The 72,089-nt window shown below is 40.4% G+C and overlaps 3 protein-coding genes across 10 annotated transcripts in view; 1 reads left to right on the forward strand and 2 right to left on the reverse strand.

Annotated features, from left to right (window-relative positions):
* Positions 1–2,225: 2,225 nt before the first annotated feature.
* Positions 2,226–16,460, forward strand: LOC135090058 (DNA methyltransferase 1-associated protein 1-like). Of its 3 annotated transcripts, none has more exons than XM_063986316.1 (10): positions 2,226–2,243; positions 5,994–6,222; positions 6,563–6,729; positions 7,139–7,354; positions 8,433–8,540; positions 9,284–9,463; positions 10,222–10,372; positions 11,574–11,728; positions 15,710–15,820; positions 16,008–16,460. In XM_063986316.1, exons 2-10 carry the CDS (start codon positions 6,012–6,014, stop codon positions 16,068–16,070), a joined length of 1,362 nt encoding a protein of 453 aa, XP_063842386.1. In that variant the 5' UTR covers positions 2,226–2,243; positions 5,994–6,011; the 3' UTR covers positions 16,071–16,460. The 3 variants fall into 3 exon arrangements, with proteins under 3 accessions (XP_063842386.1, XP_063842384.1, XP_063842385.1); XM_063986314.1 differs by lacking the exon at positions 2,226–2,243 and adding an exon at positions 3,256–3,396; XM_063986315.1 differs by lacking the exon at positions 2,226–2,243 and adding an exon at positions 3,297–3,321.
* Positions 16,461–29,293: 12,833 nt separating this feature from the next.
* On the reverse strand, positions 29,294–49,206 carry LOC135090059 (m7GpppN-mRNA hydrolase-like). Its single transcript, XM_063986317.1, has 9 exons — positions 49,060–49,206; positions 37,854–37,929; positions 36,950–37,109; positions 35,670–35,801; positions 35,264–35,347; positions 34,666–34,928; positions 33,426–33,699; positions 29,904–30,030; positions 29,294–29,795 (listed from the first exon to the last, which is right to left on the reverse strand). Exons 2-9 carry the CDS (start codon positions 37,919–37,921, stop codon positions 29,569–29,571), a joined length of 1,335 nt encoding a protein of 444 aa, XP_063842387.1. The 5' UTR covers positions 37,922–37,929; positions 49,060–49,206; the 3' UTR covers positions 29,294–29,568.
* A 7,995-nt stretch (positions 49,207–57,201) lies between these two features.
* The window catches only part of LOC135090060 (uncharacterized), a 90,952-nt gene continuing 76,064 nt past the window's right edge, over positions 57,202–72,089 (reverse strand). For 3 of the 6 annotated variants that reach the window (XM_063986320.1, XM_063986321.1, XM_063986318.1), the window contains 4 exons: positions 71,214–71,387; positions 69,874–70,206; positions 69,325–69,388; positions 64,429–66,065 (listed from right to left, as the gene is read on the reverse strand). In XM_063986320.1, coding sequence (XP_063842390.1) covers positions 65,626–66,065; positions 69,325–69,388; positions 69,874–70,206; positions 71,214–71,387 — 1,011 coding nt within the window. In that variant the 3' untranslated portion in view covers positions 64,429–65,625. Of the gene's footprint in view, positions 61,328–64,428; positions 66,066–69,324; positions 69,389–69,873; positions 70,207–71,213; positions 71,388–72,089 lie in introns of those variants that run through there. The other 3 variants (XM_063986322.1, XM_063986319.1, XM_063986323.1) reach the window with 3 other exon arrangements.

Below are 72,089 nucleotides of genomic sequence, written 5' to 3' on the forward strand. Positions count from 1 at the left end.
TTATTATTATTATTATTATTAATGATAATAATAATAATAATAATAATAATAATAATGATAATATTATTATTATTATTATTTTTTTTTTTCATTTTTTTTATTTATTTATTTTTTTACTTATGAACACATTCTTATCATTCCTGTTCTTTTAAATGATCAAATCTCTCCTTAAATACTGATGGTGTGCCTCGATCATTTTACTGACTAGCTCACTGTGCCGTGGGATGAAAAAATGTTGAAAATCACTGAGATAGAAGGTTTACGAATCTTCCTGTTGAGGATAGATTAAAAAACTTTAGAAAGGCAGAAAATTAAAGTAATAGGACGGTAGTCTGAGGTAGTTTCTTTTTAGGAACAGGCTGAATGTAGGCAACCTTCTAGCAAGAAGGAAAGGTAAATGTTGATAGAGTTGAAAGAGTTTGACTAGGCAAGGCGCAAGCACGGAGGCACAGTTTCGGAGAACAATAGGAGTGACCCCATCAGGTCCACAAGCTTTCCAAGGGTTTAGGCCAGCGAGGGCATGGGAAACATCACTGCGAAAGATCTTAATGGGCAGCATGATGTAGTTAGAGGGTGGAGGAGAGGGAGGAACAATCCCTGAATCATCCAAGGTAGAGTTTTTAGCAAAGGTTTGAGCGAAGAGTTAAGCTTTAGAAATAGATGAGACGGCAGTGGTGCCATCAGGTTGAAATAAAGGAAGGAAAGATGAAGAAACAAAGTTATTGGAGATGTGTGTTAACACTTGATGTGTCATGTACTCTTCCGTGCCACCAGACACCACAACAAGATAACGCCCCTAAAGGCGCCGCCCACGGACCGGTACAGACTCAGCGCGATTCCCACCATGGTGCGAGCCATCAACCAGTAGTATTTCGCTTCTAGATTTGACTTAGCTTTAGGATTAATGTTAAGTATTTCCCCATCCCCCTCTGTTTATTATTATTATTATTATTATTATTATTATTATTATTATTATTATTATTATTGAATATAGACTTGCGCTGCGCATCAGCAAACACTTCATAGCAACTCATCTCATCAAATTGAAATTGGTAAGTAATGAGCCAACAGCGCTTACATGTATGAACATGCAAAATTGAAATTTCTTCTGTAATTTTGAGCTCTAAATTTTGTCTCAGGGAGTGCGAAGACGTCGCATTAGATTAGCTAAGAATTGGATTCTCTGCGAAATATTGCATAAAACAAAGCTTAATTCGTTTATCGCAAAGTTTTGAGTTATAGGTTGTTGTACTGAAGCGTTGTGCTGGCTGTGGTGTCTCCAGGTGTAATGCTACCTGTCATCAAATCAGCTTTTTTTTTATTTATTTATTTTGCCAATATTGTTTTAAACATATGTCATAGTACAACTCTCAAGCTTAAAAACGAGGACGCAAAGAGCTTCCTATGATCAATAGTAAGTTTGCTACGAGTGCGAGACGCGGGCAATATTCAGAAACGTGATATCATTGAGACCAGACACATTAGACACAAAATTAAATGTACCATCTACGGATACGTACAGCTCGTTGCCTAGCCTTTTTTTTTTTTAGCAAAATAAACGTTCAAAGAAAAAAAAAAAACTCAAAAGTTTTAAAAAGATAAATAGATGGGCTGAGTGTGCAGCGATCGACGCTCGTGCATGTAAGTACCCGTATGAAGGGGTTGTACTGGTCACATATAAGCACTCCCTGTGCCACAGCATCGCACATATTATATCGACTTGATATAAAAGCTCTCGTGGAAGTTAACAAGATCTTCAGGGGCGTTTTCATGATTCTTAGGAAAGCTTAACATAAAATTTGCACCATGAATATATATATATATATATATATATATATATATATATATATATATATATATATATATATATATATATATATATATATATATATATATATATATATATATATATATATATATATAGTAATACCCACGAGAATCTGGAAAAGAAAATCATATGTTCTCTTTCGAAAATAATTCTTATGGGAACGCAAATTCTCTCACAACACGCGTGCCTATCCTAGCTCTTTATTCCTTCTAATTGTGAAAAAAAAAAAAACATCCAAAAGAGTCCGAAAAATCATCTGTGACTTTTTAAAATAACCCTTATAAATTTACGAGAGAAGCAGCTAGAGCCTTTCAGAACACGCACGGGTCCTTGTGTTATTCTGTCCTTCGATCTCCTCTTCCTCCTCCTCTTAGTACAGTTATATCTTCCTGCCTTCAGTCCTGTTTAGCTCAAGGTGCAGTATGATAGTGTTGTCTTATACACAAACGTTCCCAGTGTTCGCAAGAGAGAGAGAGAGAGCGAGAGAGAGAGAGAGAGAGAGAGAGTAAGGTCGTTTACTTCCAAGTGAAAACTACCGGGTGGAGAACGGTTCACAAAGTTCACAAGTCTGGCAACATTCTCGCCAAGGTCACACCATCACACCACTACATAATCAAAATAGTGATTCATTATTTGTCAAGCTGCTGAGCGTTCTCTCTCTCTCTCTCTCTCTCTCTCTCTCTCTCTCTCTCTCTCTCTCTCTCTCTCTCTCTCTCTCTCTCTCTTCTACTCCTATTCTTCTTCTGTAAACTTCTGTTTTTGATCGTATGTATAGTCTGACGCCAGCCTTGTGCGCAATGAATTTATCAAACAACTCTCTCTCTCTCTCTCTCTCTCTCTCTCTCTCTCTCTCTCTCTCTCTCTCTCTCTCTCTCTCTCTCTCTCTCTCTGACCTCTATGAGAAGTGGCATTAAGTGGGCCTTTTTTCTATTAAAATTTTTGTTGCCCTTGGCTAATCTCTCTCTCTCTCTCTCTCTCTCTCTCTCTCTCTCTCTCTCTCTCTCTCTCTCTCTCTCTCTCTCAATTAAGCATTCCATATATTTTGTTTACTCATTAATTCATTAGTTATTATTATTATTATTATTATTATTATTATTATTATTATTATTATTATTATTATTATTATTATTATTATTATCATTATTATTATTATTATTATCATTATTATTATAGTAGTAGTAACAGTAGTAGTAGTAGTAGTAGTAGTAGTAGTAGTAGTAGTAGTAGTAGTAGTTGTTGTTGTTATTATTATTGTTGTTGTAACACCAGCAGTAATAGATCATTTGCTATAACACAGAACAGAAAAAAAGACAGCAAGGAAAAAATAATCAGCAAATAGAAAATGATAGTCTAAAAAGTTAAACAAAATGCATAAAAAAGACAACAATTAGTGAATAAATAAACAAATATATAAATGAACAAAATATAAATAAACAAAATAAATAGATAGGCCCGTATTCCTCAACTGGGTGATGTAAACAGAGGCTTAATGTGTAAGCGGTGGGCCTTTATTTAATGTTCAATATACCAGAAACTATAGGACTAAGCCTCGCCATTCACTAGCTACTGTGAGTATATTGTCTGAGGCTTGGTTTGGTTATAAAAGTTCGTTGAGGAAAATGATGTGAAACAATATATAATGAAATATATCGATGGGGGTGTAACAAGGGTGAACCATGCAAAGTCTTTGGGGTCAGTAATGAGGAAAGGACAAGAAATAATGAGTTCAATCTTATTAAAGTTGGATTTAACCCTTCTAATGCTATATATGTTTTTCCAATGATCAACTAATATTTTTCAACATTAAATTTTGTACTATAGTGTCTTTTGTAGTTTTGTAGTCTGGAAGAGACGAAATTAACTTTTTCTTTTTTCTTTATATTCGTGCAAGCAAATAGTTTTCTTCAGTCCTCTGAATGTTAACAAATAACCGTAGCAATGTAAGATTGAAAGAAAAAGAGAGATAGGAAGGAATTGGTTCTTAAATAGAGTTGTAGATGAAAGAATGGAATAGATTCAGTAAACAATTTGGCTTTTTCTTGTTAAGAAGTTCGCTCCCCATTCCCCCCTCCCAACACCGCCGTAATCCCTCAAACAAGCTTGGGGACCTGTGAGGAATCGGGGCTTTCGGGGGGATGAAAAATGAGTAAAATATGATCATTAAAAACTCTAAGGAAATTTACCTTAACATTTCGAAGTTCCCTAACCTATTCTAGCCCTAATCTTTCTCTAACCTATCGTAGACACCTCCCTCGCTAGGATGTTAACCTATTCTAGCCAGTGGGTCTGTGCCCCACTGGACCCCCCTTGCTAGGACATTAACCTAACCTAGCATAACCTAACCAAGCATAACCTAACCTAACCTAGCTTAACCTAACCAAATATAACCTAACTTAGAATAACTTAACTAACTTAACCTAACCTAGCATAACCTAATCTAACAAGGGAGCTCAAAAATTATACCGTTATGCCTTGCTGGTATGGTGTTGATATTCTCAGACTGATGGAGATGGGTACAGTTTAGCAGCTTTGTTGATAAAGACATGAAACCTCTTCTTCATGTCTCCATGCCGCATCTTGAACATAGCTGTCGCTAAATAACCCACATAGTGAGTTTTCCTTCTCCCAAAGACTGGCACTTTTCTCTTCACCTTCCTCCACTGGGTAGCCATATTAATAAATGACAGTGAGCCTCTATCAAGACGCCTGACGTGTCCCCAAAACAAATGAAAAGTAACTGAACCTACCATGGAAAGTTGTAATTGATGCCCACACAAATGGCCTCGTGAGAGGCAGTGCGTGATTGGAGTGATCTGGTGTATAGATACCATGAAATCCTAATATGAGGCCACTCACAAACTCCAGTTGTAAACAAGAGAAAATCATTTCAATGTTTACTCTTGACTGGTGCAGAGCTCGCTGGACTTAGAAAATATCAAATTTCTCCACACTCCCAAGTGTTATTACAGCCATACTAGACATTTGCCCCAAAAATCTTTTACGTTTACGGGAAGGTCACTGAACCCTTCTCCATGAAAGGTGAGTTTCATGTTTATATGTAACGCGGATGTGATATCCAGATTAACCACAATTTGTTAGTGCTAAGTCACTAGGGAGCTTTAAAAGAAGAATAGAAAAATTTATGGCTGTGCCTTGGTGTCTGGTCAGAGGGCAAGCACAGTGAATGTCCACTTGCAGAAATATTTGAGGGACTCCTTCATTTTCTTGATTAGTGACAATTCATAATATCTGAATTTATAGAGAAGATCTATTGGTTGTTAATCTGGATATCACATCCGTGTTTCATACAAGCATGAAACACATGCTATCTAGATGGTTTGGGGACCTTGCCGTAAACATAAAAAAAAATTGGGGGGCACGTGTCTAGTATGGCTGTAATAGCACTTGAGATTGTGGAGAAATTCAGTATTTTCTAAGTACAGCTAGCTCTGCACCAGTCAAAATTAAACAATGAAATAATTTTCTTTTGTTTATAACTGGGATTCGTGGGTAGTGGCATATTAGGATTTCATGGTAACTGTACAGCTGATCCCCTCAATCATGTGCTTCCACTTGTGAGGCCATTCCTAAAGCCATCAATTACGACTTTACACGGTAGGTTCAGTTACACTTTTCATTTGTTTTAGAGGCAGGCATAGAGTTTCAGGCATTCTGATAAAGAGGTGAAGCAATAAGTGCTAGTGTTCGGCAGGAAAAAAGTTCCTATGTGAGATATTTAGCAACAGCAATGATTAAGATGCAATATACAGGTGTAATGAAGAGGTTCCATGTGTTTATTAAGGAAGCCACCAAGCTTTATCCACCTCCATCACCCTGAGAATCTGTACCCACACTGGTAAGGCATAGCGGTCCCTCGTTAGATTAGTTTATGCTAGGTTAGGTTAACATCTTAGCAGGCTGCAACCCTCCTAGTTAGGTTAGGTTAGGGAAATTTGAATCAATAAGGTAAATTTCCGTAATTTTTTAGCATCCATCTTTCACTTATTTTTCTTCCCCTCCCCCTGCAAAACCCATGATTCTCCACAGGCCCCCAAGCTTGTTTGAAAGATTGGGGGAGGGAGGAATTGGGGGCAGATTTCTTATCAGGAAATACCTTAATGGTTAATGTTAGAAAAACTAAAGCATCTTGAGGCACTCTCTCCAGTGGAGGTTCTGGGACAAGATGGCCGACGTACGGGACATCTTGGAGCTGGAGAGGTCCCCCACTCCTGAGGTGAGCAAGGAGGTCATCCTGGGCTTGCGCAAGGATGCACCCAAAAGGAAAAAGGAGAAGGAGGTGATGCGGCGGCCAGAGGGGATGCACCGGGAGCTGTATGCGCTGCTGTACTCAGACTCCAACAAGGACCTGCCACCGCTGCTGCCCACTGACAGTGGTGAGTCTCTGCCACACACTGTGGCCTGTCTCGCTAGACTTCTGCATAGATGGAAATTGAAAACTGGTTCCTTTTGTAATTATTACCAGATGTTTCAGAAGAGCCTATCCAGTTCATCCAGTTATCCAGTTCATAGTAAAATTGTATTAGTGAATGACAATTTAAGAATAAATTATGTTCCTCAAAAATACTAATAAACAGTGAATTTGTTAATTGGCATCAAGAGTAATTTTTTATTTTTCATCATCTTGAGGTCATTTTTTTTTTAGAAATTTTACATTCATAGATCAAGGTTCCTAACAGCTTCCCTTATGTTGTGATGTTCCTGTGCCTCCTGCAGCTGGTCAGGGCTACAAGAGTGTGAAGGCCAAGCTGGGCATGAAGCGAGTGCGCCCGTGGAAGTGGATGCCATTCACCAACCCGGCTCGTAAGGATGGTGCAGTGTTCTACCACTGGCGCCGCACCTGTGATGAGGGCAAGGAGTACCCCTTTGCCATGTTCAACAAGGTGATGGGCAAGGGGTGGGAATGTTGCCATTCAAACTTTTCCACTGTATTAATTCTTGGAATTGCATTTCCTTGGAGTGTTCAGAAGTTTTGTTGTAACAGTTGTGTCTTCCTCCTACACTGCCCCATAAAAGAAGGCCCCAGGATAGGTAGCAAACTACTGAGCCACTAAATTAGCATGTGTCTGTGTGGTGTATGAAGAAAGGAAACATCCTCACAAAAGGATATTATTGTATAATTGGCATGTAGTTGTATGAGATAAGTCTAAGTCTTTAGTTTATAAATTTTCATAAAGATAGAAAAATAAAAATAATGATGAAAATGCAAACAGTCATGAATTTGCTATTGTAGAACACATTTAAAGTAAAACATGTGGATCATTCTTCATACTGTTTTGTTTTATTTTTCAGAAAGTTGAATTGCTCAGTTATTCAGATGCAGAATACAGCGAGCACCTGTTGTGCGAGGGCTGGACGAGGGCTGAGACAGACATCCTGTTTGAACTGTGCCACCGCTTTGACCTGCGCTGGCCCGTCATCCACGACCGCTGGCCACCTCACCTCACTGCACGCTCCATAGAGGACCTCAAGGAACGCTACTACAATGTTACCAACTGTCTCAAGAAGGTGTGACAGCTGCCTCCTGTGTCACACCCATGTCCACACAACAAAGCCATGTGTTGTGTGTGTGTGATGACATGGGGGTCACACACCAGGCTTCACATGGTATTGCTGCCACTGACTGATGCTCTGTCACTGGCTAGTCTACATTTATTTATGCAATAGGGCCACTGGCCAAGGGCAACAAAAATTTTGAGGAAAAAATAGGCCCACTTCAGTGCTAGTTCTCAAAAAGACTGCCAAATAAAAAAATCAAACAATGGAGAGTAAGTGCCATGAGAGAGTTCATGTCATAGAAAGGAGGAAATACAGAAGCAGGCAGGGAGTTTCAGAGTTTACCAGAGAAAGGGATGAATGATTGAGAATACTGGTTAATTCCTGCATTAGAGAGCTGGACACACTAAGGATGAGAAAGTAGAAAGTCTTGTTTTGAAATGTACAGCAAACTGGTGTATTTCTATCAAAACTGCTTAGTGCTCTGTCAATAGGTACCAGATTATGCAGATTATCTTGGTATCTTACAACTAAATGAGAGTTCTGTTAGGAATAAAATGAATATGCTTTACACTTAAAAACCATACACAAATACACAAGCAAGTCAGCAAGTGAGAACATTGGTCATTGGCAATTCCCCTGTGGCTGAATTGCTGTTGCAGGCTTAACCTTTCACCATGATCGGTAACAATTCATAGGACTAAAAGCAATGAATGAAATCTATATTTGCGTCTACAAGAAAGAAGCAAATGAAAAAGAACAGATTTTGTGGTTTCTGGCCAATATAGTATTTAGAGATGTCTGTAGAATAAGAAGAGATGTCCCAGAGTGGTCATTGATCAAAGAAAGATGTGCCAAATAGCAGTGTAGGAGTTACTAGTGATGTTGAATTGTGTGGCCAGCAGTGCTATGCCTAAGCTCCTGGGGTGTTGTGCGGAGGTCCATGAGACTGTTCCTTTCCACCAGGGGCTAATGGGTCTAGGAGTGTGCATGAGGTGTGTGAGTTTTTGGTGCTTTGTTTGGCCCAACCTGAGTGAGATTGCCAGCCTGATGTATAGATAGTGGAATAGTAATGTTTTAAACATTTCAGGTGAACAATCTGACAGGACCAGAAGGCAAGATTGTGAATTACGATGGTGACCACGAGCGGCGGCGCAAACAGCAGCTACTCAAACTGTGGGACAGAACACCCAAGCAGGTGACATATTGTGACATGATGCAGTGGTGGCCAGCAGTCTGCCAGTGCATCACACTCCTTGCCACTGTTTTCAGCATTCTCCCTCAGTTTTAGGTTCTCTGATCTAGTGACAGTCTTATTACAAACACTTAAAGCTGATAGATTCCAAGGAGATCAGAGGACTCAAGACTGTTACACCTAATCCAGTGGGAGTGAAAGAAGACTCAAGACTACAGCTTTTTGCCTTGGCCTCCTAAGAATAGGCCAAGTGCATACTTACTGGAATTTAGTGACCCATTTCTAATATTTTCAACTTGCTTGGACATCACCTCATTTATGGAAGAGATAAAACTCCCTTAAATCCTGTTTAAGAAAGTAAGGGAAATTGCAAAAAAACAGTCAACCTACATGTGGCAGCTTTAGTATAAACTATGTCCACCCATCATCTCCATCCATAATTTTATCCACTCTTCCTCTAAAGCTCCCTAGGGACAGCATCAACATCTACTTGAGAATCAATCTCTTCCTGTCTCTCTCTCTCTCTCTCTCTCTCTCTCTCTCTCTCTCTCTCTCTCTCTCTCTCTCTCTCTCTCTCTCTCTCTCTCTCTCTCTCTCTCTCTCTCTCTCTCTCTCTCTCTCTCTCTCTCTCTCTCTCTCTCTCTCTCTCCATCAAATTTCATCAGACATAAACATAACTTTTAGTACTTTTACAGATATGTTAGTGTGGTGCTGTCCTAAACACATCCCTTGCTTATGTGTCACAGATTGAAGAGGAGCAGCAGCTTATAAATGAGCTGCGCAAGATTGAGGCTCGCAAGAAGGAAAGGGAGAAGAAAACTCAAGACCTGCAGAAGCTGATCAGTGCTGACACCGACTCCCGCAAGATGACCAAGACCACCAAGAAGAAGATCCAGCAGACCAAGGTGGCCAAGCTGGACACGGCGGTGAGGAAACATCTTATGTTTTGTTATCAGTGCATGAAGGTCCAATGGAAAGGATGTATTTTATTATTATTATTATTATTATTATTATTATTATTATTATTATTATTATTATTATTATTATTATTATTACTATTATTATTGTTATTATTTTTATTATTATTATTATTATTATTATTATTATTATGATTTATTACTATTAAGATTATTATTGTTATTATTATTATTATTATTATTATTATTATTATTATTATTATTATTATTATTATTATTAAAGATCTATTTTTGAGGCTTCTTATCCACAAATTGAAGCTTCATTTCTATGTGCAGTTAGAAAACATTTTAATTTTTGTCCAGGTATCTTCATTTTTTTTTTCTTTTTATTTGAGGGTTTTTAAGGTAACATTTGCTTCATTTGCAAAAAAAAAAAAAAAAAAAATGATAATAATAATAATTACCCATAATGAGGCTCTTGAACCCAACCAATATTTTACTACTAGTTATATATATACTTTATATATATACTTCATTGTACAAGATTTTGTTGTGTTACTGTGTCAAATGGAATCTCATTGCTTGTATCTTTGGGATTTCCTTGTACTCTTAATTCATGGATCCATTATAATGTTTTACTTATTTTAAGTATAATTGTGTCTTACATTCTGCTTTTAATTTTGATAGGTTGCATTTGCCTTTGGACGAAATGAATTATTACCATTGTTATCATTTTACCTCATCAGACTGTACTTCTCTTCCCTCAGCCACCAAGTCTGGAAAGTTGCACAGGTATCAAGTTCCCAGACATCAAGTCATCAGGAGTCAGTCTCCGGTCGCAGCGTATGAAACTTCCAGCCAGTGTGGGACAGAAGAAGGTGAAGGCAATAGAACAGCTCCTCACTGAACTGAGTTTGGGTAAGTTTTGTAAGAACTTAATTAAATATGGGTCAGCTTCAGAAGTAAGAGGCAGGCTGGATAGGGTAGTGTGAAGTGAATGAGTGGCTCTCACTGTTTAGATCAGTATAGTTAAGAATGAGAGAGACAGCTTGAAGAATGTTAAGCTCCTGGGAAGGTTTATGGAGGCCCTGGGCAGAGTTGGAGGCTTCAGGGGTACCCCTGTGGTATGCAGTTTCCTCCCTTGGCAGGATGCTGTAAGGAAATGGCACTCTAGCACTGTTGCAGTGAACAGCTAGATGGCTAATCATTGCACTAGAAATAGTTGGCTCTTCCTTGACAAGACTTCATTGACCAGGATTACATTGTACATGTGCACTAAGGATGGTATTCACCTTCCAAAAGAGATATTAGGCTTTTTGCTGATACTCTTGAGCAAGTAAGAGGATAAAGAGGACAAAGATGTCTGATGTCTTTCTGGTGATGTGTCGCATGATATAAGTTGTGATGCTAGACACTTACTCATAATGTAATTGTAAAAGTGAAATATTTTGTAATGAGGGAAGTGTACAATGAGAGTGACAGTGACAATATATGTATCAGTTAAATCATTCCAGACAATGATGATTTTAAGGTACTGAAGCAGCATAAAGACGATCAGTAATTCAGTCTCTCTCTATCTCTCTAATGCAAGAGTTAACCAGTATTCTCAATCATTCATCCCTTTCTCTGGTAAACTCTGGAACTCCCTGCCTGCTTCTGTATTTCCACCTTCCTATGACTTGAATTCCTTCAAGAGGGAGATTTCAAGACACTTATCCACCAATTTTTGACCACTGCTTTGACCCTTTTATGGGACTGGCATCTCAGTGGGCATTTTTTTTATTAGGTTTTTGTTGCCCTTGGCCAGTATTCTTCCTACATAAAAAAAAAAAAAATCATGAGTCTGTTTTTAGATGGACACATCTTGATAAGGAAACTCAGATTAAAGCAGAATTACTGTATATTCTTTACTTTTTAGCATCATCTCTCTCTCTCAAAAAGGCTTTTAGTGGAGGAAACATAGTTTCATATAGATCCTGCCTGAGGCTGAGTTTTGCTACCTTCTCTCCACATAATTTTTGCCCAAGTTTTAGTTTCCTGTTTCAGCTCTTGACAACCCAGAAGAGACATCTTATTTTTCCAAGTCAAGACCTCAACTTTCTTGCCTTTGCCTTGACAGAAAACAGTCCCATGGCTGTGGAGGAAGTGTGCCAGTTGTTCAACGACCTGCGCTCAGACCTGGTGCTGATGTATGGCCTGCGGACCATCTTACTCAATTACGTGTTTGAGCTGCAGACTCTGAAGCACCAGTGTGAGAGTGTCATGCCAGATAAGGTGAGTCATTCAGTACCTCTGCACATACACACACACACTGCATAGTATAGTGGTCAGCATGCTCAGCTCACAACAGAGAAGGCCCGGGTTAAAGTCCCAGGTGTGGTGAGGCAAATAGCCAAGATTCTTAATATGTAGCCCCTGTTCACCTAACAGCAAGTAAGTACAGAATGTAACCTGAGGGGTTGTGACCTTGCTGGCCCAGTGTGTGATGTGTGAATGGTCTCAGTCTTAACTAAATAGGTAGTAGGTGGAAATAGGTAGGTATATACCTACTGAGTTTTCCACCATCTGGCTACGACTACAGAGTCACACTCAAACTAAATTTATCTGTGCTGTATACCTCTCACCTAACTCCTCTGACTATAACAAGACTTTCTTCTTTCTCTCACCCCTATTCTGTCCACCTCTCTAATGCAAGAGTTAACCAGTATTCTCAATCATTCATCCCTTTCTCTGGTAAACTCTGGAACTCCCTGCCTGCTTCTGTATTTCCACCTTCCTATGACTTGAATTCCTTCAAGAGGGAGGTTTCAAGACACTTATCCACCAATTTTTGACCACTGCCTTGACCCTTTTACGGGACTGGCATTTCAGTGGGCATTTTTTTTTATTGATTTTTGTTGCCCTTGGCCAGTGTCCTTCTTACATAAAAAAAAAAAAAAATAAGAAATTCTTTGACTACTTAACTTCCAAAGTGGAGCACATTCTGACTCTTCCCTTTTGCAGAGATCTCCATTCTTGGAGACTTCAATGTTCACCACCAGCTTTGGCTTTCCTCTCCCTTCACTGACCATCCTGGTGAACTAGCCTTCAATTTTGCTATCCTCCATGACCTAGAGCAATTGGTGCAACACCCTACTCTTATTCCTGACCGTCTTGGAGATACGCCCAGCAACCTTTTCCTGACCTCTAATTCTTCTGCTTATGCTGTCACCCTTTCTTTTCTGTTGGGCTCCTCTGATCATAATCTCATATCTGTATCTTGTCCTATCGCTCCAATCCCTCCTCAGGATCCCCCTAAGCGAAGGTTGCCTCTGGCATTTTGCCTCTGCTAGTTGGGGGGACCTGAGGAGGTATTTTGCTGATTTTCCTTGGAATGACTACTGCTTCCATGTCAGAGACCCGTCTTTGTGTGCTGAGTGCATAACAGAGATAGTGTCTGGCATGGAGGCGTACATTCCTCACTCTTTTTCTCGACCTAAACCTTCCAAACCTTGGTTTGACACAGCTTGTTCTCGTGCTATACATGATAGAGAGGTGGCCCACAAAAGGTACTTTAAGCCTTCCATCACCAGAATCTCATGCACTATATTTCTGCCCAGAACCATGCCAAGTCTATTCTCCAACTAGCCAAAGACTCCTTCATTAACAGAAAGTGTCAAAACTTTTCAAGATCTAACTCCCCTCATGACTTCTGGCATGTAGCCAAAAATATCTCCAATAACTTTGCTTCTTCATCTTTCCCTCCTTTATTTCAACCAGATGGCACCACTGCTATCACATCTATTTCTAAAGCTGAACTCTTCACTCAAACCTTTGCTAAAAACTCTACCTTGGATGATTTTGGGCTTGTTCCTCCCTCTGCTCCACCCTCTGATTACTTCATGCTACCTATTAAAATTCTTCACAATGATGTTTTCCATGCCCTAGCTGGCCTAAACCCTCGGAAGGCTTATGGACCTGATGGGGTCCCTCCTGTTGTTCTCCAAAACTGTGCCTCTGTGCTTGCACCTTGCCTAGTCAAACTCTTTCAGCTCTGTCTGTCAACATCTACCTTTCCTTTTTGCTGGAAGTTTGCCTACATTCAACCTGTTCGTAAAAAGGGTGACCTTTCTAATCCCTCAAACTACCGTCCTATTGCTTTAATTTCCTGCCTATCTAAAGTTTTTAAATCTATCCTCAACAGGAAGATTCTTAAACACCTATTACTTCATGACCTTCTATCTGATCGCCAGTATGGGTTCCGTCAAGGCCACTCTACTGGTGATCTGGCTTTCCTTACTGAGTCTTGGTCATCTCTTTTAGAGAATTTGGTGAAACTTTTGCTGTTGCCTTGGACATATCAAAAGCTTTTGATAGAGTCTGGCACAAAGCTTTGATTTCCAAACTACCCTCCTACGGCTTCTATCCTTCTCTCTGTAACTTCATCTTAAGTTTCCTTTCTGACCGTTCTATTGCTGCTGTGGTAGACGGTCACTGTTCTTCTCCTAAATCTATTAACAGTGGTGTTCCTCAGGGTTCTGTCCTGTCACTCACTCTCTTCTTATTATTAATTAATGATCTTCTAAACCAAACTTCTTGTCCTATCCACTCCTACGCTGATGATACCACCCTGCACTTTTCCACATCTTTTCATAGATGTCCAACCCTTCAGGAGGTAAACATTTCACGCAGGGAAGCCACAGAACGCTTGACTTCTGATCTCTCTAAAATTTCTGATTGGGGCAGAGCAAACTTGGTATTGTTCAATGCCTCAAAAACTTAATTCCTCCATCTATCAACTGGACACAACCTTGCAGACAACTATCCCCTCTTCTTCAGTGACACTCAACTGTCCCCCTCTTCTACATTGAACATCCTTGGTCTGTCCTTTACTTATAATCTGAACTAGAAACTTCACATCTCATCTCTAGCTAAAACAGCTTCTATGAAGTTAGGTGTTCTGAGATGTCTCCGCCAGTTTTTCTCACCCCCCCCAGCTGCTAGCTCTGTACAAGGGCATTATCCGTCCATGTATGGAGTATGCTTCACATGTCTGGGGGGTTCCACTCATACTGCTCTTCTAGACAGGGTGGAATCAAAAGCTTTTCATCTCATCAACTCCTCTCCTCTAACTGACTGTCTTCAGGCTCTCTCTCACTGCCACAATGTTGCATCTCTAGCTATCTTCTACCGCTATTTTCATGCTAACTGCTCTTCTGATCTTGCTACTGCATGCCTCCCCTCCTCCCACGGCCTCATTGCACAAGACTTTCTTCTTTCTCTTACCCCTATTCTGTCCACCTCTCTAATGCAAGAGTTAACCAGTATTCTCAATCATTCATCCCTTTCTCTGGTAAACTCTGGAACTCCCTGCTTGCTTCTGTATTTCCACCTTCCTATGACTTGAATTCCTTCAGGAGGGAGGTTTCAAGACACTTATCCATTGATTTTTGACTACTGCTTTGACCGTTTTATGGTGACTGGCATTTCAGTGGGCATTTTTTTTTATTGGATTTTTGTTGCCCTTGGCCAGTGTCCTTCCTACATTAAAAAAAAAAAGTAGGTACAGAATGTAACTTGAGGGGTTGTAACCTCGCTGGCCCAGTGTGTGATGTGTGAATGGTCTCAGTCTTAACCAGATTGGTAGCAGGTGGAAATAGGTAGGTATATTTCATACAGGGACTGCCACGTGTAGGCCTGATGGCTTCTTGCAGCTTCCCTTATTTTAAATATCAGTCAGTATGAGCTCTGAGCTTTCTGTAGGGGAACAGCTGGCTGGGTGACCAGCAGACGACTGTAAGTGAAGGGCATATTTTCCCCCACCCCCAAACTTATCTCTCATTTCTTCTTGTGCAGCTTTTCATTTGTCTGTTTTGGATCTCTGCTCCTCACTAATCTTCTCTGTAAGGCTGTATCTCTTACCTTTTCACCATTCACACCTCACAGTCTCAAGTTGTCTCTTACACAATCTTTTCACATCTGCTTCAGCCTGCCTCTTCTTCCTTCCACAGTTCAATCATTCATTCTTCTGTCTCAGTACTACTCACTCCACCTTTTAAAGTCCCCACACCATATCGTAAGATCTCTTCTGTATTTTGTTAGGTAACTTTGATTGTCCCTCTAAGTCAGAAGAGGTTGAAACCAGGAAGGTCTCATATGCATTGGCATAGTCTAGGTCAACTCCTCTTGTCATTAGGGTAAGCAATAACAAGGCTATGTTCTATTGAAGGGAATGTCATAGTGATCCCCTAAAATTTGTGCCTTCCTCTTCCCCAGGTGTTAGAAATTCCTGAGGCACTCACCATTAACACTGGGGAGGAGTCACCCAGCCGGCCCCGTGCCATATCTGAGATGATCGATGCCGTGGCCACACCTAACACCCCCAATGTGAGTACTCATTGTTAGGACAAATAAAACTCATTATAATTTGGACTCCAGATTTTTTTACAAAAGAAAAAAGAAAAAAAATATTGCACATGAAAAATTAATACAGATTTTCTAAAACATTGCTTGCTTCAATTTATTACAAAATATGACATTTAAATACACAAAAAAGTTGTTCCTTGGTTTACAGAGAAAGCGGAAAGCGGCATTAGAACAGAGCAACGTCCTAAAGAAGATCAAGGCACGCACTTAGGCCTCCGGCACCAGGTGAAGCTTTCATCACAACCACAGCAGCTGTCTGCACCCAGCACATGTTCACTGGATCCCCCCACAGTGCTGGCTTGCTGGGTGACAGACAGGAAGAGGCAATACACATTTTTGCTTATAAACAACTCTTGTGCAAAATGTCATATTTTGTTTCCTCATTGAGGAGAAAATTATTGTAATTTTTCATAAAGTCTGACTTTTAATGTTTTTATTTTATATAATTACAAGTTCCATGATCATTTTACCAGAGAGAAAAATAATTCAGCAACACAACTTTTGATGATTTTACTTGAGTTGAGAGAGAGAGAGAGAGAGAGAGAGAGAGAGAGAGAGAGAGAGAGAGAGAGAGAGAGAGAGAGAGAGAGAGAGAGAGAGAGAGAGAGAGAGAGAGAGAGAGAATTACACAAATCAAATAACATTTTCCAATTGCACATAGATTGCATAGAAAATCAGCCCATATACATACAAGAACAAATAAGAGAGAGAATTACACAGAAGAAACTTTTTTGTTCTAGACAAGTATACAAAAGGTGCTTGAAAAGTTGACAGCTGTCTTACATTGAGATACCTATCAAGAAATTGACAGATTAGAGAGACAATGCAGGAAGAAGGAAGGAAAGATTACTACTCAAAGTAAATTTGTGCTAAAATGCAGTTTGTGACCAAAAATAATTGAAAGAATATATGTGATATTGACACTGAAGCTTACCAAGGCAACAGGAAGAGTGGCATGTAATGTGAGTGTGGAAGATGCCCCAGCAAGTGAGGTCATGGAAAACACATGAGTTGCTTTGGCAATGTGGAGAGAAAATAATGTGAATAACTATGAAGTGTGTTCAACATTCAAAGTGTTAGGCAGTGCCATTTTCTAGATAAGAAAGGTGTGTGTGTGTGTGTGTGTGTGTGTGTGTGTGTGTGTGTGTGTGTGTGTGTGTGTGTGTGTGTGTGTGTGTGTGTGTGTGTGTGTGTGTGTGTGTGTGTGTGTGTGTGTGTACCCAATTGTGACATTCAGGAAAAGCTGTTTGTACTGTCCTGTCTCCTTATTTACTCGTGTGTGTGTGTGTGTGTGTGTGTGTGTGTGTGTGTGTGTGTGTGTGTGTGTGTGTGTGTGTGTGTGTGTGTGTGTGTGTGTGTGTGTGTGTGTGAAGGAAAGAAGAAAATAACTTGGACAGACAAGTTACACTTACTTGTACAGCTTAGCAAGCTGCATATGGGTAACAAAGATCGATTCACACAAAGAGTTTGCCTTTCAAAATAAAATGCATGCATGGTAAGAGAAGATATGTGCATGGAAGCCTGGCTGATACAAAACAAAGCGACAGTTTGCTATAGGAAAGAATAAAACTCTTCCCAAAAATTTTAAGATTTCAAATGTCCACAGACACACTGCTAGTGGAGACATGAATGGATATTACTCAATTTTCAACTGGATAAGTAAAAATGCTTACATTATCAGCTATAGAAACATTCTACAGGGCAAGTCACTCCATGGAGATTCCACAGACATAAGTCACAACACAAGTAGCTACACTCAGACACAGCTGACTACAGACACCTAGAGCACCTTGTGATGCTGTCCAGCATCCTCTCTAGTATTAATGCCTGACATCAACATCTCAGAACAACATTGCTCCAGGCAAGGTGAAGCAGCTACTTGTGGTGAATGCTGCAACCTGACTCAGCCTCAGAAAATTAGACTGATTTCTTGGGATATGACCAATACTGTAGTTAATGGGATCACAGGGTGTCAAAAGTCAAGAGACATCAGTCCTACTACTGTGACTCACAGAGCCACAATGAATACACTACCTGCCTGCAACACCAAGAGCCATGCAGTAAGCATAATATATGTTCTAATGGGATGAAGGCAATAGGAAAATATTAGCAGGATTCTTCTATTGCTCTCAGTCTTGTTTTTAAGTCATTACTTTTGTCAATCTGGCAAGCATTTTATGTGTGACTCAGTGTGGTTAATACTTTTCCTAAAATGTTTTTTTCACAATATGTGCAAAGAACATTGTCTGGGAGCTGGGAAGAACTACAACCTGGTTTACACATTAAATGATGACCCGACTGTCAAAACTGATTGTCAAAAGTGGGAGTGATGGCAGATGTGCCGCGAGTGGTGGGTGGTGATGTACTACTAATGTTGCCTTGGAAGGAATCAGATGCTGGATGGATGGCTACATTATTCCTTCATCAAAATAATAATAATAATCATATGCACAGATACAAGAGCAAAGTGGCAGTACAAACTCCTTGCACATCTTGTATTAGACCATTTTTTCACATGTCCTGCCAAATCCCTCATGGTGCCATCCATCCAATAATTTGTCACTGAAGCACTGCAGGGTAACACACTAAAAGATCTATCAGTAGACACACACCATTGTAAAACACAATCAGCCTGTGCCTGCACAGGCTGCACTTTAAATATTGATACCAAATGCTACACTGAGTCATTAATGAAAGATTAAAATTGTGTTCACAAAGATTTATAAATGTCAGTTTTGAAACAAAATTTAAACCTTAAATTAGTTTTTTGTACCAAGCTAAACGTGCTTACTGAAAACTAAATAAAAACCACAATCAAATGCCAAGCAGTGGTGGTGAAAGTGAACAAAGGCAAGTTATGATACACCACTGTCTCATTATGTGCAGCTTCAAAACACATGAATTTGAATACTCATGCATTTGTGTATGTGCAAATATCAAGCGTGACAATTCTCTACATGCAACAAAATTTACTCTCATGCAGTTAGTGCACCACACAGCACCACCTGCCACACCTATGCAGCCCACTGTCACATTGCCTTCAGCTTCAACCTCTGAGGCTTCCTTCAAAATGGGAACATAACACTGCTACATCTTCAGATGGACAACAAGCCTCTGAGTGAAGAACACATAATGTCTCTTTTTTTAAGCTGTTAACTGATTGTCATGACACATGTAAATTATCACTGCTGCATTATACCAACAGCAAAGAAACAGCTGTAATGGCACCCACCTCATTTCTGGCAGTGGTCTCTGGTACTACATCTTACACCAAGCAAGCACAACCAAAAGCTCTTCTTGGTCCATTAACTATGTATGTACCACTAAGGCCTCACAAATTAGGAGATGCTCTAAATTGCATATAATATCAATATTGCTCTTATTCATGCTTGTTGGGGAAAAGTGCCAAAATCTATTTGGGGAGATGAAAAGATGAAGCCACAGAATGTAATAATCTCCTATAAGTAAATAATATAAAGATGTATTCCAAAGATAACAATGTTCCTTGAAAGGATCTTTCAGGATGTGACCTTCGCAAATATTTTATGCTTGATTGATGCACCAGTAACTGTCTTGCAGCAAAGCTGATTGCTTCAACCAGTAATTTTCTAAAAACTATCCTTAGATGAGAATTAGAGACCATTTCCACATTTCCAGCACATCATGAGCAGCGAATAATGGCAACAATACTGAGGGTGAAGGGCTGGAATTCCTTCGTCATGGACTTTCATTCCACTGAACAAAAGCAGAAGGAATTTTCTCTGTACACCCCATACTCATCTTATACAGTCATACTCTTACGTTTCAAACATACTTATTCTTAAAATTCATTATGTGTGAAAACAACTCATCGATAATGGAACATGGCAAATCTTTTACATCTGTGATGGGAGCTGGTCTGTGTTTAACCGAGACCACTGTGAGTGTTTACATGCTTTCCTGGCTTGGTTTTCAAACATTTGCTATTTGTGAGCAGTTTTTACAAGTCATGGCCAGCTGACTTGAAAAAAAGGAAAACAAGGAGGGAAAGAGATCCATAGAAAGGGAGATAACTTCTTGGTCTCACTTGTAGGCAATAAGGAGAGACAAGGAAGGAATGTAACATGAGTCTCTTGTACTCACCACCTCAAAGCTATCTGTCACGGTTTTTTTTTTTTGTATGTAGGGACACTGGCCAAGGGCAACAAAAATCCAATAGAGAGAGAGAGAGAGAGAGAGAGAGAGAGAGAGAGAGAGAGAGAGAGAGAGAGAGAGAGAGAGAGAGAGAGAGAGAGAGAGAGAGAGAGAGAGAGAGAGAGAGAGAGAGAGAGAGAGAGAGATTAAAAAAAAAACACTGATATGCCAGTCCCATAAATGGGTCCAAAGCGGTAGCCAAAAATTGAAGGATAAGTGTCTTGAAACCTCTCTCTCTTGCAGGAATTCAAGTCATAGGAAGGTGGAAATACAGAAGCAGGCAGGGAGTTCCAGAGTTTATCAGAGAAAGGGATGAATGACTGAGAATAATGGTTAACTCTTACATTAGAGAGGTGGAGAGAAAAGGGTTGAGAGAAAGAAGAAAGTCTCGTGCAGCGAGGCCATGGGAGGAGGGGAGGCATGCAGTTAGCAAGATCAGAAGAGCAATTAGCATGAAAATAGCAGTAGAAGATAGCTGGAGATGCAACATTGTGGCAATGAGAGAGAAGCTGAAGACAGTTTTAGAGGAGAGGAATTGATGAGATGAAAAGCTTTTGATTCCACCCTGTCTAGAAGAGTGGTATGAGTGGAACTGCCCCCCCCCCCCAGGATATGTGAAGCATATTATTCCATACATGGACAGATAAGGCCCTTGTACAGAGTTAGCAGCTGGGGGACAGGGGTGGGGAGGAAACTGGCAGAGACGTCTCAGAACACCTAACTTCACAGAAGCTGTTTTAGCTAAAAGATAAGATGTGAAGCTTCAGGTTCAGATTATATGTAAAGGGCAGACCGAGGGTGTCCAGTGTAGAAGAGGGGGACAGTTGAGTGTCACTGAAGAAGAGAGGATAGTTATCTGGAAGGTTGTGTCAAGTTGATAGATGGAGGAATTGAGTTTTTGAGGCATTGAACAATACCAAGTTTGCTCTGTCCCAATGTGAAATTTTAGAAAGATCATAAGTCAGGTGTTCTGTGGCTTCCCTGCATGAAATGTTTACTTGCTGAGTTTGAAACACGTTGCTAACATCACTTGGCCTTGTGTCTCAAAATCCTCCTGTGGATGCTATCCAGCAGGCTGTAATGTTGGGTGTACACTGTAATTACATCATAACTACACAAAACTGACTCTGTACAAAGAGTAAACAAAGCAAGCCTAGATGTTCAGGGCAAACCTTGCATCCAAAATAGACGGCACATAGAACAACACATGGGCACAAGAGTCCTCTCACACCCTTCATTCACGCACATCTATTGCCAACACTAATAAACTGAGATAAAAAGACTGATGCAAAGATGATCAAGTTATAGCTATGGGGAGGCATTACATGGGTGTGGAATACAGCTCTATTCACCATGTGCAAATCCACACAATGTGAGGCTGCTTTAGAACAGATCCCTTGCATAAAACAAATATGGAGTGTAATTCATCTTTTTTTTTTTTATATCTTCCTTCAAAACTCTGCATGGGCAGGTGACGATTTACATCAGAAATCTAATCTGGCTGCCCACCACTGGGGATGGCTGATTACCTTCCCATGCTTCCCTCACACATGCATTGTAAGGCAGCTTCTATTACAATAATAATATTAAGATGCTACAAATATTAGTCCACAAACAATTTCCACACAGAAAAGTTTGACAGAAAGATCATAATAACACACACTGTTGTGATACCAATGCATGTACAGGAAGTTATAAATAATAAAGAATTACACAGCACAAGATAATGCAGTTGAGATAATGCAGTGCAAAGCAGAGGTGTGTGTACTGCCTGAATTGCTGGGTCAGGGATGTGCATCACTTCAGTTTGCAAACCACTCATGCTGGTAGAAATTTGTACAGAAACAGGTTTTTATAATGTGGTCACATTTTTCTTAAATGACATGACAGGATTCACAATTGCAAGAATTATCTCTACTGGATCCTGACATGATGGTTCAACTTGTAAGATCAAAACATAATTTCTTTAACAAAACATCCTCTCCTTGAGACCATACAGTGTCAGTGCATCCAACAGCTATTTTTGTAATGTGATTCATGTCCAGAGTATAATAAATCATAACATATAATACATCAATTGCAGCATCAGTTGGGAGGGCAAACACAACGTTCATCCAATTCAGCATCTGAAATTCCAGGAAGTACAGTTCATTGCTAAACAGGATGGGTCCACCACCATGAGGGTCTGGCAAGGACAAGTCAGAGGCAATCACAGTCAGTACTGATGAGGCAGCAAGTATCACCAGACCTGATGCCACAGATTCAGACACAGGTGAAGACACCACAAGTGACTGATGATTCCCTATGGGGGATGCCTTAGGACTCCAACACCACAACAGTCTGGAGGTGGGAGTTGCACTGGAATGCACTTGTGTTGTGCAAACTTGGAGCCACAAAGCTGACTGTAGGGAAACTAAACTGTGCTAAGTGGGAGTAACTGCACAGCTGACCAACAGAAATCAGGCATGTCTTGTCCTCTCTAATTAAGCTGAGGAGCAGACTTGAGTCAGATTGAGGACGTGTTAGCTTTTCAAATTGTTTTTTTGTACTTGTGAACCAAGTCACCCAAGCAAGTTTGACACAAAACAGCTTGTACTGAGAAAAATTAAGCTTAGATATGCTAATATTTCATTACTATTATTATTATATAGTGTTTTCTATTTTTTTATTTCATATTATTTTTTAGTTAACAAATGTTTTGTCATTTCTTGACTGTCTAAATTGGCATAATTCAGCCAAAATATTAAATTACTGCACTGATGTATCACCACTGCACATTTCTTTATGATTTTCATCAAATAATCTTTTACTTATAATATGGTAACGCTAAATTTCAAAATGGTAAGGTAGTGTCGATTCAACAACATATTGTTAAGTGCACACCAAAAGACAAACAATAAACCTTTCAATCATTATTCAGTGAGAAAATTTAGCATCTCCTTGAAACTTATAAGCATGCTTCATATCATACCAAATGATTTTGTCATAACAGTAAATTCCTCCTTTCACCAAATACTGCAGGAAATATTCACACATACTCGTATATTCTGGTTAAGATTTAAAGTGAAGTTTGCCATTATCAGTGTCTGCTGACAAGTTGACAATTTTGTGTCTCCTGTACTAAACCCTCTGAATAATCTGACATAAGAGCATAAGAACTTAAGGGAAGGTGCAACAAGGCGGCAGACTCAAGCCCAGTTCACACAAGCAATGTTTTTCCATTCTTTCTGGCAAATTCTGTTCTCTCAGCAACAAGTTCTGTTTCTATGCTATCATCAGAATGATGATCTTCCCTTGTGTTCCTGGTGGCCAGTTTGACTGGAGGAAAAGCTGCTTTCACAGTGTTTTCCTAATGTATATGATGAAAAGAGGCACGTAGGTAGCTGTGAAGCCAATTCTTTTTAATAATAAATCAGTCGTAGACATGGGTGCTGCCAGCCACCCTGGTGCAGGGGGTACCATGCAGGGTCAAGGGGTCCTCAGGAGCATGGGTTCAAATCCAGGCCACTGTCCAAGGTTAGGAGGGGCATTCACTTGGGATAACAGTTTTCCAATGCCACAATCAAAGTCCTTCATCTTAGTCCTAATAGACTTGGGAAAATGGATGTAAAAACAGAGAGAGAGAGAGAGAGAGAGAGAGAGAGAGAGAGAGAGAGAGAGAGAGAGAGAGAGAGAGAGAGAGAGAGAGAGAGAGAGAGAGAGAGAGAGAGAGAGAGAGAGAGAGAGAGCGAGAGAGAGAGAGAGAGAGAGAGAGAGAGAGAGAGAGAGAGAGAGAGAGAGAGAGAGAGAGAGAGAGAGAGAGAGAGAGAGAGTGAGAGAGAGAGTGAAAAAAAAGTAGACAGACACAGCCTTCTTGACAGCCAGCTCTTGCAGGGTTCTTCATCCCACTCCCTCATCCAGCACACAGTAAGCAAAGCGTGCATCCACACTTGGTTGCTAAGAGGTGTGTAGCTAGTACTGGCGGTGCCTGTAGACCCTGGTCAGCGCAAGACTCAGTGTTAGAACAAAGTCTGGGGGACTGTGTGAACATCTTCCCCTTGGTGGTGAAACAAGTTTCTGGGAACACAATATGCCAGAACAGAACACTGTTAGTGTGAACTGCACTCTACACATGGCAGTTCCTGTGTGAAACATACTTACCTCCATCCACCTATCATTCCTATCAATAAGTGTATCTAGTGTTCTTTTGAAGCTCCTAATGATTCAACCTTATCAATCTGATTACTTAGTCTATTCCAATTGTCTATCAATATTCTTAAATACAACTTCATCAAGCTTGAAACTGTTTCTTCTATTCCATCACAAAGTAATCACATGTTAGACTTCAACAAGACACATTCAAGTGACGGACCCATAAGAGTAAAGTGGCATCCTTGTTTTCTACGAGCATAATTAGTGTTCTAAAAGCTGAGGACAATTAATTAAATCAAACAGTTATAACACTGCTCTAGCTGTGGTAGTAATGTAATTTCTTTGCAGGTTTGGATGTATCATAAAATTAAAAAATATCAGCTTGCAATACACTTGCAAGACTTCCAATGTTCTGGTTGTGACACAAAGTTCAAAGACTCATTTTCTAGGTTGGGTTCATTGATCCCTAGTGCAGTCTGTCATACAAGTTATCTCTTAAACAAGTGGGCTGGCATATAGCATAAAAAAAAATAATAAAATAAATAAATAAAATAAATGAAAAAAAAAAAATATTCCAAATATTTGAAAATCATTAACAAACCTAAACAAAATATATTTATAAACCTAAGCTTTAACATATATGATTATAACAGAACTTAAAGCATACACAATTTGAAAAAAGTAAAATAAAATATTAATCTATCTATTTATACACCAGGCCAACAACCCCCAATGTGGAGGAGAGGGCAGTGCTGACACAAGACACCCACACTCCCACTTTAACAATCATACCCAGACATCCCCGAGAATAAATAAAAATGTCACATTTTAGCCTCTAGACTAAAATATTTTTGCATATACACTCTCCTTTGGCTCACATTCATCCTCTTGACACACTGTTATTTTCATATTTTTTATAGTAAAGTAATACTACAGGACACATGACAGACAGGTCTGGAGAGTGGCAGCATCCCATGAATGCAGTGCTGCAGCTGTCACTGAAAGTGTTCCCACATCAACTGTGTGCTTCAGTTCCCACCCACTGATGGTTGAAGTGAACATGGATGCACCTTTTATTGCCCTCTGCACTCCAGATGGCAGCACTGCACTTCTGAGCCACTGCCCAGCACCAGCTCAGCCTGTTATGTGTCCCATAAATACAAACACAAATCAGGCAGTTTCCTCAGCACCACACCAAAGAATCACCATATCCATCACCAGTGAAATGAAAAGACAGTGTTACATTATGTAAGCAAAAAAAGAGAGAAGAGAATGAGACGATTAGAGAATGCAAGGAGGGAATCCAAGGACAGCAATAAATAGCAAATAGCAACTTATGTCATGGTCATCCTCCCTGGGGAAGCTCTCAGGACCAGGCATCAGGTATAGATAGACAGATTAAGCCATCCATCATTGACTTCATCTAGACACTTTCATTACAATGCTGGAAACAAGAGTAAGCCTGACATGATATCAGAGTTATCAGAATGCTCACAGTCCTGGATGACCCTCAGTGTTCCAGTCTTAAAGGTAAGACAAACACATACACCATGACATCACATCAATATCTGGTCCAGTACTCATTTGTTCAGTGACATTCATCTCCTGTTTCCATTTCAAATACTGCATTTGAATTACTAAAAATATGCTTTCTCCTGCAGTATGCAATTATAGTACTCCAACATAATATACATCTGACCCAAAGAATTTCATAAAATAGTATAATACAAAACAATATCAATACACAACAGATATGTTAAAAATAGTCTCATAATTGCAACACAAAGATTGATCATGTTAGGTTGCCAGCCTCAGTGTAGCAGCTCACACTGCACTAGGCAACCTCTTCACCACACACCACCACACCTGAGACAGAATGCTAGTGCTAGGGGAGATAATTTCCTGACAAGAAAATTCACAGCCTCACCTGCCACTTCCAATAGGACACCATTCCAATCCCAAGATCCGTTATAAATAGTTTGTACAATAATGGGTCTCCTTCATGGAAAATACGTTGGATCTGCCTCACTTCTACTCCAGTGTAAAGGTGATAATCTCTAGAAAATTATGACAGTATTGAATCTGTATATATGTATTATATGCAAACCATGGTAATTTTGTGATCCTGCACATCTTTCACAGAAATGTGTTGGAAGCAATGCAATGCACACATCTTCCATCAGAGAGCTGCTGGAAGACAGACACAGGAGCCCACACCAGTGTTCACCGTGAGTGACTGTTGGTAAATAACACACACCTTCACAACTGCTCCAGCCAAATGATAACTTCTTTTGAACACAAACATCTCTTATTACAAGAGCCACTGGCAGCAAAAGATTCAAGGCTGGAAGCACCTGATCAGCAGTGTGTTGTCCCAGCATGAGGTGCTACAGCACACAGCTGCTGAAGGATCTTGTAACACACTAAGCAGGGAAGTGATACAGAGAGACATCAGCATGCCTAGGAATTCTTTGCCTTCAGCCTTCATTACTTCATTCATGTGCATTCCAGACCGAATTAATACTAACCTATAACTTACATCTAACAGAAATGGAGAGAGAGAGAGAGAGAGAGAGAAAAAAAAAAAAAAAAAAAAAAAAAAAAAAAACCTTCATCTCATTACTGTCTATTCTTAATAGGATTCGGGATTCTATGTTACATAACTTATCACTAAAACCATCACCCAGCAGCTCGTCATTAAAGCTTTGCAATGAGCCACACCTTGCATCACACCCTCCCAGTACAGCGTGACTCAACACACATACCACTATCCAGATTGACTGAATGAACTCATCATACAGTCACACAGGTTGGGAATCCTTCATTGGGAATCATAGCTTTGAGAAATATCTGAGTGCTGACAATGCACAACACAAATAGAAAAATTCATTGGGCTGTAGGATTGCACTTGGTATTTTCATTACCAAACATAATACATAATGTGGCTCAAATTATACACCTTGTGTAAGCTTTGTTGATCTCGCTCTTCCTACTGAATAATATAACATGGACATGACAGAGACACCTTCAATGTGAAGCAGAATGGGATTGAGTAGTGGAGGCATTGCTAAGGACACCCCACATGACAGAAATATTCATCTTCCTCTCTGTACTTTCTTCCTGTTCCCTCCCACTTTTACAAATTTATTACTTCATCCAGACATGCCAGGGCAGTGGCATGTCAGCCCCAGTTGGTAGTACAATAAAGGTCTCATCACCAACTCAGCCCCACTATGCCCTTACCCTCTCTGTATTACCACTATTCTCATCCTCCTTGTATCACCACTACTCTCACCCTCCTTGAATCACCATTCTGTCTGTTGGCTACATTAGCTGTAATACTGGCTGTGAAGTAGGACTGGAACAAATGTGCAAGTAAGAAATAACAAGAATTGCACGCTCTTCGTTCTCAGCCCCATCATGAGTAACACTGCTGGCAATACAAGGCAAGTCATGAGTGAGGATGGGATGTGCTTCCAGTGTTCTGCAGCCATGGCGGGGAGGAGCAGATAGAGAGGGAAACTCCTCTTCTTGTAAAGCTTTTGCCATGTCTATACAGGCTTTGCTAATCCTCACCGGTCTCCATAAGTCCCTGTCTTCTACCTTTTCTTTCATTCACACACTTCTCATTTTCATAGTCTCTTGTCTAGTCCTTCCACCTCTTCCTTAGCCTCTTACTTTTCCTTTTGTGTCCAAAATCAGATCAATCATTCTTTAACCCAAATGCATATTCATATTTTTTTCGTCTTTATACCAATCCATTCCTTTCTGTACCTCCATCTCTTTTAACTCTGTTCAATCCTCTTACTGTCACTCCTTTGTCTATCCATTCACATCACTTCCAGCATCTCCCTAATCTACTCATCCCCATAACATTTATCTTCTGTTTCTGTGCTGACTTCACCAGCCAGCCACACACCTGCACCATTCATCATTACTGGCTTCCTGATCCTTATTGCAAATCTTCAGCAATGCTTCCTTCCCCTCACCTTTCCCCATCCTGAAGATCATTGCAGCATGTCTATTTGATGTTCATGAATCTTTGGCTGTAAGTATTACATTTAAAGGCCACTAAGATCATTATTTGGTTCTTATTGATGTTTTTCTCCAGTGATGAAGAATCCTTGTCAAGCTATCCCTACAATGATTAAACACACTTGAAACTCGAGTAACTTCTGACTGACCCTGTTGAAAATAAGTGAGGTAAAGCATTGCAATGTTTAAGACACATCATTGAGTCAATGTTGTGATTATAGATTTTATAACATAGTTCATAACACCAGCCTCTTGCATCACATCTACCATCCTCTGAAATACTAAGGAGAGTGAATCATGCATCCACCATTACACCACAGCAGGAAGCACTATGTCAAAGGAAGGCCTAATACCTCACTGCACTGGAATTGTAATACCAGTGTGTTTTGAATTAAAAACTGCAGTGCACTTCTTGTCTCAGGCATTCCAAATAAGGGATTTCCAACTTGTAGTGACTTGTAGAAATAATTGGAAAAAGACATTCAAAAAGCAATCAATCAAAATGCCACTTACACATCAGAGGATGAGGGAATTCAGAGAGAGAGAGAGAGAGAGAGAGAGAGAGAGAGAGAGGAGAGAGAGAGAGAGAGAGAGGGAGAGAGAGAGAGAGAGAGAGAGAGAGAGAGAGAGAGAGAGAGAGAGAGAGAGAGAGAGAGAGAGAGAGAGAGAGAGAGAGAGAGAGAGAGAGGAGAGAGAGAGAGAGAGAGAGAGAAGAGAGAGAGAGAGAGAGAGAGAGAGAGAGAGAGAGAGAGAGAGAGAGAGAGAGACCCTTCCTCTCACAAGCCTCCACTTTTGTTTTCTCTCTACAGATTCAGAATTTTTGGATCTTCATTTTTGCAAGCAACACTACATTTATGAAAACTGGACTGAGGCTGCAGGGAACCCAAGGGCCATTTTTTGTGATGGCTTGACTGGTGTGAGTATTCACCAACACTTCAACCAAGAAACTATAACAATTATTTGTGCAGCAATGAAAGGTAATGTTTCGGGTCCTCATATTTCTATCCTCAGGGAAAAATTTTCCAAAATTTTGAAACATTTTGCAATAAACTTAATTATGAAAACAAAAAAAATAAATAAAAAAGTACCTAGTGAGTTTTCTTTTCCTCTTTTTTTCATTTTTTCAATGTTATGTCAAATTTCATTAATATTTCCTTACTGTACATTCTTTTCCTCACTGATATGTCTTGCCAATCTTTTGGAATTCAGAAATTAAGATGATAACAAACTGGTGGACTGATCAGACCTTCACTAAGTTTGTACAGTAAGTAGCCTCAGGTATGTAGGATAAATCTTTGGTTTCACCTTTGAAGTTACATCTTTCAGTAGTAAGTACGTAGGTTATACATACACTTGCACTCAAGACTATTTTACCAGCCGAGAGTGACACCACTCCAGACTCTGTCAATGGCATCCATCACTTCCTTCTTGTTGATGCGGAAGCTCTGCCATGAGTAGGAGCGGAAGCGAGGGTTTGAGGTGAAGGTTGGGGCTTGTGCGTCCACCACCTGGCTCTCTCTGTTACCTTTGTTGCCTCTTACCTTGCCTCGTTTACTGAATGTGAATTTCTGGTTCTCTTCCTGATGCTCTGCTGGAGCTGAAGAAAACAAAACTGCATTATTCATGAAACTTAAGATGTAAGCAACCAAAATGTAGAACACAAAACATGTACAATGAGAAAGAAACATCCCACAAGTCTCATTACCTGCAGGTATGGGCTTGTTGATGTTGTGCTGTGTCTTGCGTTGCTTCCCTTTGCTGGACGTGGCTTCCCTTCGCCGTGGCGACACATCAGAGTTTGACCGGAGTTTCATGACCCATGCTGCTTCCTCCTTCAATAAAACACAAACAAAATATTCCATAAGATTAAAAGTTCCATTTACATAAAGCACTGTTCAGGGGGTGCTGTGAACTTATCATTAAACCCAGCTGTGACCTCACTGAACGTTTCCCTTTGTGTCTCACAACACAAGGGGGTAGTCACAGCCTGCCCTCTAAAGACAACTCTCTTCCTCCACACAAAACTACAAGCATCTAATAACACACACACCCTTCACTCAAAAAATTTTAAAATCATGGCGACTCCTACACCAGCCTCGGAGTCCCCATCTGGGGAGGGGACCATAAATGTCCCCAGGTCGGACTGCCTTTCCGTCGACGACCGTAAGTGTCTTGACACCCCCCTCAACTTTTTCTTCATTAACTTCTGCAACATTCGCGGTCTAAGATCTAATTTTCAATCTGTAGAACACCACCTCTCCTCTTCTAAACCTCATCTTCTTTTCCTCACTGAAACTCAGGTGTCTGAGGCAACTGACAGTAGCCCCTTTTCTGTTCCCTCCTACTTTCTCTATCCTCATTTTCGATCCAAAGCTGGATGCTGCGTTTATGTGCGCAATGACTTAACCTGCTCTCGTGCCCACGCTCATGAATCTTCTGAGTTTTCCACCATCTGGCTTCGACTACAGAGTCATTCTCATACTAAATTTATCTGTGCTGTATACCTCTCTCCTAACTCCTCTGACTATAAGAAATTCTTTGACTACTTAACTTCCAAAGTGGAGCACATTCTGACCCTCTTCCCTTTTGCAGAGATCTCCATTCTTGGAGACTTCAATGTTCACCACCAGCTTTGGCTTTCCTCTCCCTTCACTGACCATCCTGGTGAACTAGCCTACAACTTTGCTATCCTCCATGACCTAGAGCAATTGGTGCAACACCCTACTCGTATTCTTGACCGTCTTGGAGATACGCCCAACATTCTTGACCTTTTCCTGACCTCTAATCCTTCTGCTTATGCTGTCACCCTTTCTTCTCCGTTGGGCTCCTCCGATCACAATCTCATATCTTTATCTTGTCCTATCACTCCAATCCCTCCTCAGGATCCCCCTAAGCGAAGGTGCCTCTGGCGTTTTGCCTCTGCTAGTTGGGGGGACCTGAGGCGGTATTTTGCTGATTTTCCTTGGAATGACTACTGCTTCCGTGTCAGAGACCCGTCTTTGTGTGCTGAGCGCATAACAGAGGTGATAGTGTCTGGAATGGAGGCGTACATTCCTCACTCTTTTTCTCGTCCTAAACCTTCTAAACCTTGGTTTAACACAGCTTGTTCTCGTGCTATACATGATAGAGAGGTGGCCCACAAAAGGTACTTAAGCCTTCCTTCACCAGAATCTCATGCACTTTATATTTCTGCCCGGAACCATGCCAAGTCTGTTCTCCAACTAGCCAAAAACTCCTTCATTAACAGAAAATGTCAAAACCTTTCAAGATCTAACTCCCCTCGTCATTTCTGGCATCTAGCCAAAAATATCTCCAATAACTTTGCTTCTTCTTCTTTCCCTCCTCTACTTCAACCAGATGGCACCACTGCTATCACATCTATTTCTAAAGCTGAACTCTTTGCTCAAACCTTTGCTAAAAACTCTACCTTGGACGATTCTGGGCTTGTTCCTCCCTCTCCTCCACCCTCTGACTACTTCATGCCTCGTATTAAAATTCTTCGTAATGATGTTTTCCATGCCCTCGCTGGCCTAAACCCTCAGAAGGCTTATGGACCTGATGGGGTCCCTCCTATTGTTCTCCGAAACTGTGCCTCCGTGCTTGCACCTTGCCTAGTCAAACTCTTTCAGCTCTGTCTGTCAACATCTACCTTTCCTTCTTGCTGGAAGTTTGCCTACATTCAACCTGTTCCTAAAAAGGGTGACCGCTCTAATCCCTCAAACTACCGTCCTATTGCTTTAATTTCCTGCTTATCTAAAGTTTTTGAATCTATCCTCAACAGGAAGATTCTTAAACATCTATCACTTCACAACCTTCTATCTGATCGCCAGTATGGGTTCCGTCAAGGACGCTCTACTGGTGATCTTCTGGCTTTCCTTACTGAGTCTTGGTCATCCTCTTTTAGAGACTTTGGTGAAACTTTTGCTGTTGCCTTGGACATATCAAAAGCCTTTGATAGAGTCTGGCACAAAGCTTTGATTTCCAAACTACCCTCCTACGGTTTCTATCCTTCTCTCTGTAACTTCATCTCAAGTTTCCTTTCTGACCGTTCTATTGCTGCTGTGGTAGACGGTCACTGTTCTTCTCCCAAATCTATTAACTGTGGTGTTCCTCAGGGTTCTGTCCTGTCACCCACTCTCTTCTTATTATTCATTAATGATCTTCTAAACCAAACTTCTTGTCCTATCCACTCCTATGCTGATGATACCACCCTGCACTTTTCCACGTCTTTTCATAGACGTCCAACCCTTCAGGAGGTAAACATATCACGCAGGGAAGCCACAGAACGCCTGACTTCTGATCTTTCTAAAATTTCTGATTGGGGCAGAGCAAACTTGGTATTGTTCAATGCCTCAAAAACTCAATTCCTCCATCTATCAACTCGACACAATCTTCCAGACAACTATCCCCTCTTCTTCAATGACACTCAACTGTCCCCCTCTTCTACACTGAACATCCTCGGTCTGTCCTTTACTTATAATCTGAACTGGAAACTTCACATCTCATCTCTAGCTAAAACGGCTTCTATGAAGTTAGGTGTTCTGAGACGTCTCCGCCAGTTTTTCTCACCCCCCCAGCTGCTAACTCTGTACAAGGGCCTTATCCGTCCATGTATGGAGTATGCTTCACATGTCTGGGGGGGTTCCACTCATACTGCTGTTCTAGACAGGGTGGAATCAAAAGCTTTTCGTCTCATCAACTCCTCTCCTCTAACTGACTGTCTTCAGCCTCTCTCTCACCGCCGCAATGTTGCATCTCTTGCTGTCTTCTACGCTATTTTCATGCTAACTGCTCTTCTGATCTTGCTAACTGCATGCCTCCCCTCCTTCCGCGGCCTCGCTGCACAAGACTTTCTTCTTTCTCTCACTCCTATTCTGTCCACCTCTCTAACGCAAGAGTTAACCAGTATTCTCAATCATTCATCCCTTTCTCTGGTAAACTCTGGAACTCCTTGCCTGCTTCTGTATTTCCACCTTCCTATGACTTGAATTCCTTCAAGAGGGAGGTTTCAAGACACTTATCCACCAATTTTTGACCACTGCTTTGACCCTTTTAGGGACTGGCATTTCAGTGGGCATTTTTTTTTATTAGATTTTTGTTGCCCTTGGCCAGTATCCTTCCTACATAAAAAAAAAAAAAAAAAAAAAAAAAAAAAAAAAAAAAAAGAAAAGTGGCCAAGTTTTGAGGAATGACTCACCTGGTGGCCAAGTTCTGAGAAATGACTCACCTGAACACAGGAAGCAAAGGCATCCCTCTGCTGCTTCCTGGCATCCCCTCCTTGCTGTGCCTTTTTGCTGCTGTCGGTGGAGGTGGCCGGCGAGTGGCTGTGTCTAGTGCCATTGTGGTTTTCAGCAGTGGCAGCAGTAGTGGTTGTGGTGGTGGTGGTAGTGACAGAGGTGCTGGTGCTGCGATGCCGGCGCCGGCCCTCTCTGCCACCAGTGCAGCCACCACCGCCACTGGCACCACTGCGATGCCTGGCAGCCACCCACTCCCTCAACGGCCTGCACATGGTGTGGCACGGCACATAGAGCATGAGTTAATAAAGTCTACAGCAGTCACCTTGAGGAAATGAATACAAAGAAGAGACCAGTGCTGAGATGTGGAGGAGGATATGAGTTTGTTAGGTGTGCATGAGATTAAGAATCTGTTAGATGGAGGAGGCAATGAATCTGTTAAGTGTGCAGGAGACTATGAATTTGTTAGGTGGAGGAGACTAAGAATTTGTTTGGTGTATGGGAGACTATGAATTTGCTTGGCATGCAAGAGAGTATGAATTTGTTTGGTGGAGGCCATAAATTTGTAAGGTGTGCAGGAGACTGAAAATGCAAGGCATGCAAGGCACATATGTGAAAAAAAATAAGAAGAAGACTTTGATAAAGCACAGGCTACATTCATGGACAGGTGGTGCAGATTTTATCAAGAGAATGAGACAAAGATATAGAGAAGGCTCAGTTTCTGTCAATGTGCAAGATCCTAATATGATGGGCATCTTAGTGAAGCATGATTGACAGTCACACACTCACTGCTGTCTCAACCTGTCAGCTTTCAAACTACAGAGGTATCTCACTAACACCAGTGTACATTGGCACTTTGTTAATTTACTATAAGCCAACCTATCCTAGTATCCTCACATTTCTTTAACTAATCCCTTAACCTCCTCTGGCTAAAGAGCTTCAATTACTGCCACCAATACCCAAATGCTGTATTTCCATTGTATGTCACTGTACTTACTTCCCTTACATTTCTTTAAGTAACCCGTTAATTTCCACTAACCACAGAACTTCTATTACTACTGTTTATCTATCTGCTTGTTTAACTGTTAATGTGTTTATGTATATAATGTATGAATAAATTTGTATGTTTATCTTTATACTCATCAACCTATTTATTCAATATCTACCTATCTCCTGACCCATCCCCAAAAAATGCATGGCAGATGATATCCAGAAGCAAAAATAAACACTCACTTGACAAAGGGCATCACCATGTAGAACATATTGGTGGACCCATTCACTTTGTTAAAGCTGCGATCATTTTTGTGGGAAGGCAGCTGGCCAATTGAGAACCACTTGAGCTGCTTGATCTCCCCCTTGGTGCGAGGAACAAAGTCAATGTTCGTGGGCACGCCTGGGATGATGTAGAGGCGCACGTACTGCTCCCCAATGGATGTCTCCAAGAACACGTTGGGATCAATCAGGGGTGAGATGTCATAGCCTGTCTCCTCCAGAACCTGTAAACAATACTTCACTGCACTATCTTGATATTTGGATGCCAATGGTTGAATCACTCAGACAAATTTTGATTTAATTTATGAATCTCAAAGATCATAAATAAAATTATTTTATTCTTTGCTGTAATTAATATTTCCAAAAAGTCTTGCATTTCCCATCAATCCCAAGTCTGGTCATCTACTGACAATCTCCCTTAAAAACATGATATGTGATCAATTTCCAGCAGATCAGGAGATTTAATATTGAGGAAATATGCTACACAAAGTGGAAGTGAGTGTGGCACATTACTTGACTGGTGACCCTGATGGTACAAGGACAGCTGTCAGTGACGTACCTCCCTAATGGCACACTTATGTGGTTCCTCATCTACATTGATCTTTCCTTTCGGGAAGCCCCATGAAGCTCGGTGCCAGAATCCCTGCAAGACAATGTATGCTGGATTAGGTCAAGCAAGCATTTCAATTGTGGTGATTGATGCTCATACAAAACTTACTGTGATAGAAAACAACTAAATGCATTTATGAAAAAAAAATATTATTCTTCCACACTTTTCTCCTACACATACCAGAAGTAATGACAGATTTCAAAACAATCAGTGTGATATGAACTGTGATTCAAATGAAAAGGGAAACATTGTAGTTTTGTGAATGAGCCATTGAGAACTAAAGCACAGTCCTTCTGAGGCCACCTTATATTATGGGACATTCTGTACTACCAATGTCCTCTCCTGTGTCCCTCACCTGCACCAGCAACACCTGAGTCAAGTCTTGGTTCAGCAGCAGCCCACCATACGTAGGAACACGATGCTTGAAGTCCCGGAAATCTTGAAGCATTTCTTCAATGGTTCCTGAATTGGGCTTGATCCTTACTCTCTGTCATGTAAAAAGTTATAGGCATTAAGAACATTTACATACTGTATGAAAAAGATTTATAAAGGTGGGATAACATTCAAAGATATATCAGAATACAACCAACCAAAGGGAAGATCCCAAGTGAATGATACAGAAAGAGAAAACCTAACATCTGCTTTACAAGTTCTACAAAGCAACAGCTACTATACACAGTACTTCTGCTGCACATACACCAGGCCTGTTCAAAAAGTATCCAACCATATTTTTTCTCACAAATCAGCTGCAGCCAAAAGCTGAGGGCAGTGCCAGGAGCAGCAGTTATCCTTACTGCACAGGTGGGATTTTTTTGCAGCTTTGCTGGTTGAGTCAGTCACAGCCAAGCAGCAGCTGGTGGCTGTGTAAAACATGCTAACTGCATTAGCATTTTATGCATGAAGACAAAATACACTAAGCATTGTCATTGTCAAATTTTGCTAAAAAGCTTGGTGATGCTCAAGCTGAAATAATTCATAAGATTTAGCAGGCTTTTGATAATAATGCTGTGAGAATTACACAAATGAAAAATGGCCTAGCCGGTTTAAGGATGGCAATGAAATCTGTGCCAAAGCTGCCTTCAAGTGAGCAACAACAACGCTGCCTTGACAATGTGCAGGACATGCTGGAGTGTGACAACGGTGATCCTGACTTACTGAAGACTGTGACCACTAGTGAAGAGTCTTGGGTATAAGGATACAACCCAGACACCAAGGCTCAGGTGTCGCACTGGAGACCTCCAGTGTCTCCAAGGCCAAAGAAAGCAAGACAGGATGATGCTGAAAGAATTTCAATTTGAGAGCTGAGAATACACCATGAGAAATGCAGTGGCACAGCTGGTAGTCATTGCAAAACAAGACTTCCAGAAAAGGTTTTCAGCAAGGGAAGGCTTGCTGGGATAAGTGTGTGGAGTCGTAAGGGACACACTTTGAAGGAACTCACAGCTGGAACTCAGAAGGTGAGCCGATTCTTTTCTGCAGCCTAAGGTCGGATACTTATGAACAGCAGGTTACACAAAACACATAAACGATAATGATGGAGTTTGCAAACACACACACACACACACACACACACACACACACACACACACACACACAAGGATCACTAGAGCAATGTGGTGTGCTGCACATCCTTACATTGAGCAGCTGCTGAGCAAATGGGTCAAACTTGATATTGTTGAGTGAGTCATCCTCTTCAGCATACTCATCCAGGTAGAACCAATAGGCCAGCTCAGTCAAGAAGCACAGTGATATGGGGTCCCCTAGCTCAGACTCCGGCGCATCCAGCAAGAAACGGCTGTTGCACACACACAACTTTGTCAGACAGGCCTTGCCTCTTCCATTCACTACATGTTGTAGTTATTCATCATCTTTAATGCTATCCTTAGTTATTATTTACTATACTATATATTATTCATTACAAGTAACACTACTTAAGACTTTTTATTATCAAAAACTATTATTAATCATATATAAAAATATATAATATTTTTTTCCAGTCTTCAAAGCTTTTATTCAAAATAAGTTAGTGTTTTTTAATCTTCAAAACTACTATTCATCAAATGTAACAGAAGAAAGTTTTAATTCTTATTCTCAGAATTGTCATTCACCATATGAAGCAAATATTAGGTTATTTCTTTTTCTAATCCTCACAGCCATTACTTAAAAGATGTAGTGTTGGTTTAGAGTTGAGTCAATCTATTGCACTCCCTTCCACAGTGTTTGTAGTTTTCCCTCAGTCTTGAATCCCCTGACCTACCAGGAGCTTGTCAGGCATCAGACAGCAGACTTCCAGCAGTTCTGAGGATTCAAGGCTGCTGGACAACACCAGACACAGAAGAAGCAAGTGCAGAGGGTTACTCATTTTCTGTTGTAACTGACAGAAGTTAGTTATTCTATGTAATGAAGAGCACAAGCATCCCACATGTCAGTGATAAGTAAAGTGAATCACATTGCTTATCACTGACTAGGTTCTCCTAAGTGAAGGTGATGACAAGATACATGTGATGCCAAACACCGAAGACAAACAATTGGGTAAGACCTTGCTATGTCATCCAGGAGGTCTGTAGGGATGACGAAAGTACTCTTTGTTGCTGAAGGGCGAGCCATCTGTCACTCTGCAAGAAACACACCTTGGGTAAACTCTGGAACTCTCTGCCTCAGTCTGCTTTTCCACTTCTCATCACTTGAACCTTTCCAACAGGATCAAGATACATTTGGAATTATAATGCTCTTAACAATTACAGCCTTCTATCCTTTTATCTATTTATTTGCGGCATGGCCCTTTCAGTCCTGGTTTTTTGTAGCTTCTGACCAGCCTCTTATTTATACAGGAGAGAGAGAGAGAGAGAGAGAGAGAGAGAGAGAGAGAGAGAGAGAGAGAGAGAGAGAGAGAGAGAGAGAGAGAGAGAGAGAGAGAGAGAGAGAGAGAGAGAGAGAGAGAGAGAGAGAGAGAGAGAGAGAGAGAGAGAGAGAGAGAGAGAGAGAGAGAGAGAGAGAGAGAGAGAGAGAGAGAGAGAGAGAGAGAGAGAGAGAGAGAGAGAAGGAAAAACAAAAAAAAAATGCAAAAAATAGCACGATACAATAGTCATTCAATTTTAACTTGAGCATTTGGGCATGGCTTGGGGATTATCCAGAAGACCACACTGTTGCCACATCACTCCATCACTCTTTTCAAAGAAGTAAGTGGTGTGACCTGCCGCCCCTGTCTGTGTTAAGGACACCTGCGGTCAAGGTTCCTTGGACAGTAATATCACATGAGCCATGCTGTCAAGTGAAATGGAAAATTTCCCTCAAATCCCAAGCCATTCATAACAACATGCAGTCGTATTATATATATATATATATATATATATATATATATATATATATATATATATATATATATATATATATATATATATATATTCCATAAATGGACAATGTACAGATTAACAGTAAGACAGATTGCCTTGCACATGTCATCGGTAGGTGTGTAAATGATGGGGGTTTCCCTAGGCCATGCCAAAGGCCGCAAGTTAGTGTCGATAGCCTATATTTTCTATGATTACTGCAACATTTGAATCAATAAGTTAGTAGTAGTAGTAGTGGAAGTAGTAGTAGTAGTAGTAGTAGTAGTAGTAGTAGTAGTAGTAGTAGTAGTAGTAGTAGTAGTAGTAGTAGTAGTAGTAGTAGCAGCAGCAGCAGCAGCAGCAGCAGCAGCAGCAGCAGCAGCAGCAGCAGCAGCAGCAGCAGCAGCAGCAGCAGCAGTAGTAGTAGTAGTAGTAGTAGTAGTAGTAGTAGTAGTAGTAGTAGTAGTAGTAGTAGTGGTGCCACAGTCATTAGCGAGAGCTGGGGCTAATGACCTCCAAGTAATGGAGCCCCTAATTGACACATCAATAAACATGGGGTGGAGGTATTATTAAATTAAGTTGTAGTAGTAGTAGTAGTAGTAGTAGTAGTAGTAGTAGTAGTAGTAGTAGTAGTAGTAGTAGTAGTAGTAGTAGTAGTAATAGTGGTAATAGTGTTAAGGTGTTAAAGTCCATGGAAGGGACAACACAAGGTGACCCAGTGGCCATGGCGATGTACGCCCTCGGACTTTCAGTGCTGCAACAAGTTATCTCATATGAGAAAACGAGTGTGAAGCAAGTGGCGTACGCGGATGACCTGTCAGGGGCCGGCAAAATAACAGACTTGAAAAAATGGTGGGGCTTAGTGAACGACAATGGTCCCATCATAGGGTACACACCCAATGCCGCTAAGTCCGTCCTTATTGTAAAGCCTGAACGCTATGACAGTGCAGTGGATAACTTCAGTGGCAGTGGAGTTATAATAACAAAGGATGGACAACGGCATCTGGGTGCTGTCATCGGAACAGAGGAGTTCAAGAAGGAGTACATAGGAGAAAAGGTGAAGGAGTGGATACATGAGGTGGAAGTCCTGTCTGACATGGCCAGGACTGAGCCTCATGCAGCCTACTCTGCCTACACCCACAGCTTGCAGCATCAATGGAGATTCGCCATGCGCACCATCCCAGGCATCAGCCCTCTCCTTGCACCACTGGAGGTCTCGATAAGGAACACCTTCCTCCCAGCGTTACTGAGATACCACACCATCGGAGATGGGGAAAGGGCGCTGCTCGAACCTCCACCAAGACTGGGCGGGATGGGAATCACCTCCCCTGAGAAGTTGGCGACTGTGGAGAACCTCAACTCCCTCAAGCTCACCAGGTCCCTCACAGAGAAGATCATTGCTCAGGACGCACATGGTGAAATAGCCCAAAGTGCAGTCACTGAGCAAGGACGAATTATATCTAGAGATAGGCAACAACATCAACGAAACTGTCTCGAAGACCTGATAAACATCCTGCCTGCAACCACAGTGAGAAAAATCCTCACTGCACAGGAAACGGGAGCCTCTAACTGGCTAACGTCACTGCCCATCAGAGCGAAGGGCTTCAGCCTCAACAAACAAGAATTTGTCGACGCCATTGCTCTGAGGTACGGCTGGCCGATGGAAGGACTCCCCAGTACTTGTGTGTGTGGCTCCCCCAATGACGTCAACCACACCATGACGTGCAAAAAGGGGGGATTCGTATGTATCAGGCACGATGAGGTGAGAGATCTGACCGCCAGCATGCTCTGGGAGGTGTGCCACGATGTCTCCACTGAACCGACCCTCCTGCCGCTAGACGGCGAGCACCTGCGCTACAGAACAGCCAACATCACCAACGAGGCTCGAGTCGACATCAGTGCACGAGGGTTCTGGACAAGGGGACAGAAAGCATTCATGGACATACGGATCTTTGACCCAATGGCCGCCTGTCACCACGAACTCTCCCTGGAGGCCGCCCACCGCAAGAATGAGCAGGAGAAGATCCGAGCGTATGGGGAGAGAATCCAACACGTTGACCAGGGCAGCTTCACACCTCTGGTCTTCACCACATCTGGCGGGATGGGCTCCAAGGCTCAGTGCTTCTACTCAAGACTAGCCGACCTAATGGCAGAAAAGAAGCACCAGCCAAGGAGCCATGTCGTCGCATGGATGAGGTGCCGTCTCTCATTCTCCCTCCTCAGATCCGCCCTCCTGTGCCTCAGGGGGACAAGGCATTCCACTCCCATACCTGCAGACTTATGAGGCCTCGACTGTGAGGCTACAGTGGTGGAGAGTGGCATAAGAGTAGATAGAGTAGAGGTAGAGTGAATTTATAGTTAACAACTAATGTTTATATTATAGAGTATTAGATATGGTTGGATGCCACAGTCATTAGCGAGAGCTGGGGCTAATGACCTCCAAGTAATGGAGCCCCTAATTGACACATCAATAAACATGGGGTGGAGGTATTTGTAGTAGGTAGTAGTAGTAGTAGTAGTAGTAGTAGTAGTAGTAGTAGTAGTAGTAGTAGTAGTAGTAGTAGTAGTAGTACTACTACTACTACTACTACTACTACTACTACTACTACTACTACTACTACTACTACTACTAATAATAATAATGATTTTGATGATGATGATGATGATGATGATGATGATGATGATGATGATGATGATGATGATCATCATCATCATCATCATCATCATCATCATCATCATCATCATCATCAAAATAATAATAATAATAATAATAATAATAACAATAATAATAATAATAATAATAATAATAATAATAATAATAATAATAATAATAATAATAATAGTAATAATGATGATGATTAAGATAAAAATAACATAAAAAAAAATTAATAATAATAACAATAATAATAATAATAATAATAATAATAATAATAATAATAATTATTATTATTATTATTGTTATTATTATTATTATAGGTTAATAGCAGTATTATTATTATTATTATTAGTAGTAGTAGTAGTAGTAGTAGTACTAGTAGTAGTAGTAGTAGTAGTAGTAGTAGTAGTAGTAGTAGTAGTAGTAGTAGTAGTAGTAGTAGTAGTAATAATAATAATAATAATAATAATAATAATAATAATAATAATAATAATAATAATAATAATAATAATAATAATGATTTTGATTTTGATGATGATGAGGATGATGTTGATGAAAATAATAATAATAATAATAATAATAATAATAATAATAATAATAATAATAATAATAATAATAATAATAATAAATAATGATAATAATAAAAGCAACAATTTCCTTTTCACTATTGTGCAAGATGTTATTTACTTGTATTTCTGTACATTTTCACTAAGGTCTGCTGAGCAGTGTGTGAGGCCACCTGTATTTAGTGTTGCTTGCAGTAAGTGCTTAGTGAGGTGCAGTGTGGTGTGTGCTCCTCACTGCTGCTCATTATCTTCTTGGTCTTACAATTTGTCAACATTTTGCCTTATTTACAGAGTTGTGCTATGCCTACAGTGGTCTACATATTTCAAGAGTTCATTTAGAACATTCAGACCTCAGCAGGTTCAAGCATCTGCCTACATGGGTGCTAATCATGTACAGAGCCACACATCAGTGCCATCATGACAGATGATTTACTTGTGGGAGTTTGGCTCTGCACCAACCAAACTCAAAACTTAACCCTCAGTTGCTCAATGGAGCTGTATCTCTATGAACCACACACATCTCTTTCTTATCTTTACATGTCTGTCACTGTCACTGATCCTATAGCACTCTCAAGTAGCAGGGGCAGGAAGTCAGGGGATGCTGGTTGGGTGCTGCATGAACTGCTTTAGGTCTGCAAAACTGAAAGTGTGTTCAACAGGTTGGTCAGAGAAAGAGGATGACATTCAACACTGGTGGTCAACATTGGTATTTCCAAGTATGAAGATTTCTAGCATACAGTGGTATCTCAGTATCCTTAATCCATTCCAAATCCTTGGACTTATACCAAACAAGACATATACCAAACAAAATTTTCACATAAGAAATAAAGGGAAAATGATTAATCCGTTCCCATGAAAAAAAAATCTTACTGTTACTGGCACATTATGCAGTATGCCGATGTGGTTGTATGAAATAATTTAAACACTGCTTAGTATTAGAATACATACCATATTTGATGGCATATAAGACACATGGGCATATAAGATGCATCCCCATTTCAGCAGGGCACATTCAGAAAAAAAAAAAAAAAGTTTTTTTAATGTATTTAAGCATGTAATGCTCAAAGCAAGTTAGTGGTACAGCTGAACAAAAAGCAAGCAATCACAACAGTAAAAATATCCTACATGACTGCAGTAGTAAAACATAGGTAGTGCCTAATCATGGAGGGGAGGTGAAGAACATAGCCCAGCTACCGAGATGTAAACAACACGCTTGAACTGGACTGAGTTTTCATTTTCATCATTTCCTTATATAATATTATGGCTGAAAAATATGATATAGCACCCTTATCTAAAATACAGTGGTGTAATCTTTGGGTGTATGGGTGCAGAAAATTTTAATATTAAATTTACAGGAGGCCTCACATTCACATATGAGATGCAGGGTTATTTTTTGAGCCATTTTTATGAAAAAAGGTGCATCTTATATGCCATCAAATACAGTAAATACAAAAGCAATTAGATAGAATAAATGAAAATTTAACCTCACTTTACCTTGCTGAGAAGAGCTGAGTGCCTACTAGGATGATGCTGAGAAGGGAGATGTTATTGTTTGAAAGGAGAGGCATTAATTTTCTTAGAATTAATGGTTAATGAATTTACAAAAAATTTACATGAAAAACACAAAATCATGTAAAAATTCAGTGTTATAGTGCAGGTTGTTTATTGAATGGTAGCAATGAGCATGGGCAGTCGTGACTTTGTCTCGAGAGAGGTAGACAAGGGTAGAGCATGGTGTCATAACTCATTTTCTCCCATACAAGTTCTATAATGCAAGTTGTGTTCCAAACAAGTCGTATACCAAGTAAATTTTTTCATGTCCAAACAGGTTGTATACCAAGTTAGACTTATTCCAAAGTGACATATACCAAGGTACCACGGTATGTTTTAGTGTACTGTTTTATCTTCACTGTTGAAAAACTGATTCCTACAGGTTTTTATGGTTGCTGGGAGACAGTTATTTCAATATGGATTTACAAATTAATTATTATCAGAATAATTCAAAATATATTAAAATTTGTAGAAAATATTTAATTTATGCTAAAGTAGTAAAATTTGCTTTTAATAAATAGTGTGATGGAAGGCAGATCCCTGTCCTAGACTCTATCCAGCATATGTTCAATTAACACACTTCTAATTACTGAAACATTTTTAGGGTGATATCAGGTATGGAAGCCCACCAGATGAGAGATGAAAATTAGTCAAGTTAACTTCAGCATGCCAAGTTCCATTTAGAAATACACCAGATTGTAAGACTTGGGAGGTGTTGTAATTACTTCAATGTACTGTATTGGATGAAACTGTAATAAAAATTGCTTTCAATTTTCAACAAGAGTTGGCACTGGTGTCCTGGCTACCTGTCAGGCTTGGTCTTCACCCTCCCAATGGGCCACACCCTAACAATAAAACTAAACTTAACCACACCTAAATAAACCTGACACTCAAAACCCTGTAGTCAGTGCCCCTTGGGCTGTTGCATTATGAGAGGGAGGGTGTGTGTCTTGCCCAGTGCATCCTCTGTGTAATGAAACTTACCCATACTTAAATTTCTATTGGTTTCCAAAAAATGAGAACTTAGTTATTATAGAGTATACTGGTCAAATAATCACAGCAAAAAAAGTTAAGTACAGTACCTGCAGATCCCTCCAACTCCAGTAAAAAAATTAGCTACTCAAGACTGGCCTGAAGATATCAAGGTTAAAGTACTGAGGCTAACTCTTTAAAACCTTGGCTCTACACCAAGACAAGATATTATTAGCTATTATTATTCAGGAACTATAAGGATAACCTTAGCCTACTAGTTTCCAGATATTGACTGTTTCTCTGCAAAATATTGCACTTTTCTCAAATCATGATCATCTACACAATAAAAGAATCACTAATGAAACTCGTGAACTTGAAGAATCTAAACCTAACCTTGCCTAACCTCCAAATGAAAATGCTAATGTTATTTCAATATTATCCTATCATTTAATTACTGCACCCTAACCTTGCCTAACCTCCAGATGAAAATGCTAATGTTATTTCAATATTATCCTATTATTTAATTACTGCACCCTAAGCAGGGCATCTAGAGGCTGCAGGCCCTGCCTGAGGTTACTAACAAAATGCTTCTTACAGGAGGAGACAGTAAACACCTGCCGAAATGATAATTACTCCCAGTGAGGTCTAAAGCACTGTTCAGGGGGTGCTGTGCACTTATCATTAAACCCAGCTGTGACCTCACTGAACGTTTCCCTTTGTGTCTCACAACTCAAGGGGGCAGTTACAGCCTGCCCTCTAAAGACAACTCTCTTCCTCCACACAAAACTACAAGCACCTAATAACACACACACCCTTCACTCAAAAATTTTAAAATCATCATGGCGACTCCTACACCAGCCTCGGAGTCCCCATCTGGGGAGGGGACCATAAATGTCCCCAGGTCAGACTGCCCTTCTGTCAATGACCCTAAGTGTCTTGACACACCCCTCAACTTCTTCTTCATTAACTTCTGCAACATTCGCAGTCTAAGATCTAATTTTCAATCTGTAGAACACCACCTCTCCTCTTCTAAACCTCATCTTCTTTTCCTCACTGAAACTCAGGTGTCTGAGGCAACTGACAGTAGCCCCTTTTCTGTTCCCTCCTACTTTCTCTATCCTCATTTTCAATCCAAAGCTGGATGCTGCGTTTATGTGCGCAATGACTTAACCTGCTCTCGTGCCCACGCTCTTGAATCTTCCAAGTTTCCACCATCTGGCTACGACTACAGAGTCACTCTCATACTAGATTTATCTGTGTTGTATACCTCTCACCTAACTCCTCTGACTATAAGAAATTCTTTGACTACTTAACTTCCAAAGTGGAGCACATTCTGACCCTCTTCCCTTTTGCAGAGATCTCCATTCTTGGAGACTTCAATGTTCACCAGCAGCTTTGGCTTTCCTCTCCCTTCACTGACCAACCTGGTGAACTAACCTATAACTTTGCTATCCTTCATGACCTAGAGCAATTGGTGCAACACCCTACTCATATTCCTGACCATCTTGGAGATACGCCCAACATTCTTGACCTTTTCCTGACCTCTAACCCTTCTGCTTATGCTGTCACCCTTTCTTCTCCATTGGGCTCCTCCGATCACAATCTCACATCTTTATCTTGTCCTATCGCTCCAATCCCTCCTCAGGATCCCCCTAAGCGAAGGTGCCTCTAGCATTTTGCCTCTGCTAGTTGGGGGGACCTGAGGAGATATTTTGCTGATTTTCCTTGGAATGACTACTGCTTGCGTGTCAGAGACCCGTCTTTGTGTGCTGAGCGCATAACAGAGGTGATAGTGTCAGGCATGGAGGCGTACATTCCTCACTCTTTTTCTCGTCCTAAACCTTCTAAACCTTGGTTTAACACAGCTTGTTCTTGTGCTATACATGATAGAAAGGTGGCCCACAAAAGGTACTTAAGCCTTCCATCACCAGAATCTCATGCACTTTATATTTCTGCCCAGAACCATGCCAAGTCTATTCTCCAACTAGCCAAAAACTCCTTCATTAACAGAAAATGTCAAAACCTTTCAAGATCTAACTCCCCTCATGACTTCTGGCATATAGCCAAAAATATCTCCAATAACTTTGCTTCTTCTTCTTTCCCTCCTCTATTTCAACCAGATGGCACCACTGCTATCACATCTATTTCTAAAGCTGAACTCTTCACTCAAACCTTTGCTAAAAACTCTACCTTGGACGATTCTGGGCTTGTTCCTTCCTCTATTCCACCCTCTGACTACTTCATGCCACGTATTAAAATTCTTCGCAATGATGTTTTCCATGCCCTCGCTGGCCTAAACCCTCGGAAGGCTTATGGACCTGATGGGGTCCCTCCTATTGTTCTCCAAAACTGTGCCTCTGCGCTTGCACCTTGCCTAGTCAAACTCACCTCTGTCTGTCAACATCTAACTTTCCTTCTTGCTGGAAGTTTGCCTACATTCAACCTGTTCCTAAAAAGGGTGACCGATCTAATCCCTCAAACTACCGTCCTATTGCTTTAATTTCCTACCTATCTAAAGTTTTTGAATCTATCCTCAACAGGAAGATTCTTAAACATCTATCACTTCACATCCTTCTATCTGATCGCCAGTATGGGTTCCGTCAAGGCCGCTCTACTGGTGATCTTCTGGCTTTCCTTATTGAGTCTTGGTCATCCTCTTTTAGAGATTTTGGTGAAACTTTTGCTGTTGCCTTGGACATATCAAAAGCTTTTGACAGAATCTGGCACAAAGCTTTGATTTCCAAACTACCCTCCTACGGTTTCTATCCTTCTCTCTGTAACTTCATCTCAAGTTTCCTTTCTGACTGTTCTATTGCTGCTGTGGTTGATAGTCACTGTTCTTCTCCTAAATCTATTAACAGGGTTCTGTTCTGTCACCCACTCTCTTCTTATTATTCATTAATGATCTTTTAAACCAAACTTCTTGTCCTATCCACTCCTACGCTGATGATACCACCCTGCACTTTTCCACGTCTTTTCATAGACGTCCAACCCTTCTGGAGGTAAACATATCACGCAGGGAAGCCACAGAATGCTTGACTTCTGATCTTTCTAAAATTCCTGATTGGGGCAGAGCAAACTTGGTATTGTTCAATGCCTCAAAAACTCAATTCCTCCATCTATCAACTCGACACAACCTTCCAGACAACTATCCCCTCTTCTTCAATGACACTCAACTGTCCCCCTCTTCTACACTGAACATCCTCGGTCTGTCCTTTACTTACAATCTGAACTGGAAACTTCACATCTCATCTCTAGCTAAAACAGCTTCTATGAAGTTAGGCATTCTGAGATGTCTCCACCAGTTTTTCTCACCCCCCCCCCAGCTGCTAACTCTGTACAAGGGCCTTATCTGTCCATGTATGGAGTATGCTTGACATGTCTGTGTGGGTTCCACTCATACTGCTCTTCTAGACAGGGTGGAATCAAAAGCTTTTCGTCTCATTATCTCCTCTCCTCTAACTGACTGTCTTCAGCCTCTCTCTCACCGCCGCAATGTTGCATCTCTAGCTGTCTTCTACCGCTATTTTCATGCTAACTGCTCTTCTGATCCTGCTAACTGCATGCCTCCCCTCCTCACGCGGTCTTGCTGCACAACTTTCTTCTTTCTCTCACCCCTATTCTGTCCACCTCTCTAATGCAAGAGTTAACCATTCATCCCATTCTCTGGTAAACTCTGGAACTCACTGCCTGCTTCTGTATTTCCACCTTCCTACGACTTGAATTCCTTCAAGAGGGAGGTTTCAAGACACTTATCCATCAATTTTTGACCACTGCTTTGACCCTTTTATGGGACTGACATTTCAGTGGGCATATTTTTTTTGTTGGATTTTTGTTGCCCTTGGCCAGTGTCCTTCCTACATAAAAAAAAAAAAAAAAAAAAATCCTGGAGATAATAACCCTGCACCCCACCGAAAGACAACTGACCTACCTTGCACAACAACCTCCTGCCCCTTAAGTGACCTACAGCACTCCTTGGGAATAAGCTAATGAACACACTCCCTCACACCACCCTGGCAATAAGAATGAATCTCACTGGAAGACAACTAATCATCTCGCACAACAGTCTGCCCCTCAATGCACTGCAACACTAATTACACAAATTATCCTGTAAACAACCCTGGATCCACCACAAGATTTTTTCCCTATGTAAGAGGAGTACTGACTAAGGGCACCAAAATGGAGAGAGAGAGAGAGAGAGAGAGAGAGAGAGAGAGAGAGAGAGAGAGAGAGAGAGAGAGAGAGAGAGAGAGAGAGAGAGAGAGAGAGAGACTCACTGACCAACTTACCCTTACAAAATTATCTCCTGCTTCTTTAAGTGACTTGTAATGCTCTTGGAGATACTAACTAGCATGATTCCCTACATCATCCTGGAGATAAGACCCCCAGATCCGACCAACAGACAAACTAACCTAACCTCACGCAATAGAAGCCCGCCCCTCACTGGCCTACCATGCTCCTTGGAAAATAAGCCCAAATAATTTAGCCTTTTATTTAATTTCAAACAGCAAAGGGGAAATGTTAGCTTGGGTCCCTGTTAGTTAAGTATTACCATATCGGGGAAAGATCTCTCCAACCGCCACTAGCTACGACACACACACACACACACACACACACACACAGGTACTTTCCACCACACCACCACTACCAGTACCCGGCTAAGTAACTCACAGTGTATAGGCGACGTGCAGCAGCAGGGGATCAGCATGAAGCAGCATACACACAGCAACTTCCTGACGCAGACGCTACCTTGCTCCCAAAACCTCCCTCGCAGGTAAACACAACACTGCGGCCAAGACTGTCTCACTCATTGGTCTCACTCCGGAGCTTGTCTCATAAAAGATAATAAATTGTCAATTGTATAAATAAATAAATGAACAAAACAAATAAAAAACAAAATTGAAAAAAAATTGCGTCCTTCCTGGTATGGAAATTAGCCTACTAATTTTGACAATTTCTGAGCAAAATACGCCTTTTGAAATTCAGGAATCAACTGTGAAATTAATGAATTAAATTAATCTAAGCCGACCAAACCTAACCCGACTTACCCTTTGGATGAAAGTGCTATAATATTATAAAAAAAAAAGAAAATATAATGAATAAAAAAAAAAAGTGTCCCATTTTATTCATTGGTCCTATTATTTTACTGCAATTTTATAGCTGCTCGTGCTCCCTTCAGTGGCGCAGTTCTGACTCATGCGGTGTCTCGTTCAGAAGTGATGGGCCTGCAATAAGGAAGGACGTACGTTTCTGGAAGCGGCGCTATCTCCAAGAATAAAGATTGCAGGATGCCATCACCTGCATATCAGTTTTCACTTTCACTGCAATACTGCTATCACTGAAGGCACTGTACAGAATCTTTACAAACACTAAGTTACAAGAAAAAATGAATAAATGAGTATAGATTTTCCATGTTCAGCCAGTGTAATGTCTAGAAATTGCTATATAACGAGGATATCTCAAAGTGATTTATGACTCAAGAGTGATGTATCGAATAGCAGTGTGTTGACAGGCCCTAGGATATGTTGAGGGTACGTTTCCAAGGGTGTTTCCATTAGCCTACTGGTTAACAATTTTGCAGCATGGAAAAACGTGAACCTAAGTAATCATCTCTGTGGCAAAACGATGAGATTACAGATTGTCTCAAAAATGCGGGCCGGTGCCTGGTCACGTCCCACTGCAATGTTATAAATGAACAAGTCACAATAGCAAGGTATACGGCGTACCCATCCAATAGCCAAAAGCAGAGAGAGAGAGAGAGAGAGAGAGAGAGACTTCCGTACACAGTGGACTGCTAAGTATTGGACCGTGGTTCTCTGCCATTTTCAGTAAGTTATCGCACCTGGTGGGCTTCCCAGACTTAAACCAACCAAAGCAACGTCCCACGCTCCACAGAAGCCACACATCATTTACGGAAAGGTCAAAAAGCAAAACTGTAGTACTGTACAATGTAGTGTAGTAAGGGGGCAGGAAAGTGCGTCATATGCAGCGTTGAAATACACAAATCTTAGGTACAGAAGAATACTGTTAGTGGTATTAATGTATTTAATGCGATTTTGAATTAGGTGTACAAATACCACGAATTCCAAGTGGACACACACACCTAACACTGAAAAACGTTTTGTGCTGTTCAACTTGGCATCGTACAGTACATAAACAATTAAAAACTGATGATCTCTTATTCCAGTATGAGGCGGTCGAAATAAATAAATAAATAAATAAATAAATAAATAAAATAAATACAAATAAGTATATAAATAATGAAAAATAATGATGATGATGATGATGATGATGATAATAATAATAATAATAATAATAATAATAATAATTTTATTATTATCTCTCTCTCTCTCTCTCTCTCTCTCTCTCTCTCTCTCTCTCTCTCTCTCTCTCTCTCTCTCTCTCTCTCTCTCTCTCGAGAGAGAGAGAGAGAGAGAGAGAGAGAGAGAGAGAGAGAGAGAGAGAAAGTATGAAAAATGTAGAAACAAGGAGGGAGTGGGGATGGGGAGGCAGACATGGGGTTGAGAAAGATGTGGCTTAATTGACACTTCACGACTTCTGGCCTCTGATATTTACCTATATGGTTTTAGCTAAAAATAAGGGTAGGAAGGCTGGTTTATCAAGCAGGAAGCCGTCTGTACACATACATAAAAAAATACAAAAGTAGTCAAGCCTGACCTGTTCATTTCCTGTACAGCACAAGTTAACACAGGCTTTGTCCAACTAGCTAAAACAGCTTCTATGAAGATAGGTGTTCTGAGACGTCTCCGCCAGTTTTTCTCACCCCCCCCCCAGCTGCTAACTCTGTACAAGGGCCTTATCCGTCCAAGTATGGAGTATGCTTCACATGTCTGGGGGGGTTCCACTTACACTGCTCTTCTAGACAGGGTGGAATCAAAAGCTTTTCGTCTCATCAACTCCTCTCCTCTAACTGACTATCTTCAGCCTCTCTCTCACCGCCGCAATGTTGCATCTCTAGCTGTCATCTTCCACTATTTTCATGCTAACTGCTCTTCTGATCTTGCTTCTGATCCCCTCCTCCCGCAGCCTCGCTGCACAAGACTTTCTTCTTTCTCTCACCCCTAATCTGTCCACCTCTCTAACGCAGTATTCTCAATCATTCATCCCTTTCTCTGGTAAACTCTGGAACTCCCTGCCTGCTTCTGTATTTCCACCTTCCTATGACTTGAATTTCTTCAAGAGGGAGATTTTTGACCACTGCTTTGACCCTTTTATGGGACTGGCATTTCAGTGTGCATTTTTTTTTTTTAATTGGATTTTTGTTGCCCTTGGCCAGTGTCCCTCCTACATAAAAAAAAAAAAAAAAAAAGACCAACCTGTATCAATATGACCTAAACAAGTGTCTGTCCTTCAGATAACACTTGAAACATTTTGTTCCACTCTATATTATTTTCTTAATTGCTTGTTTAAACTTATTTATATATAAATATGAGGGATAAACAAAAATAAATAAAATTCCAAAACCCAATAAAACCACAATCTCCAGGCCTCTCTCTCTCTCTCTCTCTCTCTCTCTCTCTCTCTCTCTCTCTCTCTCTCTCTCTCTCTCTCTCTCTCTCTCTCTCTTTTAACCCGGGTTTTTTACAATCCTGGATGTGAGGTGTCAACCAACACTACGTCAGTTGCAGGGTCTCTCGTAGCTCACAAGAATAGGGAAGCCATTTAAATAATACCTTTATGTGTGGTTGATAATGTCCCACGGCTTGTGACGCCAATAAGTAATGTCAAAATTACTTGATCTTCAGTAGAATGTCCCAACGTCCAATGGTTCCAAGTGCCACCGCACAGTGAACTGCAGGGATGACGTACTTGGTAGAATGGTAGTCGGTGGACAGTATGCATTCAAGCACAACATCATTACCAACACAAATATCGCATCCTTCCTCAGGAGGGCCTGCAAGCAGGAAAGTCTCCGCACACTTTGTGCATGTGCGAGTAGCCTCGGTTTGTGACTGGTGCGAGCAGTCTCGCCTCATGATTGATGCGAGAAGTCTCGCCTCGTGAATGGCCGCCACCTTCATCAGCTAACCTAACCTGACCATTTTGAATTGAGCGTTTGGGCGTTGTTATTTCCGGAAATTCCCCAGCCTGCGACTCTGCCACACCTACACCAAGACACACCTCATGTCAGGTGCTTCCTACCTCAAAATTAAATGGTGTTGTAGTATATATACATTGTGATGTTCTAAAAAGGCAAGTTAGTGTAATATATGTTTTTTTTTTTTTTTAATGATACTTGCTTTATTTTTTTAATTTTATTTATTTATTTATTTTATTTTTTTGCAAACACCACAATACTTGGCAACGTTTCCTCCAAGCGTTATCACTTTTCCATGGGTGACCGAGTGAGGTCACGCGGTCAGACTGATCGTGTTAATCCAAAAACTCACAGAAACTCATAGACGACTCCTGGAAGAGGCCCATCAAGCCTGTGACTCCAGCTCCGAATTGTACATTCTGGCTCTTATGGTCATGTGGTCGAGCCTGTTATCTAGGCTCCCTATTTTTGCAGTGTAATCAAATCTTTGTTCTTCATCTATCCATACTTCATCTAACTTTCTTTCAAACTCACGAATTGATTCAGCATTTATCACATTGTCTGGGAGGCTATTCCAATTATTCACCACTCTATTACAGAAGAAATACTTTCTGATGTCTAATCTTGCTCTTTGCATGAATATTTTCTTTCCATGTCCTCGAGTTTATGATTCTTCCTGCACCTTAAACAAACCTTCACATACATCTCTGTCGTAAACTCCACTGACAATTTTAAAGGTTTCCACCGTATCTCCTCTTGATCTCCTGTATGCCAACGTTGGTAGATCCAGTTTCTTCAACCTTTCTTCATAGGAGAGATCCTTCAGGCCTGGTACCAATTTTGTTGTCCTGCGCTGAACTCTTTCAACAGCCTCCACATCCTTCTTCTTGTAGGGACACCACACCTGATTAGCATATTCAAGGTGTGGTCGAATCATTGCTACATACAAAGATTTAAATATTTCCTCATCCATGGTAACGAATGTCCTTATTAAACCAACCATCATGTTTGCTTTACTTGTTTTCTCGGCAAAATGTTTATTGAAATTTAAATCCTGGTCGATCTTTAGTCCTAAATTTTTTTTTCTACTTTAATATGGTTCAGATCTTCATCCATAGCATTTTGAAATATATCTGTATTTGTTCTATCAATCCTCATCAAATTGCATTTCTTGGGATGGAACCTTAATAGCTATTTCTTTGACCATTCATTCATTCTATTGAGATCTTGTAATTTTCTGCATTCACTCTCATCCTTTATCATTCTCAACACTTTGGCATCATCTGCATACGAAAACATCTCACTATTCAGTATTATTTCTGGGAAGTCGTTATCAATCACTTCCATCCAGTCTGAACTTGTACCATTTACAATTACCCGTTGTTTTCTTCCTCTAAGAAAATCCGAAATCCACTCCAAGATATCACCTCCTACACTGAAGCTTTTTATTTCCTCCAGCAATCGTCTGTGAGGTACCGTATCAAACGCCTTCTTAAAATCACAACAAGCGACATCCACAACTCCTCCTTCATCTAATATACTTGTCCATTTTTCCATTACAGTTATCAGTTGAAGCACTGTTGAACGTCCACTCATAAAGCCATATTGTTTCTTTGTGATGAGCTCATTTTCCTTAAAATGATCAATAATTTTTCTTCTACTTATGGTCTCCATTAATTTACAAATTACACGTCAAACTATAATTATGGGTCCTTTCTATCCCTTTCTTGTGTATTGCCGTAATATTTGCAATCTTCCAATCCTTGGGCAATTTTCCCTGCTTCATCGATAAATCAAATATGATTTATAATGGACACGCTATTTCGTTCCTTGCCTCTTTGATTATCCTAGGGTGGAAACCTTCTGGACCTGGTGCCTTGTCTCTTTTTAAACTGTCAATGCCGAGTTTAACATCACAAGTAAACTGTATTTAGTCCATAGGTCGCTTACTCTCGCGCCGCCAGCTGTAGGATGTAAGCTACCTCTCTCGCTCGTTCTCGTCACCTCCACAGCCGAGAAAAGAGCTTATTTATTCAGTAAGTAAGTATGTTTGAAAGAAAAGGCTAATAGGGGGCCATTACTTGACCCTTCAAGAGCTGTTGCCGAACAGCGAAAGCCACCAACGTGAGCGAGGCAACAGTTAAAATAATTTGTTCATTTGCCAATGAAGTTACATGACAGAGGCCACCCGCACATCTGTGTTCTCCTCACCAACGAAGAACCGCCCTGCAACCATAACTAACGTTGATAACTTTGGCAAACGTATGGTGAGAAGGACAGTTTGGGGATTTTACGCAAGGAAGGAGATCCCAACACAACACAAAGTGAGGGAAGAATTAAAGGAAAATATTTCCTTCAAAGGATGCACTGAATCTCTACAGAAGTTTCTCAGACAAAAAAAAAGTCGTAACTAAAAAAATAAAAATATAACATTATAATTTAAGGAAAATATATAAAAAAGGAAACCTATCACATTTAAATGAAATTCACAATGGAGAGAGAGAGAGAGAGAGAGAGAGAGAGAGAGAGAGAGAGAGAGAGAGAGACCAGCTTGATTTTTTCTCAAATTCTAATGATTCATAGGCAAGTATAGATCACTGATAGAAATAAATTTGCATGAAATATAGATTGTATATGCAGAGAGAGAGAGAGAGAGAGAGAGAGAGAGAGAGAGAGAGAGAGAGAGAGAGAGAGAGAGAGAGGAAATTTTTTTTTTTTAATCATCCATCCATCCGTCTATCCACTCTTCATAAGCAAGTATATATCTCTGATGAAAATAAATTTGTATGAAATGTAGATTGTAAAAGCAGAGCAGAGAGAGAGAGAGGTGGTGTGTTGGGAGTGAGGTTGTCAGTGACACATAGGCCCAGTTCAAGGTTTGGCAGACCGCAGGTCAGGGTATCTCCGGAAGCAACGCCCAAACGCTCAATTCAAAATGGTCAGACCATAACTATCCTAACCTTATCTAACCTAACTAACCAAACCTGACTGACTGACCTAACCTTACCTTATATAGCCGATATAATGTGTTACAATATCCAGTAATTTGGTACAGGATAGTTAGGTTAGCTGATGAGGTGGCGGCGGCCAATCGCGTGGCGAGACTGCTCACACATGCGCAGAATGTGCGGGGACTTTCCTGCGTGTAGACCCTTCCCCTTCCTCTCCATGGCGCCTAAATCATGAACACTGGAAAATTTCTTCCCTTTGTCTTCACTTCAGGTCTGTCAAAATCAGGAAACGTTGTTTGGAAACAATGCAAACTGTTTCCGAATTGCTTCCAAACTGTTTCTAAATTGTTTACAAACTTTTTCCAAAGTGGTTCCAAGCTATTTGCAAACGCTTTCCAAATTATTTGCGAACTATTTCCAGTGTTTTCAAAGTGAAGACTGTTTCTTGTCCACACCTCAGCATTCGTCATAATGCCATCCATCCATCTATCCAGTCATCCATCCATTCTTTCATCCCTCCATCTACCCACCTCATCTATCCATCCATCTGTCCATTCATCTATCCATCTATCCACTCATCCATCCATCTATCCACTCTTATGAAAATTGTTTCAAATTGGTCCATTGCCCCAAGTTCTCCCATCTTGAAGGTCATACTGGGAATGAAGTGCCTGGAACTTCGTCTGCATTACCTCCAATCTCTCCTGCTGGATAATTTGACTTAATTCAGCATCACATTTTGGTTGTTATTGCCAGATGGCCTGCAAGTGACGCCCCTTGACTCTGACTAGCCTAAAGTCACACCTTGTCGCATTATAAGAATGGGAAATAAATGACAATGGCAGGGATATTTCAGTGTTTCTTGGAATGCTGAGGACAGAGAGGCAATACAGTGATAGAGGACGATGAGTGGTTGAGGTTAACACTGGAGGAGGAAGATTTTTGGTGGAGTTGAGGATCAAGGTCAAGAGGAGGGGATAATCTGAACTGCAGGGCAGATAGCTGCATCTGAGGACTTATGAAAAATAAACTTTGGCATTATAAATGTTTCAGGAACTCAGAACGAGGTCTTAGATGACTTAGAGAAGGGGAATGAGGAGGGGTGTGTGTGCTGATCGAGGAAACTGTTAAGGGGGATATGGGGGGGGAAGGATAAACCCCCAATTCATTAGCAACCCTGAGTGTTAACTAAGGGTTCAAACAGCTGTCTCTATCAACAGCTATAAATTTTCTCTCATGGCTGACTTCTAATCTATTTCTGTGCTTCAAAATGCAAGGCATCCCATATGGAATGATTCTAATTAATTTTAGGGACTGTGTGTATGCTTGCTTTGTTTTGTATGAATGTCTAGTTGCTACTGCATACAGAATGAAACAGACCTACAGACAAAACAAGACAAAGGCTGAGGTATTGAGGGACAAAAAACAAAGGAATAGCACAAATTGCAGTTTAGTTGCAGTGGCTTGGCAATCTGGCATCATGTGACAAAAGCTGACCCTCATGAACATCTGTCCTCTTAAAATGATGCACTGCTGTGGAGGACTTTCATGTGACAAACAGAAATCAATGAACAACATAACGACTTGCCATAAAAGTTATTCCTAGATGGTATGTATCTTAAACAAGACCAAGTTGGCTTATTTTTTCTGCAGACCTTACACCTGACAAAACAAACCAGATATTCAGGTAAGGCTCAAATGAGTCACCAAAAAAACAATTCAAGAAGGCATATAAAAATGCTTCCAGTCTACACCACTACCTTGTTAGTTCACCTCTTCCATAAAGACAAATAAAACAGCATGTCTCAGTAATGTATTTATGAATATAGCACAATAATAACACTTTTAATATATGGATGCTCTTACCTAAACCCAAAGGCTTTATTTACATGTATATGTACAGCTTTTGATCTGGCAAAATAGTGATTATTAAAATAGTCAATATTACATACATAAGCTGATGAATGTATGATGATTTAAACAGATGTGTAAATCATACAGCAAATGAAGTGTAGGATAAGTAAGTTGTGGTCTGGGCAGAGGTGCACGTGGCTTGTGGAGCGCAGCGCTGTGGGACAAACCATCACAGGATGCTTGGTGGCGCCATGCCTCCCACCAAACACTCAGCTCAACTCTCCACTTGTCTGGGTTCTCAGTGTTTCCATGATAATAATAGACAAATTTTTTAGCTTTTTTTTCTTTGAGGAAAGTGAGTGAAATGTCCACACATTAAAGTTCCCACAGATACTTCCACTGTTTCACTTAGAAGAAAATCCTACAAAATTAAGTTGGTTGCATAAGACTTCCTTGTTTGCTAATGTGCCAACTTTTCATCCAGTCATGCTTTCCTTTAGCTAATTCAATGTTCTCACTTTCAAGAATAATATGAAAAGAAGAAAAAATAACAATAGGGAGTCTTACTGAGCTCTTATCTACAATCCTCTGTGGTGTTAAAACAGCACTCAGAGTCCTGGTGTAGCAGTGTCACATTCCCATGAATCACCTTTCCCAAACAACAAGCTCTACGTTGCAAATTATATAAACAAGGATGTGATCAACACACCAAAATGGGACAAGGACTTGTAGCTTCCCGGCGCCCATGCCAATTCATGCCCCCTGCCTGTGTGAGGGTGTCAGGGTGTGAGGGTGATGCCTGCCACCCCTTGCCTCACCCTGTTTCCCTCACCTTCCCTCAGTGTGTGTGTGTGTGTGTGTGTGTGTGTGTGTGTGTGTGTGTGTGTGTGTGTGTGTGTGTGTGTGTGTGTGTGTGTGTGTGTGTGTGTGTGTGTGTGTGTGTGTGTGTGTGTGTGTGTGTGTGTGTGTGTGTGTGTTATGTGCTCTCAAGCCCTGCACTTGCACCACGTGACTGTCTCCAGAATTTCAGCTCATGTACCTGGAGCAAACTGATTACTGTGTGCAACAAAACACACTGAATTTAATAACATGGGTCAGACAGAACTAAAAGAGCCTCAATAAGGTGTGCTACCTGGATTTACTAAGGGGATCACAAGCAAGATGCACACAAATAATCTGTTGCTTGCTTATTCATCATGCCACTTGTAGTGCAACATTTCTGTAAATCATAAATGGAAACAGTTCTCATCTAATAATTGTATTGTCAAAGATTTGAGAAATATTTCCAATATAATTTTCAATCATGATTTACAGAAAGCAAGTGGCCTGAATAACCATTACAATAATCCATTACAGCAGGGGAATCAAAACTTGCTTTCCATGAAATGAGCACCAACACTTTGGTGCAAAATTTGCTTGTGTGAAAACCCACAATTTCTTCTGTCATGATGCTGTGGAATTTATTGATAATTATCAATAAAATAGTGACCCAGTTGACCCAGTAAGAGTCTGGAATAATAAATACTCAAATCTACAATAAGTGCACTATTCTGAATTTTGTGATTACCAAGTGAATTAAGACATTTAATTCATCTGGATCATTCATTGAGGGGAGGAAAGGTTACGTGGGACTGACTGAACATACTGATGGTCTCACTAAGCCATACAACACTGAGGTGATGAGAAGTGAGGGCCACAGGACAGAGGGTGAGTCAAGGGCTGGCACAGCATCACCCACCATGAGACTAGAGTGTACAGGCATCCACCGCGCTGCCATGGCTTGGCATGACAACCGGCAAAGGACAGGTTCATGTCAGCTAGTAATAAATACAGTAGTGTTCAGTCCTGCAGAGCAACACAGGCTTGGTGCAGGGACCAGGTTATAATATATATCTAAAATAGCTACAAAAAAATAGGTACTTTTATATCAAACAAAATTAGTAACTGTAAGTATAAAACAATGATTTGCATGAATATGATTCAAGACATAAATAATGGGCAAACAGAAGGAGCAGTGTGAGGTGTGAAGAGTGAGCACTCCCAAAGAGCTGGCATGAACTAGTGAAGAAGAGGGCGAGGCAGGAGAGTGTGACAGACGTCTGGGGACGTCCACCACGGCTCCCTCCTCTGTCTCAAGGCACTGGCTGCTCCCGGAACGTCTAATAAAGAGAGTCATGGACGGCCTGCACTACTCACGACCAGTCCACAGTCTTTGCCGGGATTCCAGACTTCCTCCCACCACAAAAGACCTTCCACCATTTCTGTGGCTGGTGGCAGCTTTGATATGTTACCCAAATCACAAAGCTTAGTCCACAAACGGCGGCTTTCACATCTACGAGACTTGGTGTGGAAATTAAGTGTAATCACAAAGACATGTTGAGCCAGTGAACTAAGAGCATAAGTGACTAATGTAACAAATAGAAAAGCTGGCACCTACAAGGAATGTATGTAAATCACTTCTCGAGACAAATTAACATTTTGTTAAAGGACTTGCCATCCAAGAGGACACCCTAATTAAGAATAAAAATGAAGGTTATTAAAGTTTAACATTCTCTTTTACAGTAAATCTTAACAACTTTTCATTCACTTTCTTATCCTGTTGTTTCATGATGGGACAACTGGAAAAAAAAAATCTGTTGACCTACAAATGAAGATCCTGTGTAAAGAGGCAACAAAATATATATTAAGTATGTTATAGTCTCCATCACAATACCATGGCACACACATTACTTCCTCAACAAAACATGACGTCACACTGGACAGCTGACTTTTCTGACCACAAACAAACATAACATGGCTCTATTTGCTCATGAAATGATACAAAAAATAGTCCAGGCTGATGCAGTGATGCATGAAACATAACACGAGTGCAACGACCAGAATGGTTTTCAATTAATCAATAAGTAACAAGGAACATTTCTAGGGTCTAAGTAACCGAAGGTCTCCTCCAACATCAGCAGAGTCAACATTAAAGAACTAAGAACTGTCTTGTACTCGGTCACCCTCGCCATTTTTTTTTTTTAAAGTTTTATTTAGATTTTGGCTTAACACCCCAATGGTTACAAAACGTGAGCAGATAATTGCATGAACATCAACAATATTTACACAAGAAAAACAGGAGTAACTTGGCACTCTTGGAAGTTTATTTTTGGAAGATGGTTCCCCCCATTGCCTGGTTCCCACCATCCACCGCTTCCACACAACCCAGGCAATCGGCGCGCTAGTAAATATTGCACACTCCACTTTCTGCCGTCCCTTCCGCCACCCTGACTCGGGTTATCACACGGGTAACAAGAGAGAGAGAAGTGTTAATGGGTCAGTACTTGGCCTCAACAAGGTTCATCAAGAGCAAAAGGTATGTGGTATGATACAAAAGGCACTTCTATGCAGTTCTACTTTTGCACTTTCACACAGTGCCAGTGCAAAATTCACTTCTCCCATGGGTGTAGTGGAAATGCTACAGGCATCTTCCCCAGCGGGAGAGACTGGCCCAGGCTGGTTACTGGAGCACACACAGACAAGGCTTCTTCCCTCCTGCTGATACCATCATCACTCTCACCATAATCATTATTATCATGAACCACAGCCAAATGAAGAAACAATTACTTCTATCTGTTCTTCATCTAAATCTCTCTCTCTCTCTCTTTCTCTCTGTGTCTCTACCTTACAAATGTACTGGTGTTAATTGTGTCTCTTGGATATCACTTACTGAAGCCTCAATCACTTGTGCACAATGGGTAATTTCTATCTTTTTATTTTGCATAGGCAAGCAGACACACACTAGAGCTGACCATATGTATACTCAGCCCAGCACGGGGAGGACAAGGGACACACACGGCCGGCCTGTCTCACCCATCACCTCACCGCCCTTAGCAGTGGGAGGACGCTTCTGTGCCATACATTTTGGCACCCACTTGTAGGTGGAGAGGAGCATGGGGTGGAGGGGGAGGAGGGGAGGTGTGGGTGTGGGTGGGGAAGTGGAGGGAGGACTGGGAGGAGGCAGAGGACATGGAGGCAGTGGAGGGGTTGGGGCCAGGAGGAGGAGGTGGGGCTCTGCGCTGACCCATTGGCTTGACTGAAAGAAAAGACCAAAACAATTCTAACAAAGGACTCCTCAGTAGTCATGGAGTAAACACACACCAACATAGACACCAAAGCACACTGATTGATGACTCACTGGTCATGATCAAGGTAAAGTCTTTATAGTAATCATTTATTGTCTACCATGAAAAGCTACCACAGACGGTGAAAGTAATCGTGGAGCATAAAATTGTAATGAAGCACAATAAACATTAAAGTTGAGGAGTAATAATACCAATGGAAGTTTAATTCTTAATCAGGCAATACATAAATGTCAAATGACTCCCTTTATGCAGAATCAAGTGGCAAAATAAAAAAATATGCTTATAAAAATTAAATCTCATTATGAAGTAAATTTAACAAGAAGGCTGATCTAAGAAATAGAACATGAAATTAAAAGTAAAAATAAGGAGAAAAGGAAATCAGGAAAGATGATAAGAACCAGTACAGAAAAGAAATCATTACTAAAAAGATCTGACTAGGATTTAAAAAATAAACTGAAAAGCAAAAATACTGACTACTCAAAAGTGTTTTACACTGAAGAAAGGAGAGTTTATATAAGTGATCAGGAAGACTCAGTGAAACTCCACACAAGACTCACAAAGTTATATGGGAGAAAAAATTAAATGTTACAAATGAGTCACACACAAGTGGAGTATTTCCATCATGTGTTCTGGACTAACAAAATGGTCATCAACTTTCTTCTCTTTCTCAATCAAGAATTAAATTTAGTTAATATATAAACCTCAAGGAATAAAGAATGGAAATTTACAAGCTTCCATTACACTTACATTCTTTGCCACACAATGTAAAGGCATGCAAAATTATCAGTAATTCTTCATGCCCTTCTACACACACATGTTTAGAAGTGATAAAATAAACAAATAGCAATTAAACTGTATCTGTGAGGTTTTCTTGCTATTTGGTTATCAATTACACTCAGACAGTCCCATAGCCAGGGCACCACATCACTCCACAAGATGACCCTCCCAGCCATGCACTCACACCATCACACTGCAAGCACCTCCAGCAGTGTTAACTGTTAATAAAATACCAGCATGCACAGACAGACAGGACAGACAGAGACAAGAAATGAATCTCCAGTATACAGCAGTGTCATCTCTGTTCACAACTATCAGTATGCATACAAAGAAAAGCTGACAGATGAAGACAGACAGACACATACAAAACTAATTGCCAGGTCAATGTTGTGCCCATCAATATAACATCTGTAATGTAACATAAGACTGTAAGCAGATTGATGCATGAAGCCAACATGGCAAATGGATGTGGCAGATGAAACCACTTCCTAAGACCAAGACAAGTACTGCACGATCTGAGACTGCACTGAAGCAATTGTGTAATGTCAGGAGCTGCATTTTAAGTTGCTCTTTTGACACAAACTGACTGCAGCTAGACATCCACGCTTTGCCATTGCATGGGTCTTCATGTGGCCAATGATCTCTTCAAGTACATTAGTGAACTTTGATTTACAAAGATTTAATTTACAAATTTTTGAAACTATGAAAACAATAATTTTGTCCTTTATCTTGATTTACAGATGTACAACTGTCAGCTTTAAAATACTGAAAAACAGCTAAAGTGGAAAACTTGGAAGTTTATATTTGATCTCCACTTGCATACATTTAAATTGTGACAAAAATTTAACATATTTAATTTGCACACTGATTAGCCTGTACACATTTCATTCCCTCAATCTTGAATTGCTCATTATTCTTAAGGACAAGACTATGCCTTCCCACAACTTGTTAAAATGCTGCCTCTCTTCTCCTTGCTTGGAGGCAAGACCTGTTACTTGTAATTCACAATCCTGCATGAAGCACTGAAAGACGAACTCTAGGATTCCTGGACACTGCAGGGCACACTAATGCAATTCTCCAGACCACTCAGGAAAGCTGCTGCAGTGCAAAGCAAATTAAAATTGATATCCTTCACTCTGACCAGAGAGGAACACTGGAGCAGGAGCTCCAGTAACTTAAGGAACCTTTCATAAATATATTACATTGAAAGCTAAAACAAACCATTGCATTGATTCCTAGACATCTGGTGCATAAAGATCAATGGTGCAGATGAGCACCTTTCTTTGTAACAACACAGAGAATTACATGAGGGTACTTCAAGTACACTCCTCACAATGTCATCCAAATAAATGCTAACTTTACCACAAGTAAATACTGATGATAATTCTTTTCTATTGAGAATAATGAAATCATTTATATAATTCACCACTACAACAAAATCTCCAATTTTTTTCTGCTGAGAATAATGAAGTTGTTTATATAATTCCTCACTGCAACAAACCATCGTGTTCTTTTCCATCAAGAATCATCAAGTAATTTATGCAATTCATCAGACAATAAACTCTCCAATTCTTTTCCATCAAGAATTACCAAGTCATTTATGTAATTCCTCACTTCAACAAATTCTCAAAAATTGAGATATTGCACAATTTTTTTAGTACAAGCTCCTTCCAAATAATGCCTTGCAATATTTTGTAATTTCTCATAATGGCATGCTCCTTTAAGACACTGTTCTCAAAATATATATTTACTTCTTCCCTACATCAGATTCCTTTTCAAACATTGTCTCAAGGTATATCATGTCACTTCTCACTCTGATACACTCATTTCATATACTGCCTTGATATGTTTTGTAGTTTTCACTACAATAAATTCCTTTTAAGTACTGCTTTGTGTTACTTTTGTTCCAACCCTGCATGTAAACACAGCAATATTTTGGGTTAGTAACTCTAACAAAACCATAAATAGGTGGGAAAAAAAAAATGTTGTATTATTGGATGACAAGACACTCCAAACCACACACACACACACACACACACACATACACACATATACACACTTGCCTTCAGATGAATTTTATGTAGCTATAAAAAGGAACTATGGAGAAAAAATGGAATATCTGAAAAGAAGAACCAAAGAATTCATCCCTGCAGGAAAACTAAGAGTACGTGACTTTTGTACAAAGCATGAAGGTTACAACTCAGGATATACATATTCATGCAGTAAGATGAGCGACAAGAAATCATGCATGCAAGATGGACAGTAAATCTAAAAGTAAAACAGTCATTTATTTGTGTTGCATTGCCCAGACCTCAGACAAGACTGAAAAGCAACTGGAACAGGTTATAGAAGGAATCTTTATACAGAAGGTGGCAGCGGCAGCACATGACAAGTGACAAGTGGAATAATTCAAATAATTTTTCTGTACATCTGTTAATGAGCATCTGGCTTGTTGTGACAAAAGTTTCCTTTTATTCTCTTCTACACTTTTTTTTCTCAGTGATAAACTCTGATAAGCTATTCTTTTACCTGTTTTGGAGCTTTTAACCTGATTCCATAATGGATAATGGAAACTCGGTTTCTTCCTTCCTTGAAATCAAGAACAGATTTGTTAACTATCTGTCATCTTGCTGCTAACCATCCCTAAGCTTTCACTGCTGTAAGGGTGAGGCAAACAGTAACCACTGTTATGGTAGGGAAGGCCTTCTTATCCTGTGTTCACTTCACACCTAATCATGTGGTCTAAGTGTATGCTCACTGTATCAACTGTAGTGTCTACAACTACTGATATCTACATTTTTGTAACAATATAGGTTATAAAGAGCCATTAAATCTCTAGTAGATTCCACTGTGTGGCAGGCAATCTATCCTACTCAACTCCCATGAACACCTGTCTTCATTTTGACATGAGTATAAAGAGAAGACAACTTTCAAAACCCTATCATATGAGAATTATTTACAAAGATCCATACACAATATAATAATGATATTAATCATCTTAAAACATTAAAGTACTTGATTTTTATAAATTCAGCAGTTCACACCCAAATATTTCCTACATAATCCTAACTTCTTTTTTAAACACTTTCACTTTTCCTACAAATGTAGTGGCAACTAAAATTTATGGCACCATTGACAAAATAATTACATTATCAACAAATAAACAATTTTTTTTTAGTTCTAACATTTCAAAAAGCTTCTGAGCAAAGATATTTCAGAATTCTTGCATTTATCACTAAATAATCTTCAATTTACCAGCAGACACAGCCAGACATTTCCCCACGCTGGTGCCTCAGGAACCTTTGGACTCAGGCTGCATCAACATTACTCAGTAAGAATGGGAGGAAAAGCACAGGAAAAAGATTTAGGATACAAAATCTACAGAAGAGAGCAGTGTTACTACAGCCAAGTCTCACTATGTAGTCTTTTCTTCCCTTGAGACCACCACCACCACCACCACAACTTCAGCCCCTCACACATCGGATGCATGGCGGGTGGCATTTTGAACTGCAAACTTCTGTCCCGGTTGAAAGCCTCTCCTGAGATTGTAATTGGCAGCAAAACTAGGAGGCTGTGAGGAGTTTACAGGAGGAGGAGGTGGAGGAGGAGAGGCAGAGGAGGGAAATGGAAGAAGAGGAGGAGGAGGGATTGAGGTGCACGGTGGTGGTGTGGGTGCAGGTATGGTGCCAAAGGTGTTGGCAGGTGCAGGGTGTGGTGGTGCAGGAAGTGGGCATGCAGGAGGTACAGGTCTGGTGTGGGATGAGGGGGGAGGAGGCGGAGGTGCAATCATCCCCGGCCGCCTGGTGCTCTTACCGTTCTTGCTGGGGTAGGTCTTGAGGCAGTTGGAGAAGGTGATGGGCAAGGGGAACTCATGGAGGGTGTGGAAATAGAACTTGCTCTCAAATTCACTACCTGAAAGTGTATCAGTTTGCATTAGTAGCCACCAAGGCAGGGAAAATGTACATGTATCTGATTTTATTCTTTAAATAATAATGCAGAAAAGAATGAAAAAGCAAATTGACATACTCTCAACAATGGTTAGAAGATTAAATTAGTTATATTATCAGTGACCTATGTCAATCATTGCAAAAAGCAGAAAATAATCAGGTGTTATTTCTTATATGCCTTAAAAAGTACAAATCATTTATCAAAATAATATTTTTTATGTGCCTTAAAAGTATAAGTTATTTTATCAATCAGCCTTTACCTAAACTACTTTACAAATATACTACAGATCTCACATTTCCTAAAGCACAACAATAAAGTACAGTGGTGGTCACAAGTCAAGCAGCTTCCTGCACTCCCACTGTGCTTGGTATTTTCTCTGTCTTCAGTCTTCTGATCTCCTGACAAACCTGACAACTGACAGACTCACAGGAAACCAGAACTCAACATTGAGCCACAACACTTAGAACAGTGGAGGTAAGTACAGTAAATTACTCAACATCTGACCATGACTATACACTGCCTCAAGTAAAGGAACTTTGTGTCTATGGACTGAGGGATAAAATATTCATAACCTTCTCAGATACACAACACACTACTACAGTAAACTTTACCACCATGTACTGAGTTTAAAGAGCAGATACACAACACACTACTACAGTAAACTTTACCACCATGTACTGAGTTTAAAGAGCAATCTTCAACTCTGTACACTGTGTGCTTCTCCTACCCAAGCCATACACTGCCTGCCTACAGGAACACATAATAATCAGTGTCATAGACTCTGGCCCAGTAATTCTGCCATCTGAGGACACATGAACATGGCATTTACCAAGCTGTGTTTACCTAGTTCAAGTTTTCAAGGCTCAAGCTACACTATTGTGGTTCCTAAGAAACATTTATACTTTTCTAGTCTTTCTTTCAGTTGGTGTGCTTACTTTACTAAGTCTGTTCTCATTTAGCTTATTTTGGACTTTAACATTCAATGGGGAAAAAACTTTATTATTGTTATCTGGGAATTTCTTTTATTTTTTTCTTGGATGTCCTCTTATGTATCCAGAATTTTTCCTTCCTTAGACAAGAGTCTCTCATTATCTGCTTCTTTCATCTTATTTAACGATCTGAACATTTTAACTTTTGTTTTCACTTCCTTGCCAACACTAGTGCAATATTCTCACCATTCTCATCTTTTTTCCTTAAAAAAAAATATGGTACGCTGATTTTGTATTCCTACCAAAGCTGTTATTTATTTGCAAGGTACCAGACTGTTTGTATCTGTATAATCTTATGCATAAGTAAAGATCTTGATAGCAATACAAAGTCAGTTTCCTCCATTTCCAAATAAAAAAGGAATACATGAGCTAATCAGTGAGAATCACAATGCTTGGGTGTCCTCAGGTGGAAAAAAACTGCAACCGAGTCCAGCAAGTAGCAAAGGCAGCAAACTAGGCCAAGTCAAACACAACACTGGTGCGCACTACAGATGTGCTGCAAAGCTACCTCTACTTGAAGAAACACAGCACCACCACTCACGATAATAAACCAAATTGCAATACGCCCGATACAGATCACAATATATGATATAGGCCTCGTAAGCTGGGCCCACAGATGGTGGAGATGGCATAAGGGTAAACAAAATGTGAATAGTATGTATTAATCATAGAAAAAGAACACTAACAGCCTATATGAATTCAACAGTTACTGTAAATATGAGCATATCTTTCTTCTTTTCATAATTGTGATTCAAGTGTTATATGAGTATGTAGACTGACAGATAGACAGACAGCATGTATAATATACAGAATGTTATTGCATGCACTTACTACAGCACTCATGTTAAGAGGAAAGTCCCATCCAGACAGTGTCATCTAATAAATATAATGCAACAGTAATCTAAGACAAGAAGAGACAGGACAACCTAAGAAGACCTAACAAGTTAATAGCTTCATGCAAAGCAAGCACACTTAATTTACTGTATTTGAATATAATGATAAATCCATCCACTAATATTATAAAGAATATATAATCACAAAGTATATAAATTCATGAATATATATATATATATATATATATATATATATATATATATATATATATATATATATATATATATATATATATATATATATATATATATATATATATATATATATATATATATATATATATATATATATATATATATATATATATATATATATATATATATAGCGCACACACACACACACACACACACACACACACACACACACACACACACACTATCCCACAAATATCTGACATAATAAAGAAGAGCATGCATTTGAAAGCCCTCACTTCACTTGCTCTACACTTCTGGCATCACATTTACTATAATATATAATGTCTGAAACTTTGGATGAAAATATATTGATAAATATTCCTTGTTCATGTAACTATCTAAGAGAGAGAGAGAGAGAGAGAGAGAGAGAGAGAGAGAGAGAGAGAGAGAGAGAGAGAGAGAGAGAGAGAGAGAGAGAGAGAGAGAGAGAGAGAGAGAGAGAGAGAGAGAGAGAGAGAGAGAGAGAGAGAGAGAGAGAGAGAGAGAGAGAGAGAGAGAGAGAGAGAGAGAGAGACTCACAACATACTGAAAATAGTTAAGAGAAAGTGGCCAGGCATCAAGACAAAACAATAAAAGGAAAGAACAGAACATTAAACTTTGGAATCACACAAGTCCTGCTGAAGAGACAAACTTTCCAGACACAGCCTATTTGCTCCCTGCCTTGCACAGGCACCCATAAAAAGAACAGACACAAACTGAAAGAAAAATATAATGGGAATTATGCAGACATCTCCTCCTCCACACTAAGAGTCTTCTGCTTCCCTGCTTCCTTCCTCTTGGATGATCTCTTGGTCTTCTTGCTTTCGTTTGAGAATTTTTTTGGCTTTGATCCACAAGCAAAACAAGACACATTCTCCTCCAGATACTCATCCTCCCCACGGGTGAGTCCATATTCCACACACTCCCGGCAATTGTCTGCCCTCTGCTGGTACAGGTTCTCCTCACACTCCCTGCACTCTGCCTGAGCCTCAAGAACACACGCGCTGCACTCCAGTGACTGGCTGCGGGAGTAAGCGCTGCGGAACTCCTCATCACTGTAGGTGAGGTCCATTGACTTGGCACGGAGGGTGCTGGTGCTGTATATGTCTGAGGACCTGTGGCTGAGCTTTGAGGGGAGAGTGCCATAGTAAGTGGGGCCACCCTTACCTGAGGACCTGGATAAGTGCGAGGAGTGTCTGCTGGGAGGCTGGGGCGGAGCCGAGCTGGGGAGCTGTGGGGGGGAAGGGTTATGGGTTAATGGTTATGATCTTGTGATTCTAATTCAGTTCTCAAGTTGATTCAAAAGCAGTGACTGAGTGGTTTGCCTTCCAATGATTTGTTCTGATTCTTTGTCTCATGTTTTTCTATTACAGAATCATACTACTCTCACTCTGACCAATGATACAGTATTGTTCTGGCAGTGATATTGCACACTTGACTGACTGTTATATATGATGTCATGTTTACTATTATTGCTTCTTTTAGAGTCAGAGAAGAGGTTGTGCCAGGTAAATAGATTGGGCCAAAAAAGAAAGATGAATTGTGATGGTAATGATGTTGTGATAATGAATTGTGATGGCATTTATTAAAATTTTACTTAAAAATACAGAACTTTTTGCCTGCCAGAGTGAGACAGGTGCAATTCAACAAATTTATCATGTGCACATAATGTACATGCTGCAGCAACAGTTGTGGCAACACTGTGGTACAGCTTACCTCTGGCTTTGACGCGGTGACCGCCCGGCTGGGGGGAGGTGGCGGAGGCTGGCTGGGTGGGGGCACACTGGGCCGGCTGATGGGGGGTGGGGGTGGCCGGTCTGTGGGTGGCCGGGTCATGGAGCGGACGATGTTGACCCCCATGTAACGGCCCACCGTGTTTGGCTTGGCGGGGTGACCTGGCGAGCTCTTGTGGTGGTGACTGGGGGGCAAGGTTCGGGAGGGCAGCAGGTTCTCCTCTGCTGAAAACCTGTGGTTCTGCAGGTCGGAGCGGTTCACCCTCATGCTGTTGGCCCGGGCAGTCTTGTTGGAAGAGAGAGAGTCACCGTTGGGCTGAAATATCCACAGCAGTGGGTCATTCACCTCATACTTGTGGTGCTCGCCACAGAGACAGAGAAGAGCCAGACCAGAGGGGGTTAGCAGTGTGTTCTGTCCCGAGACACACTCCACACACCACCCACGGCCAGCAGAGGGCGTGTGAGGCATTGAGGGAGACTGAACTAGAGCGACTCTATACCTCACCTTCTTCAGCCATACAACCAAAATAAAAACAAAAACTAAACTAAACAAAGTAAAAAAATAAATACCATACAAGGCTAGGCTATTAATTAAGTGAAGCTTTTGTACTCTGGTTAAAAATACACAGCAAGTAAATAAGAAAATAAGTATATCAACAAATGGCTGAAGCACTGACTTCATCATGGAATAAAGGAGTAAATAAATAAACAAACAGATACATCACTGAAGGACTGACCTCACTATGGAATAAGTAAATCTGAGGATGAGTAGATAAATAACTGAAGGACTGAATCCATCATGATGTAATTAAAGAAATGACTAAATCAGTAGACAGATAAACAATTGAAAGACTGAACTCTGAAATAAATATGCAAACAAGTAAATAAGTAAATAAATGACAAATGAATTAATCTCACTATGAAATATACAAATAAGTGAAAAAAAATGTTGATAAAGAATTAATTGGAAGACTGACCTCACTATGAAGCATATAAGAGAGAAAAATACATAAATTGAGGAATGAGTAACTGAAGGAATAGCCTCACTATGAAACACATTAGCTGGAAAATATCAAACACAAACCACAAGACAAATAGATAAAAGAGTGAAGGACTGACCTCACTATGAAATATGTAAGAAAATGAGAAAAATACACAGACAGAGAAGTAAATGAAGAAATGACCTCACTATGAAACATGTAAAAAAAAAATTTACAAAACATGAAACATGTCAATGAAGCAACAAAACCACACTGGTCATCACCAACAATCACACCAACATTCACCATGAGGCTCCGGTGGTCTCTGCTGTGCATCACTTGCCTGTACTGTTATTTTGGGAGGCAGCGTTGGCTTAGAAGGCTTAGAACCATTGGGAGGTCTGGGAGGTGCTGGCTTGTTGCTCAGACTGGGCTTACCCACTAAGGCTGGCTTACTGGGGAGTGCTGGGTGGAAGGCACCGTCAGGGGAGGGCGGTGCGGGTGCTGGTCTGTCATCCTTGAGGGGGAGTGGGTGAGGAATGAAGCCAGGATGTGGTTAGGGAGGCAATGAAGCAACAACCTTAACAATGAATTACAGATTACCCGAGAAAACAATGTATAGCAGTGTTACTCCTACAGTATCTGGTGAGACAACTGCAGTTCTAACATCTCTGTTATGCTGGTAAGACACTGGCCTATGTTTTGAGCTCTTAAAACTAAGTTCAAATGCTTAAAAGATGATGAGTCAGGTTCTCAAGTGTGATTCTCTTTAATGATGGTAAGAATCCTTGTCACAATATCATTAGGATCATGAAAATATCTTCAAAAACTTGAATGACTTCCACTAGAGCATCTGAAAAATTAGTTGAAATATGATACCAAATACAGTTCTCTGCCCTTTCCACATTCTCATAATTCTATTAATGAGGCAGTGATGTGTTGTACAGAAGTGATGCCACTGATTTCAGAATTACTCATCTGAAAGTGATAATGTGAGGGAAATCACATGAAAAGGGAAGCTATGCAATGTTCAGTGGAGGCAGCAGGAAGGAGGCCAATGAAGAGACTGAGGATACCTGGAGGTGGTGTGTGGAAGAAAACATGAGAAGGATGGACATGAGAGAAGAGACTGTCTATGACCACAAAAAGACAGAGAGAGTCATAAGCTGTCCAGTCCTGTGTGGAAAAATATGGACATAAAAGTGATGATGAGAGACAA

Source organism: Scylla paramamosain, chromosome 34 (assembly GCF_035594125.1).
Source record: "Scylla paramamosain isolate STU-SP2022 chromosome 34, ASM3559412v1, whole genome shotgun sequence".
Lineage (NCBI taxonomy): Eukaryota > Metazoa > Arthropoda > Malacostraca > Decapoda > Portunidae > Scylla > Scylla paramamosain.

Excerpts from the sequence above, each read along its gene's own strand:
- LOC135090058 (XM_063986316.1), top strand. The coding sequence starts at position 6,012 with ATGGCCGACGTACGGGACATCTTGGAGCTGGAGAGGTCCCCCACTCCT. Across the intron at positions 6,223-6,562 it reads GCTGCTGCCCACTGACAGTG|CTGGTCAGGGCTACAAGAGT; the intron begins GTGAGTCTCTGC and ends TGCCTCCTGCAG. Across the intron at positions 9,464-10,221 it reads TGGCCAAGCTGGACACGGCG|CCACCAAGTCTGGAAAGTTG; the intron begins GTGAGGAAACAT and ends CTCTTCCCTCAG.
- LOC135090059 (XM_063986317.1), bottom strand. The coding sequence starts at position 37,921 with ATGGCTCGCCCTTCAGCAACAAAGAGTACTTTCGTCATCCCTACAGAC. Across the intron at positions 35,348-35,669 it reads CTCAGGTGTTGCTGGTGCAG|GGATTCTGGCACCGAGCTTC; the intron begins GTGAGGGACACA and ends ATTGTCTTGCAG. Across the intron at positions 34,929-35,263 it reads ATAAGTGTGCCATTAGGGAG|GTTCTGGAGGAGACAGGCTA; the intron begins GTACGTCACTGA and ends TATTGTTTACAG.